We start from the raw sequence: 72089 nt of genomic DNA, 5'->3' as shown, positions 1-72089 counted from the left end.
GTCATTAAAGCGGAAAATGGAGTGTAGTTTACCAGAAATTTTCGGAAATTTTAAAATGATTAATCGTAAGTTATATTTATTTGTAGTCGTCAAAAGGTCTATAGAGCCTCTTTTAGTGCTATAAGAAGATGTTTTTTCTTAAATAACTTATTTATTCAAACAACATCGGTGGTGATTAGGTTGTTGATGATTCCTCTTGAGTTGCCTGTGCGGTGTGTTTCTAGTTTAATGTGCTGTGTACCTGGATGTAAGTCCAATAACAGGGGTAGAGCACAAGTTTCAGTGTCCAGATTTCTAAGAAAGACCCACTATTAAGGCAAAAATTAGTCAACAGTTGTAGAGCAACACGGGTTTTAAAAGAACTGGAGCTGCGTCAGCATTTTCTCGCGATGTCATTGAACCCTGGCAGGGTCATTGAACTCATGACGTCACGGTCAAGTGCTATTGCTTACAAACAAGGACAGGTGCCCGTGTTTGGACGGCTGTCATCTTGACGGGTACTAACCTCATTTCAGACCACGTGCTCGTGTTTCGGGAATTTCAATAAGTGGGTGAGGCTAACTTCATAGCTGTCATCTTGATGGAACCTAACCTCAATTTTTGACCAAGTGCACTTGTTTCGAAGGTGTGGGGCTCGGAATTTGAACAATTGGGCGACCTTAACCTCGCATATGTCATATTAACATGTCCTAACCTTACTTTCGACAGGTGTGAGGCGCAGAATTTGAATAAGTGGGTGAGGGTAACCTCACTGCTGTCATCTTGACGGGACTTAGCCACACACCACGTGCATTTAACAGGTATGAGGGGCGGAATTTTGAGAATGAGAACGATACTAACCTCACATCTTTCATCTTGACGGGACTAAGGCGCGCAAGAGTGCAAGGCTAACCTCACAGACGCTAGGGATTTACTACACAGGATCTAGTTTTATGTCCAGATGCTCTTCTTGACGCCATCTTGCTAGATGCCCTTCCGACACCTTCTTGGAGGGGCCTAAGCTTACTTTTACGGTTAGATGCATTTCCCGACACCATCTTGCTAGATGTCCTTCCCGTTATCATCTTGGAGAGTCCTAACCTGGCTACCAAAATAATGCAGGATGGAAATAAAAATCTGTTACACAGTATTGTTAAGAATAGAAGAACTCAAAATGAATCTACCCAAACTGTAGAACTTCCTAATGGTGAGGTGACTAGGGATAAGACCAAAATATTGCAGGAGTTCCAAAGGCACTTTGAAACTTTGCTAAACTGTTATGAAAATTTCACCCCATTAGACAAACATCATGATTTTAGCAGCACAAATACCACTACTCTGACATGGTTGGAAGTAGAGACAGCAATATCTAAGCTGAAAAACAACACATCAACTGGATCAGATGAATTAAGTGGTGAGATGATCAAAGCACTAGGAGAGGTACGACAACAGTGGATGTACAGAGTACTAAATAGAATCTGGAAAGTGAATGTAATACCCAATGACTGGAAGGAAGGAGTCATCATCCCACTGTTGAAAAAGGGTGATAGAAAGAAAAGTACCAAGTACAGAGGTATAACTCTGCTGTCACATGGCCTCAAAATCTATAAATCCATCCTTGAGAGCAGGATTAGAAAATATGTTGAACTTACACTTGAGGAGGAACAACATGGATATAAACCACATAGATCAACTATACACCTCATTTTTGCCACCAGAATGCTCTATGAGAAATACTGGGAGAAAGGTAAAACACTTATAATCATTTTTCTGGACATCCAGAAAGCATATGACCATTTACCATGCAGGCATATATGGGAATGTTTGAGACATAGGAAAGTGCCCGATGACATCACAGCACGAGTACAATGATTATATGATGAAACCAAGTGTCGTGTCCAGGTCCAGGATGGAAGGTCAGGTTGGTTTGAAACGAAGAGTGGAGTCCAGCAAGGATATTGTCTTTAGCCACTCCTCTTCATAATCATAATGGATGAAGTTTTAAAAGCAGTTAAGAGAAAAGATCCACCAACTAATGCCCTGGTTTTTGCTGATGATGTAATGGTATGAGGTGAGAGAGAAGCGGAAGTACAAACTAGACTAGATCTCTGGCATGAAGCTTTTACAAACTTGGGTATCAAAATCAGCAAAACTAAGACAGTTGGCTTGGTGATGAGTGGAAACTCTCCAACAGTTCATCTAAGCATTGGAGACGAGATGGATATTGTAGACAACTTCCAGTATTTAGGTAGTGTTCTGTCATCAGACAATACCATACATCAAGAGATTAGTAACAGAATACAGAAAGCTTCCTAATTTTATCAAGTTGTAGTCAAATCCTTTGGGATGAAACATTTCCGTTAGCTTCCAAGATCAGCTTGTACAAAATATATCTAGTACCTATATGGACATATGGCTTGGAAGCAGCAACACTTACTGGACCAACAAAGAGTTGTCTTCAGGCAACGGAAATGAAGTTTCTCCGTTCTTGTCTACAAAAAACAAAAATGGATATTGTACCGGGCGGTACACCTCCACTCCGCTAATTTAAAATGTGCGCCTGTGGAAACTCCTCTGCTGGAGGAAGTCTGAACTTTATTTACCCTATTAATTTTCTAGTTTCTCAGAAGATGTCACCACCTGGAAATTTTTGAGTTTGTGAACTGTGTCATTTTAGACGTACTTTTGTTTTGCTTGAAGTAAGAAGTGTGAACTTTCTCTTCTAGAGGACACCACTGAAAAACTACTATAGTGCACCCTAGTGGGAAGAAAAATAACTGTTCTTTGGAGAAAATTTTATTTCAACAGTTTGTTCTTTGTTAAATTTCTTTCTGTTATTGTTTAAGTTGGCTGTATACCCCTCTCTTTCCCCTTGTTTTGCATTTGACCAATCCCGAATTTCTGTTATTAATTTCTAACCAATCATAGGTATCTTCCCCCAACTTGAAAATGTTTCTATACCCTAGCCAATAGAAAGTTTGTGGGAGGGTGTTTTCTTTCCCCTAACACCTAGAACCTTCCGCGAGAGGATATAAACTGCTGATTTTTGGGTCTCCGGGCCACTTCTGTTCCATCTTTCAGTGTATTAAGTACATAGCAGGAGGCGGGAAGCGCCTCTTCCTTCGGCAGCGGTCTACAACAAGGTAATGGCCAATTAATAACTTCTTTCTTTGCTTGATCAGCAGTTTAACTTTCGGGGCGGGTTCTAAGCCTTCCACCATGTAACGTTCCTCTAAAATGTAAAGACTACTGGTATCTATTCTATCTTTTAAAGCTACATATCGGGATAGAGAGTGCTTAACCCTCTCGAGCTCCCACTCACATTGTCCTGAGGTGAACTTATTTTTCTCAACCAATTCTTCCGTAATGTAATGTAAATTGTCCTCTTCTTAAGTCACCTCTTTAGTATGGGATTAGCCCTTGTAGTAACGGCCTAGCGCCAAGTAGGTCTTAATCAAAGTGTATTAGGAGCGCAAGTTCGCCTCCTCGCAAATTGTTATTTTAGAGGTCATGTAATCAACCTTCTTTTCATTTAACAGACCTCAGTAGGTTGGGTATTTTACCCCTGTATATATATATCCCTAGAGGACAGCTTGAAGGTAGAGTTTGGTGTGGCCTTTGAGAGGCTTAAATTTTGAGAGCGAGTGGCTCTTTTGAAAATCGAGTGTCGTATGCCTCGTGGAGGCTTTTCAGTGTAATTTGGAGCCAGGGGCTCCTAGGTATGAATGGGGTTTTCTGCCCCTCTGTTAAAACTTGTGTTTGGGGTAAAACTGAGCTGATTGCTGAAGTCAGGGCGCGAAGCCCAAAAACCTGTAAATATTGTAACTACCCTTTTGACTTGCTACTTTGTACCTGCCATGTTTGTCATTGCTTTGTTTTTGAAAAGAAAATATAACCTTGTTAAATTTTAAATTAATTTTACATTGCACTATTATTTCGTAGCTTGAAACCCATTCACACCCGCACCTTCTTTCACCTCTAACTACCACGGAAATCTCCGTAACAAGTGGTAGCAGAGCGTGGTTGAATGGGTCTCAATTTAGCCCCTTTTGACGGCTAAACACTGTTTTGATCCGAACTCTAACCATTTTCTCTGTTGCTGGATTTTTTTTTGAGGTTTTTCAAAAATTTTCTGTCATCATGCCCGGCCTTCGCGATGTTCTCCATCTTAACTATTTGCGCAAGGAAGAGTTGATCTATAAATTAACTATCAGAAATGTGCAATCTGGAGGCACGGTTGCAGTAGACACTAACAAGCTTAGAGAGTCCCTTGATTTGCCCATTTCCATCCCCAATTTGGGAGAGAAAGAAATTGACGACTCTCTTTCCACGATCACGGAGAATATTACTGGGCTAGCTTCTGTAGTTAGTTTTTTTGATGAAAATGATCCGTCCCCTAATCAAATTAAGCGTGTGCAAGGCAGGCTATATCATTTTTCAAATAGGGTTAACGATCTGTTGTCTCTAAAACTGAATGACGTTCAGAGGAAGGAAGCTAGTACGCTCCTGGAAAATATTTCAGAATTATCTAGTAAGGTCACTCAATTGTTAACTGGGGAAGTTCCTCCCAAATCTGATCAACCCACCATAGTGAGTGCAGGTAGTGAGGAAGCGCCTCCCAAGGGAGAAGTTAATAGGATAACCGTTGCTGCTCAAACTATCCCTGCCCCATTGGACAACGAATCTGAACGTCGTGCATCATTGAGTAACATCCGTTCTGAATTAACTTCCTTGCCATTGAAACCTTTACCTACTATGTCACCCGGGTTTAGCAGCTTGCCTCATCCATTGGCAATGTTGCTCAGAGGTATTTCTAAGTTTTCCGTTAATACCACCAGTGATGTAATTTCATTTTTAAGATTTCTAGTTGAATTTCAGGATCATGCCCTTGTGTTTTCGCTTTCCCCTTGTCAGATTTTGCAAATTATCTATCCGTATGCTATAGGTATTCTCTCAGACAAAATAGTTAGAGCCATTGCCGAGCAATCATCAATTGAGGATTTCCATGCCCATTTGCTAGCTAACTTCATCCCGGCTAGGGCCAGGTCCTCCCTTATTCAGAAGTACTATTATCGTGTACAGCGCTTGGATGAAAACTTGGCTGATTTCATACAGGACATTAAGTTTTATACTAGGGTGTTTGCCCTTCATTTTCCTGAAGATCAGATTGTACAGGCTATTGTAGAGGGAATTTCACCTCCCTATAGGTCATACTTGTGTTTCGCGGCGTGCCCGCAAACCTTCTCTGAACTGGAAGCATTGGCCGTCTCTGCGGAAGGAGTTAGGTACGCCGATTCCTTGCGTGTGGCAAAAGAACCCCCGCCTTCCTTTAGTAACACTCGGCCTCCACCTCGCCGACCAGTCAACCCCCGTAAATGTTATGCTTGCGGGTCGCCTGACCATCTTTTTTATTTTATTTATTCATTCATCATGTCGTTTACATATTTACAGGACTCTGTTTTATATAGACATAACTCTTCTAATAACATTATTACTTGAGAAATACTAATCTTATAACTAATCCACATATATTACAGAAGTAGTAGGACATATTATCAACATATTAATACTTAAAATAAATTGAACTACTAACTATCTCTTGCACACATTAAATAAATTATTATTATTATCATTATTATTATTATTATTATTATTATTATTATTATACAAAATCACACCAACCTCATCAGAGTCGAGTAGATATCAGTAAAATACCACGTAAGGTGAAACCTTGTGTGTGGTAATTTAGAATATTAATTAAATAGTGAGAAATATATTTTAAATGATGCCTGAAATACGAGTATGGGTATGAGTGAATGACGGATATGATCAACAGCACATGGTGGAGCATTGAATAGAAATTGGATATGGTGACGTGATATTCTCATTTAGTTATTTCTTCCATAACAGTTTTATTATCCCTGACAAAGGATTTAAGACACTTCAGACTCATTTTCTGACCTAATAAAGTAGTTTGTAAAGAACCGGGAAGGACATTAAAGAATTTTGGAATGAAGTACAAGAAATTGCGCTTTGTTATGCTAAGTTTGGGTTTGTATAACATACAACGGTGGTTCATCTTACTGCGTGTTGAATATTCATGTTTAATGTTCTCAATTATATTTTTGTTTTTGTTAATATATTTGTATATTTCAAGGGCATAGAGCTGTTTTACATTAAATATATTTGCTTCAGCATATAATTGACTACTTGGGTATAATCTTCCTTTCTGGTACATTATTCGTAATATAAGGTTTTGAACAACCTGTATTTTATTGATTACATTTTTGTAGGCTCCTCCCCATGCCAAAATTCCGTAGCTAAGAATAGACCGAACTAAAGCGTAATAAATCTCTCTTAACAATTTTATACTGGATATGTATTTTAAATTATGAAATATATAAACAGTTCTTCTGATTTTCTTTCTTAAATCGGTAATGTGACTTTTCCATTTCATGTTCGAATCAATTAATAATCCCAAATACTTAACATTATTTACTTTATAAATTTTGTAGCAGTTACAATTAAATTTACAGTTGATGTTGTGTACAATTAATTCATTAAAATCGTTTCGTGTATCTGTTACAGAAAAATTCATAAATTTTGTCTTTTTAATGTTTAGAAATAATTCATTATTATCTAACCATGCTTTAACTTTAAGCAGTGCTCGAGTTGCTCTCTGTCTGACGAGATTCCAGCTATCACCCTCAACATAAATGACTGTATCATCTGCATATGTTACGATGTGCGTATGTTCGGCATTTGTTATTGTTTTCTCTAGATCAGTAATAAATAGAATAAACAATAAAGGACCTAATACAGTGCCTTGTGGGACACCCTTTATTATCCTCATCGGTGTGCTTAAATGTTGATTAATTTTGACATACTGTACTCGATCTGTCAAGTAACTCTCAAGAAAATCCAGCGCATTACCCCTAAAGCCGTATTTTTCAAATTTCTGCAGGAGCAAGCGGTGTGACACACTATCGAATGTCTTTTCAAGGTCGAGAAATATCCCTGTGGAGAGCAGAGAAGAATTAAGATTTTCGTATATTATCTTTGTTAAGGCGCATATAGCATCAGTCGTTCCGAGTTTTTTAATGAATCCAAACTGTCTGGGCGAAAGTATTTGGTGTTTTTCTAAAAATAGGTAAATATTGTTCTTTAAGCATTTCTCGAATATTTTTGATATTGTTGTAGTTATCGAAATGGGTCTGCAATTTCTAATGTCATAAATATTTCCAAACTTGTGAAGAGGTTTTACTATTGTTTTAAGCTGTTTTGGAAAGTAACCTAAGGTGAAGGAATCATTGATAATATTCAGCAACGGTCCCTTTAATGACTATATTTTCTTTAATAATTCGAGCCGAAATATTGTCTATTCCTACAGCTTTGTTTTCATGTACTTCACTCAAACATCTCTTCAGATTGTATTCTGTTACCGGTGCAAGGAAGCAAGTATGAGGGTTGCGAGCGATATTTAATGTGGAGTCGGAAATCTGTCTGTGATGCTTTGCTTTCTCAGTTGTTTCGTTAATGAAATAATTGTTAAATTTATTAGAAATATTTATGTCATCTTTCCAGATTTCACCTTTATATCTGATGTCCTTGATCTCTTCTCTTCTAACTGACCTTTATGTTATTTCATTGACTATGCCCCAGACCTTAACCCGGTTATTTGAATTGCGATTGATCAGATTCCTATAGTACTCAGTTTTCGTTTTCATAATTAGATCATTTAGTTTGTTCCTATATTTCCTGTACTGTTCTTTAATTTCCAAGTTATCCTTATTTTTTTAAATATTGTTGATAAAGTCGGTCTCTTGTGTGAATAGATTTTACCAAACCGAAAGAAATCCATTCAGTTCTTTTGACTTCCTTTGATTTCAATTTAACAGTGGACAGCCTCATGCAGCTTTTAATTGTATTCACGAATTTATCACGTTTGATATCTAAATCACTGCTGTTTAAGATGTCTCCCCAATTTATTTTACTTAAATGATTTTTAAGCTCAAAATGATCTATTTTAAAACAGTTACGTCGAAAATTTGGTATATTATTAGGAACCGAGGCATTTTGAATGTTGAGACTTACTATTATAGGATAATGATCTGAAATTTTACTTTGAGAGATGATAGACAGAATGTCGTCATTTCTCAACCTACTTTTAATCAAAGCATGATCAATACAGGATTTACTTGTACCAGATACTCTAGTAGGATTGTTTATTAAGGACTGAAAATTTCTTTCTTGTACCATGTTGAGATATTCGTCACAGTCGTGTTCATTTAAAAGGTTTATATTTGTGTCCCTCTATTATCAGTTCGGTTTCAACATGGCATCTATCTTGGATATAATGATCTAACGCACTGAGAAACCGCTGTTTGTGATATTCATGTGACCGATATACTCCTGTAATAGCTAATTTCTTGTTGCAAGTGACTAATCTCATGTTTTAATCCGTATTGAAATCTGTTAGTATACAATAATAAAGTTTTATTATGAATCCACCTGTTCAATACATTATAATGTTGTTGCATTAAAATAACTTCATTAGTTAAAAAGTTATATATGGGACATGTTTCGCTCCCTTATAGAGCATCATCAGCCAAATCCGAATCTCAAACAATTGTTATTTACGTAACAAAGACTTAAGAACCATTAGAACACTTTTGACAAACTTAAAACTTATTCTATTCAAAAATCATAAAATATAAAATCCTTGTATACATGGCTCAATTACATGTGCTTAATAGGAACATACATTAAAATTATGGAAGAGAGAGTACTAAAATATAAAATAAATAATATATATATCATGTCCAAAATCCTAGAAAGATGTGAAGATCAATCTTAGGAGCCAAATTTGTGGATCTTCTTAGCAATGAGATCTGGTAAAAAAGTTATTTATCCCTTGTGGATAAGAGTCTATAAAGATTCAAAATTTATCGTCAAATTTGATGATTGAACTTATAACAGGATAAATGTTGGTCTTCAAGAAATTTAAATGCTTGTCATGTGACCTCGGCGAATGCTGTTGGAAAGATATGTTCTTATAGTTGTCAATGACCGTTCGTTGAACTAATGGATTTGATAAGGATGATTGAAAGGGACGTAAATCAACGTTTGTATTGAAAGCTGCTGCTTGGTTTATCTTGTTGAATGTCTGTAACAAGAAAAGGAATCTTGTAAGTAATCGGAATTTGTGTTGCTAGTTAAGAGTGTGTTTCTAGAAACTTCACTTACCCCTCCAATTGCTGTTTGTCGGTTTGGTGTTGTCCGAGGTTATGTGGTGACTGTCTGTTCTGTGTCTACTCCTTGTGTTGTAAGAGTGAGGTGGTGGGGGTTGAGGGGAGGGAGTAGGGGTAGGAGGAGAAATGTTTGTGGGTATGGTTTTGGAAGGGGAATGTCTAGTAGGAGCGCAGGGAGGGGTTGAGTTTTTTTAATGTTGGATGATTATTAGTTATTTTGGGAATGAAAACTTTGGCAAAATTACTTTTTTCTAGATTAAGCGTCTTTAAGAGTTTTGGTAATTGTTCGTGCAACGGATTTCTTATTTCAATTTCGTCATTTAAATTTTTTTCCTAATTGAAATACTGGTCTAAGTGGATATAAATATTTTCTAATTCTGTCATTAGTTTACCTTTTTCTATCTTCTTTATAATTTTTAGGTCTTTCTCTATGGTTGTAAATTGGTGGCCTGACTCTCTCATGTGAGCACTCATCGCAGAATGTTTGTTGTGCTTTGTAGCATTAACGTGTTCTAAGTATCTTGTGAGAAAGTTACGGCCAGTTTGGCCAACATATGAACATTTACATTCTACACATGTTAATCTATAGATGCCAGAACTTAGATAAGGGTTCTTGTTGGAATTTATACTATTGTGGTTGAAAAAAATGTTTCTGTTTGTATTTTGTGTTTTGAATGCTACATTTACATCTCGTTTTTTGATAGGATTAGTTATTTGAAAAATGGCTGGATTGGTGAATGTAAATGTTGCGAATTTGGACTGCTTAGTTTTTTCGGGAGTAAGATTAGTTACTAACTTTTGTTTTACTTTATTGATGATCCGATTGACTGTATTTATTTTATATCCATTAATTGAGGCCAGATCTTTTATAAAATTGAGTTCCTTTTTTAAGTTACTCTCTGAAAGGGGGATTTTGAAAGCTCTATAAACTAAACTGTAAAAAGCCGCCTGTTTATGTGATTTTGGGTGAAGAGAATCATTTTTTATCGTTAGAGGGGCGTATGATGGTTTTCTAAATATTTGAAATTCAAAACTATCTCTTATTCGTGTTACATTAATATCCAGGAAGTTTATTGAGTTGTTAGTTTCATCTTCTTTCGTGAATTTTATATTTGGGTCAATATTATTTAAGAAACTTAGGATTTTTTCACTATCATTTTTTGGCTATCTATTATGACAAAGGTGTCGTCTACATACCTGATCCAAAGGCAAAGTCCATTTATTTTTGTGTTTATTTTGTTTTGCTCCAAATGATCCATATATATGTTTGCCAGTATGCCCGACGTGGGGTCTCCCATTGCTAGGCATGTTTGGTGGTAAATCTTTTTATTAAATGTGAAGTAATTATTGTTTAATACAAATTTCAGTAGGTTTACGAATTCATCTATTTCACATCTACTTAATTTGCTGTATGTAAGGAGATTGTGTTTGATGATATTGATGGTTTCTTTAACCGGTATATTTGGATACATGTTGGTTACGTCGAATGAAACCATTTTATGTTGTGGTTGTAAATTGAATTTTCTTAGTTTATTACAAAATTCTATTGAATTTTTGATTGTTGATTCGTTGTTAAATTTGTAATGTCTTTTGAGGAAATAGTGTATAAATTTGGATGTTTTATACGTGGGACTATTTCTACTGTTTATTATAGGACGTATGGGTACGTTGAGTTTATGTAATTTGGGCAATGCCCTAGCTGTTGGTAACTTTGGATTCATATTTATCATTTTTTGGTGTTCTTGTTCATTAAACAAAAAAGTAGAATTCTTGAGGATAATTTTTAGATTCCGTTGAATCTTATTTATGGGATCCTGGTTTACAAGAGTGTAGGTTTTGTCTGAAAAGAATTCTTCTGGTTTTTCAATGTAGTCATTTTTATTTAAGAGGACTGTGGTTTCACCTTTGTCTGCTTTGGTAACAATTACATTATTTTTGTTTAGTTTTGTTTTTAGTGTCATTATTTCTGTTATGAGAGTGGAATTAGAACTTTTGTTTATTTCCCTTACGAAAGCCGGGAGCTTCTTTTTAACTTCAAATCTGATGTCGTTTTGTATATCTGGTGTTAATTTATTCAAGTTTGATTCAACTTCTGCTACTATATTGATTACGTCTTCTACTTTTTGAGAGTTAGGCCAATTAAATTTTGAACCTTTATCTAATAGGTTAATCTCATTATCAGTAAAGTTTGTGTTTGAGAGATTGATAGTGGTGGGAATGTTTTTAAGGTTAGAATTAGGATTATTTGCTCTATTGTTAGATTTGTTATGATTTGGTTTGTTTTCTTTTAAGAGTGTAAGTTTGTTATCTAGGGTTTTTTGTTTCTTGTCTAAAACGTCTGCAAGTTTCTCTGTTATATGATTTTGGATAGAGTTCCATTTTAAAGGAGGTAATTCTTGTGCAATTACCAAGTGAGTACGATATAATTGCAAGTTCAAAAATGATTTCTTCCTATATAGAGCTTTAATTTCACTTTTCAGCCAGATCTCATTTATTTTGTTTTGAGTATCTGCTACCTTTGAATTACATACGTTTTTTCTTTGTATAGATTTTAAAAACCTAGGTACTAATTTACATTTCAAACATTCTTTCAAGAACCAAATATCTTTGGATATCTTACTGATTTTGATTTTGAGATTCAGATATCTATGTACGGTAATCTAATCTTCTTAGAACAAAGGTATCCCCTGACATGTTCTAAACACATGTTGTATCGAGTACAGTGTTCAATTATAGTCTTGATCACTTATTTAGTGTTCTAAACACTTCAATCAATGTTCCGATCACATGATAAAGTTCACGGCATAGAGTGCAGTGTTCGATTCTAGTCTTGTTATGTTTCTTTAGTGATTTGCAAGTCTAAACATGCATAATGACGTCATCACTGCAGCACGTCCTTACTCTAGCTATTCCGATGCAGATTTAAACTTGTTCGATAGAGGTATGCATTGACATAAGAGGAGGCCTTAACAGCTTATGTATAGCCGCTATTGTCTAAAGATAGCTGCTGAGAAGAAAAAGCACGTCGAATTTTTCAAATTGCCCGCAACCAAATTTCAAAGGTATGAGGTTTAGTGCTGTAAAAATACCTGCGCGATGCAAAGCTAGCTTTCTTCATCAGAGCAGCCACCATCTTGTGTGAGCACCTCTAGGCCGTATCATAAGCAGCTGTGTATAGTCATCGTCTTGTCGCTGCTACCTCCCGCAAGCACCCCTAGGGAGTCTCATAAGAGCAGCAGCCACCTTGTGCAAGCGCTCTTAAGCTGTCTCATAAGAAGCTATGTATAGCCGCCATCTTGTAGAAATAGATAGCTGCCAATGCCAAAGGGCCTAAGTAGGAATCGAACCGTCGATATCATCATTAGAGTATGTTTTTCTTATGTTATCATGTTCCTGATACTGCAAACCTAGGTATTAGGTAGAAAAATGTTGTCCGTTTTCGAGATATTTAACATTTTGCATTTAAGCCCCAAATTTAATTAATCGAGCCTGAACGGCACGTTATACTCTCTACCATAGCTAGACTTGATCATGTTGCGAAGACTTGCTTCAATACAAGCTAAAACAGAGCGAATGCCAAAGGGCCTAAGTAGGAACCGAACCGTTGATCTCATCAATAGGCTATGTTCTACTTGTTCCCCATACTGCGAACCGAGGTACTGGGTAGAAACATTTTGTCCGTTTTGCTCTACGATGCACCGTTTTCGAGATATTTAACATTTTGCATTTAAGCCCAAAATTTAATGAATCGAACTAGCACGACACGTTAGCCTCTAGGCTAGCTTTCTTCATAAGAGCAGCAGCCATCTTGCGCGAGCACCCTTAAGGCGTCTCATAAAGAGTCGTGTATAGCCGCCATCTTGCGTCCGCCATCTAGCGCAAGCATCCTTAGGGCGTCTCTAGCCATCTTGTGCAAGGACCCTTAAGCCGCCTCATAAGAGCAGCAGCCATCTTGCGCAAGCACCCTTAAGGCGTCTCACAAGGAGTCGTGTATAGACGAAATTTTGCAGCCGCCATCCTGCGCAAGCATCTCCCTGGAGTCTCATAAGGAGCCTTGTATAAGCGCTATCTTGCGCAAGCATCCCAAGCGAGTCTCATAAGAACCTATGTATAGTAGCCATCTTGCATAAGCACCTTTAAGGAGTCATGTATAGCCACCATCTTGTGCAATTAGCGTCGAGAGATGGCTGCTGTAGAATTTTTCTTTTTAAATTATCCGCCACCATATTTCAAAGGTATGTACCTAAACAGTGAAGCACTGAGGTTTGCGATGTAAGATGGCGGATGACAGCTGACAAAGAGCGCGTGAGATTGTTGAGATTGTTTACTAAACAAGAGCACGTGGAAGTTTTCAATTTGCCGCCACCACATTTCAAATGTATCTGGCTAAAAATGGCAGCACGGTGCTCTCTTGATTAAAGATGGCGGATGACAGCTAACAGAACTTTACAAATTGCCCGCTACTAGAGAGGGCAGCACCGTGCTCTGTGGATTAAAGATGGCGGATGACAGCTGACGAAATTGCCCGCATGATAGCAGCACAGTGCTCTATTGATTAAAGATGGCGGATGACAGCTGTAAAAAAGCACGTGGCTTTGTTTCCAAACAAGAGCACATAGAATTTTTCAAATTGCCACCACCACATTTCAAAGGTATCTAGCTAAAGATGGCAGCACGGTGCTCTCTTTATTAAAGATGGCGGATGACAGCTAACAGAACTTTTCAAATTGCCCGCTACTACAGAGGGCAGCGCTGTGCTCTATGGATTAAAGATGGCGGACGGTAGCTGTCAAATAAGCATGTAGCATTGTTTCCAAACAAGAGCACGTGGAATTTTTCAAATTGCCGCCACCACATTTCAACTAAAGAGTGCGGCACGGTGCTCCCTTGATTAAAGAAGGCGGATGTAGCTGTCAAAAAAGCACGTGGTTTGTTTCCAAACAGGGGCACTTAGAAGTTTTCAAATTGCCGCTACCACATAGAGTGCAGCACGGTGCTCTCTTGATTAAAGATGGCTGCTATCAAAAAGCATTTTTCAAATTATCCGCCACCACATTTAAAAGATATAGAGGGCAGCATGGTGTTCTGTTGATTAAAGATGGCGGATGACAGCTGTCAGAAAAGCACGTGGATTTGTTTACCAATTCAAATCTCGCGCTAGTGAGGTTAAGTTGGTAGCACTAAGGTTTAGGCCCGTTAATATGGCAGCACTGCGGATGACAGGTGACGAATTTACAGCTACTGCGATAAAGAGGGCAGCACGGTGCTCTGTAGTTTAAAGATGGCGGATGACAGCTGTCAAAAAGCACGTGGATTTGTTTACCTATTCAAATCTCGCGCTAGTTAGGTTATGTTGGTACTACTGAGGTTTAGGCCCGTCAAGATGGCAGTACTGAGGTTAGCGATGCGTTGTTGTCTGTCAAAAAGCACGTGGCTGTCAAAAAACACGTGGATTTGTTTACCAATTCAAATCTCGCGCTAGTTAGGTTAAGTTGGTACTACTGTCCGGCTGTAAAACAATAGTTCATGATACAGCTATTTAAAATCTCATGTTATGGAACGGGGTACTCGGCGGTAAAACATATTTTTAATCCCGGTCCTGTTACGTTATGAACTACATCTAGCTGTAAAACAGGAGCTGCAAACATTTACAGTGTTAAGCTTTAGTAGCATGCTATGGTTTACATTTTTGTTCTACCGCATAGAACACTATCTTTGAAGTTGTATCGGCGCAGTCATTCAGAGCGAGGTACGGAATGCATGTGTTGGCTGAAATTGTACACGCATCTTCCGGCTGCACTAACCTTGAAACGGGGACAAGGCGTGCTGATAAGCCACTTGTAACTCACGGAACGTCTTCTTAGCTGTGTGTAGCATTCAGCTGGTGTAAGCTCCTAAGACAAAATATTATGGTTGTACGGAGAGGTTAAAACAGTGCCAGCATATAGCCTACCCCTATCGAAAGAGCCTGCACGGTGCTGGCATATAGGCTACTCCTGTTGAAGGAGCCTGTACAAGGTTTAACACCCGCCATCAACAGCCCTTACTTAATACTGGCTTTTTCACACACCCTCGAAACTGCCTAAGAATGTAATATACTACCGTAGGGAGAGGGTAAAACTCGGTGCCGGCACATAGCCTACTCCTACAGAAGAAGCCTGCACAAGGCTTAACGCCTCCATCCGACAGATGAATCACCCTCAACATCTTGTATTCACAATCAGTTTCGGGGAAGCCTGCACAAGGTTTAACACCCCCAATCAACAGCCCTTACTTAATGCTGGCTTTTTACACACCCCGCCTCTTAGATCATACACCATAGTTTTACGACCGGTTACCCTTCCTGACTAGGTTTTTAAATCGCAGTATACGCGATATATTTGTTATAGCGGGTTTAATAACTAGATATCCCAGTGCCGGCACATAGCCTACTCCTACTGAAGATGCCTGCACAAGGCTTAACGCCTCCATCCGACAGATGAATCGCCCTCAACATCTTGTACTCACAATCAGTTTCGGGGAAGCCTGCACAAAGTTTAACACCCCCATCAACAGCCCTTACTTAATGCTGGCTTTTTACACACCCCGCCTCTTAGATCATACACCATAGTTTTACGACCGGTTACCCTTCCTGACTAGGATTTTAAATCGCAGTATACGCGATAAATTTGTTATAGCGGGTTTAATAACTAGATATCCCAGTGCCGGCACATAGCCTACTCCTACCGAAGAAGCCTGCAGACAGCTTAACGCCTCCATCCGACAGATGAATCACCCTCAACATATTGTACTCACAATCAGTTTCGGGGAAGCCTGCACAAGGTTTAACGCCCCCAATCAACAGCCCTTACTTAATGCTGGCTTTTTGCACACCCCGCCTCTTAGATCATACACCATAGTTTTACGACCGGCTACCCTCCCTGACTAGGATTTTAAATCGCAGTATACGCGATAAATTTGTTATAGCGGGTTTTATACCTAGATATCCCGGTACCGGCACATAGCCTACTCCTACCGAAGAAGCCTACACAAGGCTTATTGCCTCCATCCGACAGATGAATCACCATCAACGTCTTGTACTCACAATCATTTTCGAAGGAGTCTGCACAAGGTTTAACGCCCCCTATCAACAACCCTTACTTAATGCTGGCTTTTTTGCACACCCCGCCTCTTAGATCATACACCATAGTTTTACGACCGGTTACCCTTCCTGACTAGGATTTTAAATCGCAGTATACGCGACAAATCAGTTGTAGCGGGTTTTATAACTAGATGTCCCGGTACCGGCACATAGCCTACTCCTACCGAAGAAGCCTGCACAAGGCTTATCACCTCCATCCGACAAATGAATCACCCTCAACACTCTTCAATCATTCTCGCTACTTCGGAAGATAGCGGGTTCGAACTCCTATTGTTGGAAGCCGTAAAAAATAGCAAATGCTAGGCGAGGGGCCTGCGCGATCGTCATTACATGATCTAGCTAAATGTAGTTTTAGCTCAATACCTTTAAGTGCCTACAGGTAAGGAGTACCGCGGATGTAGCTTAGTACCCTCCCGTTTAAGTCCAGGGTCGAGGATCGCGCGCTAACTTTCCAAGGCTCGATCCGCTGCAGAACTCAAATTCTGACACCTGGGCATCAACAGCAGGTTCGATTCCGGCTTAAATACGTCAGCCTGCAGAACTCATTGAAGACCCTCAGGAGAGCTCTTGTTGCATAAACATTTAGTTCCAACTGTACTGCAGTTGTCAGCGACTTTCACATCCGCTTGGTAACAAGCAGCATATTGACTCGCTGCAGTCTGCGTGAAGCGCTCACAGTTCTCTGTATGCGCTTATTACGTACACATCTCCCGTCTAAGTACTGTCTGCTGTGAATATTATTCTTCAGCCTTTATCTTAAGGTAAGCTAGAACTGTTAGTTACTGTTCGCAAAGCAACTTCTACGCTAGGTAATAGACATCTACATTCATATATGTTTGTTCTTTTCTTTTTAGGTACAACTAGAATATTATCATTCGAGTTACAGGCTTGAAAGTACGCATTTTATTCATCCGAGTAACAGTCTGCAGCACGTGCATTTTTAAGGTATGTTTTCGAACTTTGAGTTGTAAAGATAGCTAGGTTAGCTGATGTACCCTACACTACATTCATATATGTTTGTTCTTTTCTTTTTAGATACGACCAGAATATTATCATTCGAGTTTCAGGCTTGAACGTACGCATTTTATTTATCCGAGTAACAGTCTGCAGCACGTGCATTTTTAAGGTATGTTTTCGAACTTTGAGTTGTAAAGATAGCTAGGTTAGCTGATGTACCCTACACTACATTCATATATGTTTGTTCTTTTCTTTTTAGATACGACCAGAATATTATCATTCCAGTTTCAGGCTTGAACGCACGCATTTTATTCATCCGAGTAACAGTTTGCAGCGCGAAGATTTTAAGGTATGTCTGACCTCTATTCGTTGAAACTTGGTTTCTTCTAAAACATCGTAACTTTAGTCTATTGATAAATAGTCGTTCTCTTCAATCCTCATGCTATAGACGAGGTTAATTTTATAATTTCAAACACACACATAGCTATGTCTGACCTCAGCAAGCTGAAACTTGGTTTCTTCTAAAACATCGTAACTTTAGTCTATTGATTAATAGTCGTTCTCTTCAATCCTCATGCTATAGACGAGGTTAATTTTATAATTTCAAACACGCATAGCTATGTCTGACCTCAACAGGCTGAAACTTGGATTCTTCTAAAACATCGTAACTTTAGTCTATTGATAAATAGTTATTTTCTTTAATATGCATGTCATAGAAGAGGTTAATCTTATAATTTCAAACTCACAGCAATGTCTGACCTCTATACGTTGAAACTTGGTTTCTTCCGAACATCTTAACTTTAAGCTAATCATAAATAGTTGTTCTCTTCAATCCTCATGCTATAGACGCGGTTAATCTTATAATTACAAACTCACAGCAATGTCCGACCTCTATACATTGAAACTTGGTTTCTTCCGAACATCGTAACTTTAGTCTATTGATAAATAGTCGTTCTCTTCAATCCTCATGCCATAGACGAGGTTAATTTTATAATTTCAAACACACACATAGCTATGTCTGTCCTCAACAGGCTGAAACTTGGTTTCTTCTAAAACATCGTAACTTTAGTCTATTGATAAATAGTCGTTCTCTTCAATCCTCATGCTATAGAAGAGGTTAATTTTATAATTTCAAACACACACATAGCTATGTCTGACCTCAACAAGCTGAAACTTGGTTTCTTCTAAAACATCGTAACTTTAATCTATTGATAAATAGTTATTTTCTTTAATCCGCATGCCATAGAAGAGGTTAATCGTACAATTTCAAACTCACAATCATGTCCGACCTCTATAGGTTGAACATCGCAACTTTAGGCTAATCTCTATTGGTTGTTCTCTTTTCAGATGTTCCCCTGCTCGCAGTGCGATGTAACTTTTACAAGACGAGATACCCTTACGCGTCATGTAAAATCGAAACATCGTGAGGCGTCTGATACGTTCTCCTGCGAGCAGTGTGAGGCATCGTTTACGAGGGTAGATACCCTTACGCGACATAAAAAGTAAAACACCCTAGCATAACATCCGCTTTATGTGAAGTTTGTGGGGTGTATTTCGCTAATGTAGAGCAATACCAGGCTCACTTAGTAGAGGTACATCAAATATCTACTTGCCCTCAGGTAGTAGTAGGGAAAAAGCGTGCAGCTACCGATGTAGCTGTAGAAACTACTAGTAGTAAAAAACCTAGGAAAAATGAACTTCAAACTATTCACTGCGAGTACTGTAACACCGATGTACCATCTTCGCATTTTCAGGGACACTTACGGAGTAATGCGCATAAAAATAATGCGTGTAGAAGTGATAGTAACGCAAACATCGAGGAAATTAATACAGCATTTAAAAGTAGGATCGCTAGTTACCGAATTCGCACCAGTCAAAAGTTTCAGAGCACTTCAAACTTTTTAAATTGTGTTCAACCGGATGTACAACAGCTTCTTGCTAAATCTTTGTCCAATCATAATTTATTTAAAGTTAATTTTGAACTTTTCGCCTTGTACATTAAAAGTACGGATGAATCCGAAATAACGGACATTAAATCATTTAATACGAAGAATTTTGTCATAAGTGAGTCGACTAATTTTGGTGATGTACTTAGGGATGTCTCTAACATTATTTCAACTAAGGGCGAGGAATTTCAGGAAAAGGAATCAGGGTGGGCTTTAGTTGAAATAATGTATATAGAAGTTAACATCAAGAAGTACAATCCTATGCGTGGATCTTCGCACATCGAGCTGCCGACATGGATTCAGCAAAGAAAAGCTGTTGTAAACATCCAAAACAATGACGAAGCATGTTTTGCATGGGCGGTGATATCGGCTTTAAATCCTGTGAAACGGAACGTAGCGAATAGAACATCATCGTATCCACACTATTCAACGCAACTAAATTTCGATAGTATAGAATTTCCTATGCAGATAAAGGATATAAAGCGCTTTGAGGAACTAAATAACATTAGCATTAATGTGTATGGTGTAGAGAAAAAGTCTGTAGTAGGTCCTCTGTATTATACATGTCATAAGAAGAGTACTCATGTTAACTTACTCTATATTGAAAACAGTGAGAATAGCCACTTTTGCTGGATTAAAAATCTGAGTAGACTTGTTGGTAGTCAGTTGTCCAAAAAAGGTGTAAATAGTGGCTATTTGATGGATGCTTGCAGTATTTTAGAACTGAAGATCAGTTAACGAAGCATTCCAAGAATGACTGCAGTCATGTACGTACAGAGATACGTACTACAGGCAATAATGTTTTAAAATTTACAAATTTTAACAAGCAGATGTGGGTACCGTTCGTGATTTATGCAGACTTTGAAGCCATCCTCACGCCATGCAACACATGCTTACCTAATCCTGACAACTCTTTCACTAATACTACGCACATGCATATCCCGTATAGCTTCGCGTATTACATCAAGTGTAGTTACGATAGTACGCTTAACAAGTTAGAGCTGTATCGAGGACATGATGCTGCTAAAGTATTTTTAGAAAGACTTCAAAGTGATGCAGTTCGTCTTGGTCGTATTCTAAATAGTAATATTCCTATGAAGCCACTCACCGAAATACAGTTAAATGATCATGAACGTGCTACAAAGTGTGATGGGGAATTTTCCGAAAATTACCCTAAAGTTTTTGATCATGATCATTTAACTGGTTTCTACAGATATGCCGCTCATTATAGCTGTAATCTTAAGTATAGAGTTCCTAAATTTATCCCTGTAATTTTTCATAACTTATCTGGTTACGACTCTCATTTCATCATTTCACAATTTGGAGCTTCAGATGAAAAAGTAGATATAATCCCTCAGAATAAAGAGCGGTACATTGCGTTTGCAAAGTCTGTAAAAGTAGATGCTGAGCATTCTATAAAACTGAGATTCCTTGACTCGTTTCGCTTTATGGCGAGTAGCCTCGATAAACTTTCTAGTCATTTACAGCCTGAACAATTTACGGAAATTCGACGCGTTTTTCCCGAAGAAGCGCAGTTTAATTTACTTCGGCGTAAGGGTGTTTTTTGTTATGAATATCTTGACTGTTTAGAACGCCTCGAAGAACGTGCCTTACCATCGAAACAATCCTTTTACAGCTCGCTGAATTCAGCGGATATTAGTGATGATGACTGTACCGGGCGGTACACCCCTACACCGTTTATTTAAAAGTTGCGCCAGTTGAAACTCCTCTTCTGGAGGAAGGTTGAACTTTATCTACTCTATTAATTCTCTACTCTCTCTGAAGATGTCACCACGTGGAAAACTTTGAGTTTTTGAACTGTGTCATTTTTGATGTGTTTTTGTTTCACTTGAAGTAAGAAGTGTGAACTTTCTCTTCTAGAGGACACTACTGAAGATCAACAATAGTGCAACCTAGTGCGGAGTCAAAGAACTATTTTGTTGGAGAAATTTTTATTTCAAATGTTTGTTCTTTGTTAAATTTCTTTCTGTTATTGTTTAAGTTGGCTGTATACCCCTCTTTTTCCCCTTGTTTTAGAGTTATCCAATCCCGAATGTCTTTTGGTAAATTCCGACCAATCTCGTGTATCTTCCCCCTACTTGAATCTGTTGCTGGGTCCTACCCAATAAAGTATTTGCGGGCGGGTGTTTTCATTCCCCTAACGCCTAGAACCTTCCATGAGAGGATATAAACTGCTGATTTTTGGGTCTCTGGGCCACTTCTGTTCCATCTTTCAGTGTATTAAGTACATAGCAGGAGGCGGGAAGCGCCTCTTTCTTCTCCTACAGTTCAACTTCAGGTAATGGCCGATTAATAAATTCTTTCTTTGCTTGCTCAGCAGTTTAACTTTCGGGGCGGGTTCGAAGCGTTCCACTATGTAACCTTTTCCTAATATGTAACTACTCCTTTTTTTTCTATTCTCTTGTAAAGCTACATACTGGGATAGAGAGTGCTAACCCTCTCGAGCTCCCACTCATATTGTTTTGAGGTGAACTTATTTTTCTCTATTCTTCGATAATGTAAAACTATTGTTCTTTTCTTAAGTCACCTCTGTAGTATGGGATTAGCCCTTGCATCAGTGGCCTAAGAGCCAAAATAGGTCTTAAAAACGAAGTGTATTAGGAGTGCAAGTTCGCCTCCTCTCAAATTGTTACCTTAGAGGTCATTTAATTAACCTTCTTTTCATTTACTAGACCTCAGTAGATTGGGTATTTTACCCCTGTGTTTTGGTCAGTTGAGGACAGTTTGAAGGTAGAGTTTGGCGTGGCCTTTGAGAGGCTTAAATTGTGAGCGCGAGTGGCTCTCTTTTGCTAATGGAGTGTCATATGCCTCGTGGAGGCTTTTCTATGTAATTCGGAGCCATGGGCTCCTAGATATGAATGGGGTTTTCTGCCCCTCTGTTAAAACTTGTGTTTGTGGTAAAACTGAGCTGATCGCTGAAGTCAGGGCGTGAAGCCCAAAACCTGTAAATATTGTAACTCCCCTTGTTTTGCTACGTTGTACCTGCCATGTTTGTTGTTGCTTTGTTTTCGAAAAGAAAATATAACCTTGTTAAATTTTACATTAACTTTGATTCCGTAGTTCGAGTCCCGTTCACGCCCGCACCTTCTTTCACCTCTACCTACCACGGATATCTCCGTAACAAGTGGTAGCAGAGCGTGGTTGAATGGGTCTCAACTTAGCCCCTTTTGACGGCTAAACATTGCTTTAATTCGAACTCTAACAATTTTCTCAGTTGCTGGAATTTTTTGAGTTTTTCAAAATTGTTCTGTCATCATGCCCGGCCCTCGCGATGTTCTCCTCCTTAACTATTTGCGCAAAGAGGAGTTGATATACGAGTTAACTATCAGAAATGTGCAATCTGGAGGCACGGTTGCAATCGACACAAACAAGCTTAGAGAGTCCCTTGATTTGCCCATTTCCATCCCCAATTTGGGAGAGAAAGAAATTGATGACTCTCTTTCCACGATCGTCGAGAACATTACTGGGCTAGCATCCGTAGTCAGTTTTTTTGATGAAAATGATCCGTCTCCTAACCAAATTAAGCGTGTGCAAGGCAGATTATATCACTTTTCAAATAGAGTTAATGATCTGTTGTCTCTGAAGGTGAATGACGTTCAGAGGAAGCAAGCTAATACGCTCCTTGAAACTATCTCTGAATTGTCTAGTAAAGTCACTCAATTGTTAACTGGGGAAGTTCCTCCCAAATCTGATCAGCCCACCGTAGTGAATGTAGGTAACGAGGAAGAACCTGCTAAGGGAGAAGGCAATAGGATAACCGTTGCTGCTCAAACTATCTCTGCCTCATCAGACCACGAGTCTGAACGCCGTAACACATTGAACCATGTACGGGCCGAATTAACTTCCTTGCCATTGAAACCTTTACCTACTATGTCGCCCGGGTTTAGCAGCTTGCCTCATCCATTGGCAATGTTGCTCAGAGGTATATCCAAGTTTTCCGTTAATACCACCAGTGATGTAATTTCATTTTTAAGATTTCTAGTGGAATTTCAGGATCATGCCCTTGTGTTTTCTCTTTCCCCATGTCAAATTTTGCAAATTATCTACCCTTATGCTATTGGTGTTCTATCTGACAAAATAGTTAGAGCCATTGCCGAGCAATCTTCTATCGAGGATTTCCATGCCCATTTGTTAGCTAACTTCATCCCGGCTAGGGCCAGGTCCTCCCTTATTCAGAAGTACTATTATCGTGTACAGCGTTTGGATGAAAACTTGGCTGATTTCATACAGGACATTAAGTTTTATACTAGGGTGTTTGCTCTTCACTTCCCTGAGGATCAAATTGTACAAGCTATTGTGGAAGGTATTTCACCATCCTATAGGTCATATTTGTGTTTCGCGGCGTGCCCGCAAACTTTCTCGGAGCTTGAAGCATTGGCCGTCTCAGCGGAAGGAGTTAGATACGCCGATTCTTTGCGTGTCGCGAAAGAACCCCCGCCTTCCTTTAGCAACACTCGGCCTCCACCTCGCCGACCAGTCAATCCCCGTAAATGTTATGCTTGCGGGTCGCCTGACCATCTGCGGAATAAGTGTCCTCCGATCAAGTCAAGTGGGACAAGGAATGGAGCAGGGTCATCACAAGGCTGTTTTAAGTGTGGGGCCTTCTCACATATCGCCAAGAATTGCCCAAATTCAAATAGCACCCCATCCTGCTCAACTTCTGGTGCAAATTCCAGCTATGCCAATAATAAAAAGTGACTAGTGGCATCGGCTGAGTCGACTAATCCGTCTTCCCGAGACTCAGCCCCTAGTAAACAGGTTGTAAATGCAGATAACGATCAGCCTTCAAATTCATCTTTTGAATGCCCTAAAGAATGTCTTAGGATTGCGGCGGATACCCCCGCACCTGTTCCTTTTCTTAAGATTGAGTTAAATAACGAGCCTATAACAGCTCTCTTAGATTCAGGCAGTGTTTGTTCGATTATTTCGGCTGAATGGTACTCGAAATTGAAATCTGTTTGTAAACTACCTGTCTATGACTCTTCTCCTGTTAAATATGTTTCGGCTAATTCATCTCCATTAGAAATTCTAGGGTCTTTACATGTCAAAATTCGTATTTTCAAATTTACATGGAAAATTAAACTGTTTGTTGCTAAGCACTTGTCTTGCCCCATTATATTGGGAGCTGACTTTATTTCTCACACTGGTCTTGTGCTCGATCTCCAGAGTAGGTCGTGCACATTCAAATTTGCGTCCAATTGTAGAATTCCCTTGTTAAAGTGTAATTCTGTATCATGTTCATCTATTTCGCCTACCCAGGATGAGATGTTGTTAGACCTTAGACATCTACCTGAGGAGCAGGCTGATAGTATTCGGAAACTGTGTCAGTCGTTTCCCGAGGTGTTCTCTGATACTCTTGGTGCTACTGACCTTATTGAATACAAAATTGAGGTCACGGATTCGATTCCTGTCCGTTTTCCACCATATAGGCTATCTCCACCTAAAATGAAGGCTCTGAAAGAAATCATCGATCAGATGTTGAAGGATGGTATTATTAGGCCCTCTAAGTCAGCGTATTCTTCGCCTATTTTTCTAGTCCCGAAACCCCAAGGAGGCTTCAGGCCTGTCATTGATTACAGGGCTCTCAATCGGAAGGTGGTGTTGCAATCTGTGCCCCTTCCCGACCTTCATTCTTGTTTTTCATGGTTTCGTAAGGCCAAGTTCTTTACCATCTTGGACTTGAATCAGGCTTATAATCAAATTCCCCTTGCCGAAGAGTCTAAACATCTTACTGCGTTTGCCACGGACTGGAACTTATACGAATACAACCGCGTGCCTTTCGGGCTCCCCACGGGGGCAGCTCTGCTCACTAGGCTACTAGATAGGGTCTTTTCCGACATCAAATTTGAGTACTTATATCACTACTTGGATGATGTCGTCGTATTTTCCGAGACTTTTGAAGAACATCTAGATCATCTGCGAGAAGTTCTGAATCGCCTTCGTAAGGCTGGGTTAACTGTTAAGTTGTCCAAGGTTGCCTTTGCTAAGCCCTCTATGTCATTCCTAGGGCATATTGTGTCACCCGATGGTGTAACGGTCGATCATTCTAGAACACAGGCCATCCGTGATTTTAAACCTCCCAAGGACATTAAAGGCATCGCCAGGTTTATGGGTATGGTGAATTTCTTCAGAAAGTTCATTCCTAACTTTGCTAATAGAGCGGCGCCCTTGAACCTTCTTCGTAGGAAAGGCATCAAATTCGAGTGGGGACCTTCTCAACAAGCCGCTTTCGAAGATCTTAAATTAGCTCTCTGTAATGCCCCTGTACTTGCTATGCCTGATTTCTCGAAGAAATTCATTGTACAAACCGACGCATCGTCGTCAGCAGTAGCTGCAGTCCTTCTTCAAGAGACTGAACTAGGGAGGCGACCCATCGCCTATGCGTCTAGGACATTGTCAGCTCAAGAAGCAAAGTACTCCATATATGAGCTTGAAGGTTTGGCAGTCTTATTCGCCTTAGAAAAGTTCCGTCTATATTTGGAACACGTCAAATTCGATCTGGAGACAGATAATCAAGTCTTAAGCTGGGTCTTAGGTAGACCGCGTCGTACTGGTCGTATAGCCCGTTGGGCCATCCGTATTTCTGCCTTCCAATTCGATGTCAGGCATATCAGAGGTACCGAAAATGTTGTGGCTGATGGACTCAGCCGTATGTTTTCTAACGACGTCGAGACCCAGGAACCGGTCGACAGTTCATCACCTCCCGAGTCCATACTATCTGGTGTTAATGCCATCTTAACAGATGCTCCCATGCTTTTTAGAGATATTGAGAAATACCAACGTGAAGATCCGACGCTGGCTCCGATAATGGAAACCCTTTCTTCTGGGGAACATGTTGTCCCTTATGTTCTGAGGAATGGTGTTTTATGTTGCCCTTCGAGGCATGACAAGATGATGAAAGTTGTCGTTCCAGCTGTTCTGGTACCTATGATCTTCAAGTATTATCATGAGACCCCATTAGGAGGGCATCTGGGTATCTTTAAAACTCGTGAAAAGATTCGTGAAATGTTCATCTGGAAAGGTATGGACGGTGAAATTCGTGAACTTGTAAAGGCTTGTAAATCTTGTTTGCTGAGTAAACCCACCATGTCCACCAAGGTAGGCCTTTTGTCTTCGCATCAAGCGTCGCGCCCCATGGAACGCCTGTATATTGATCATGAAGGACCCTTCCCCCAGTCAAAGGGTAATGCTAATAAGTTCATCTTTGTATGTGTAGATGGTTTTACCAGATTTTCCTGGTTATTTCCGACTAAGCTGGCTACCGCTCAGTCTACCATTATCTGCTTAAATTCTATTTTTGCTTCTTTTGGTCCGTGTCAATATATTGTATCTGATAATGCTAAGGCGTTCACATCAAATTTATTTCGTAAATTCTGTTTTGACTTGTCCATCTCTCATGTAACTACTTCTGCTTATTACCCTCAACCATCTCTGGCTGAACGGGTTAACCGTAAATCTCAGGTCCGCACTCATTGCCTATCATCATGAAGATCCTTCCAGGTGGGACACGTCCCTGCATTGGATAGCTTTTGCTTTGAATTCGGCGGTTCATGAATCTCACAAGTTTACTCCAGCTTCTTTGATGTTCAAATTTGTTCCCAACACGCCGCTCTCTAACCTCTGGTCTCTGAATGACATTCTACCCGAGACAATAGATCCGGACAACATTAAAGATCTTTGGAAGAAGGCTAAAGCCAATCTTAAAGTGTCTCATGAAAAGGTTAGGGAAAGGTATGATCGTGGACGGAGACCCACCCCTTTGAAGGTAGGCGACCAAGTAATGGTCAAGAATTTTGTTCCCGCGGGCAAGCTTGCCCCCAGATTTCATGGGCCTTGTGTCATTCTCGATTTTCTCACACCGGTTACCTTATTGTTAAGTAATCCAGCCACCGAGAGGATATTTAGAGTTCACCAGTCCCAGGTGAAACCGGTGTAATTTCTGTGTTAACTTGCTTCACATTATTTTGAAAGGATATGAAGGTTATATTTTTTTTTTGAGTTTCACTTTTAAGGCATTCTGCCCCTTCTGTAATATTTTGGTTTTAGATGTAAGCCTTTTGTACAACCTGCCCCGATCCGTTAAACTGCCATCCTGTCCTTGCCACGGCCATTACCACGCTCCCGTCTCCTGCTCCAATACACACTGTGGCTTCATAATAGTAAATGCCATGGATATCTACACGCCGCTGGCCCCTCAACCTCTCCACAAGCCTGTACCCTCAAAGAAGATGATTGTCCAACACAATTCTGCCGCCTAGCTTTAATGTTTCAGTGCCCCCGCAGCCGCGCAGCGCCGTGCAGCAACTGGGGAGGGGGATGGGCCCCCTCCTCTCCAGCGAGGACGACATGTGCACGGCGAGCCGGAGCTCTCCTCCCGGACAAGGCTGATGTGCGGCGCACGACCTGCTACATGCCCGCAGCCTGTATCTGTTCACCGCGGGCGCGGCGTACTTCAACACCTCTGCTCCCCTCATAGTGCGGGCGAGCGGTATCTCAGGGTACTTGAGGGGTCCGAGCGGCCTTCTTTGGACGCAAGCTGCAACGGCCGGTCTGGCCATCCAACTTCATCAACATCAACTACATGGACAGTCACCCTAAGCAATAACTACTCTTGGGAATTCAGCAGCAATATTTGGTGGACATTGCAAAATTTTCTCTTCACTTTTAAGTATTAAAAGTTTATCTTCAGAAATTCAACTTCTACAAACATAAAGACTTTACTTCACCTGCAACAACAAATTTTGAACTTGAAACAAACCTAATTCTCATAAATGCTACTGCAATCTATCTTCACATTCACATTTAAAACTTGGACCTTATTTTCAAACAAAAGTTATGTTCTTCTGTGCTACCCCTTGGAGGAACTTTTGGGGGGGGGGGAGGTCTGTACCGGGCGGTACACCCCTACACCGTTTATTTAAAAGTTGCGCCAGTTGAAACTCCTCTTCTGGAGGAAGGTTGAACTTTATCTACTCTATTAATTCTCTACTCTCTCTGAAGATGTCACCACGTGGAAAACTTTGAGTTTTTGAACTGTGTCATTTTTGATGTGTTTTTGTTTCACTTGAAGTAAGAAGTGTGAACTTTCTCTTCTAGAGGACACTACTGAAGATCAACAATAGTGCAACCTAGTGCGGAGTCAAAGAACTATTTTGTTGGAGAAATTTTTATTTCAAATGTTTGTTCTTTGTTAAATTTCTTTCTGTTATTGTTTAAGTTGGCTGTATACCCCTCTTTTTCCCCTTGTTTTAGAGTTATCCAATCCCGAATGTCTTTTGGTAAATTCCGACCAATCTCGTGTATCTTCCCCCTACTTGAATCTGTTGCTGGGTCCTACCCAATAAAGTATTTGCGGGCGGGTGTTTTCATTCCCCTAACGCCTAGAACCTTCCATGAGAGGATATAAACTGCTGATTTTTGGGTCTCTGGGCCACTTCTGTTCCATCTTTCAGTGTATTAAGTACATAGCAGGAGGCGGTAAGCGCTCCTACAGTTCAACTTCAGGTAATGGCCGATTAATAAATTTTTTCTTTGCTTGCTCAGCAGTTTAACTTTCGGGGCGGGTTCGAAGCGTTCCACTATGTAACCTTTTCCTAATATGTAACTACTCCTTTTTTTTCTATTCTCTTGTAAAGCTACATACTGGGATAGAGAGTGCTAACCCTCTCGAGCTCCCACTCATATTGTTTTGAGGTGAACTTATTTTTCTCTATTCTTCGATAATGTAAAACTATTGTTGTTTTCTTAAGTCACCTCTGTAGTATGGGATTAGCCCTTGCATCAGTGGCCTAAGAGCCAAAATAGGTCTTAAAAACAAAGTGTATTAGGAGTGCAAGTTCGCCTCCTCTCAAATTGTTACCTTAGAGGTCATTTAATTAACCTTCTTTTCATTTACTAGACCTCAGTAGATTGGGTATTTTACCCCTGTGTTTTGGTCAGTTGAGGACAGTTTGAAGGTAGAGTTTGGCGTGGCCTTTGAGAGGCTTAAATTGTGAGCGCGAGTGGCTCTTTTGCTAATGGAGTGTCATATGCCTCGTGGAGGCTTTTCTATGTAATTCGGAGCCATGGGCTCCTAGATATGAATGGGGTTTTCTGCCCCTCTGTTAAAACTTGTGTTTGTGGTAAAACTGAGCTGATCGCTGAAGTCAGGGCGTGAAGCCCAAAACCTGTAAATATTGTAACTCCCCTTGTTTTGCTACGTTGTACCTGCCATGTTTGTTGTTGCTTTGTTTTCGAAAAGAAAATATAACCTTGTTAAATTTTACATTAACTTTGATTCCGTAGTTCGAGTCCCGTTCACGCCCGCACCTTCTTTCACCTCTACCTACCACGGATATCTCCGTAACAATGACTATTTACATGCACAACATATCTGGGAGCAGTTCCACATTCAAACGCTAGGTGAATACTCCGATTTATATTTAAAGACAGATGTACTTTTGTTAGCTGATGTTTTTGAAAATTTTCGCTGTGTTTGTAAGAAAACATGTCTGACCCATGTCAGTATTTTACTGCGCCTGGGTTAAGTTGGGACGCGATGTTAAAATACACGCAGGTGAATGTGGAACTGCTAACTGATATTGATATGGTGCACTTTATAAAATCGTCTATTCGAGGCGGTCTAAGTCAGTGCAGCGGGCGGTATTCCAAGGCAAATAATAAGTACATGCCGAGTTTCGATTCTAGTCAGGAATCTCGGTATATCGTTTATCTCGATGCTAATAATCAGTATGGGTGGGCGATGAGTCAGCATCTACCGGTGAGTGGTTTCCGCTGGCTAACGCAGTGCGAAATTGATGCTTTAGAGCTGCACGCACGCCCTAGGCGATGAAGCTGAAAAAGGCTATTTCCTCGAAGTTGACTTACAGTATCCTAAAGAGTTACACACTTCTCATAATGACCTACCGTTCTGCCCTGAAAATATGAAACCCCCGTACATCGCATTAACGACGAAAATGCTAATTGCTAATTCGTGCGATAAATCTAAGTATATCATTCATTACCGAAATTTAAAACAGTGTTTGCAGCATGGTTTGAAGTTATCCAAAATTCATCGCGTACTAGAATTTAATCAGTCACCGTGGCTAAAGCCATATATATTGGGAGAATATTAAGAAAAGGTATGGTGCTAACTATTTAATAAGTAAACCAAATTTCCACAGCTGCACAATCATACATGAGAATTTAGTTATTATACAGATGAATCGTGTTAAGGTTAAGTATGACAAACCTACCTACGTCGGCTTTGCAGTACTTGAATTGGCTAAAACACTCATGTATGAATTCCATTACGATTATATGAAGAAGTACGCGCATAATGCTCAATTGCTCTACACAGATACCGATTCGTTTATTTATCAAATCAAAACTGATGACTATTACAATGATATAAAGCCAGACTTGGGTAGGTTTGATACAAGTAACTATCCTGCAAATAATCAATATCATCTACCGCTAGTGAACAAAAAGGTTCTAGGTAAAATGAAAGATGAATGTGCTGGGAATATTATCCATTCATTTGTAGGTACTAAATCCAAGTCATATTGCATAAAACTCTTAAATGAATTACAAATAAAGAGATTGAAGGGGGTTAAAAAGAATGTCGTTCAGAATCAGCTAAGTTTTGAAAACTGTAACAATTGCATTAAAAGTAATCCACCTGTTTTGCATAAGCAAATGTCTGTCATTAGAAGCAAGAAGCACCAGTTGTACACTCATTTAATTAGTAAGGTAGCCCTTAATAGCGATGATTGCAAACGGTTTGTCATTCCAAATTCTACCAACACTCCGGCCTGGGGGCATAGTAGTATTGATAGGTACTACTTTACATAAAGCAAATGTGTGTGTGTAAACATTATGCTAGAGGTGTGTACTTACGTTACGCTGTCTTACATCATAATTCACTGTACATATTGTAGGGAGAGGTACGCTGAGAGCGTAGTACGGCAAGTTTAAACTTGTACATACAAGAACTGTGTCGAGAATGGGAGAAGTACGCAAACATCACTAGGGTAAAATGATTCGAGATAAAACTTGTACATACAAGATGTAAATAAATAATGTAGAATTGGCATATCCTTTTATTTTAGGTTAGGTATTACCTTCCTGTGCCTTTGCTGGCAAGATGTAGTGTTTACAGTGCACTATGTCTTCTGGTATGGGCTAGAGCAATTCTGTTACTTTCATTGATCTGTCTCAGCTTTATCCTTGGCTTTGACAAAGTGACTGAGGTATGAGTGATGCTAGTAATGCCAGTCCCTGCTATGAATGGTGTGAAAATATTGCTCATAGGGTCGGTTGGTGCATGCATTTCAGTGGGCTTGGCAGACTGATATGTAATAGCAACTTCTGGCTCGATGAGGAAAGCAACGGGAAACTACCTCACTCCTCATTTCCCTAGTACGCCTCTTCATGACAGCTGATGGCGGAGCTGTTGAGGATCCAATCAGCCTTCGGGCTAAACATACATTACCTTCCTCCCGCTCTTTATTTGCAAGATAGAGTTTTTGTTTATTACTCAAAGAAGAAAAGCAAGAAAGAAGGTGATGAGCAGATTCGTAAGTATGTTATTGTCTAGCTCATGTTGAGAAGAGATTTTTTTTTTCTTTTTCTAATCAGTGTTTGATTGCAATGCAGTGTTCAACAACATCGAACTATAAACGGTGGTATGTGTTCAAGTCTAAACTCGCAATACTCTTGCATTTGCAATGCACGTTCGATAGAGATGTAGCCTGATAGAGGAAGAAGAGCAGTTAGTAAGTATGTTGAGAAGATATTTTGTTTTTCTTTCTAACCAGTGCTCGATTCTAGTTATACAATGCAGTGTTCAACAACATCGAACACTAGTATGCAGTTCAAGTTGTAATAAGTTTTGAACAGTAGTATGTGTGTGTTCAAGTCTAAACATGCATCACTGCGGGTATGCGAGCGGATGACAGCTAACGAAATTGCCCCGCATGAGGGCAGCACGGTGCTCTGTTCATTAAAGATGGCGGATGACAGCTAACGAAATTGCCGGTTTGTATCCAAACAAAAGCGCGTACAATTTACCACCACCACATTTCAAAGGCAAGTAGATAAAGAGGGGCAGCACGGTGATTAAAGATGGCAGATGACAGCTGTCAAAAAAGCATATAGGTTTGTAAAGCACGTGGAATTTGCCGCCTCCACATTTCAACTAAAGATTGCAGCACTGTTCTCTCTGGATTAAAGATGGCGGATGACAGCTGTCAGAAAAGCATATAGGTTTGTAAAGCACGTGGAATTTACCGCCACCACATTTCAAAAGTGAGTAGCTAAAGAGGGGCAGCACGGTGATTAAAGATGGCGGATGACAGCTGTCAAAAAAGCATGTTGATTTGTTTCCAAACAAGAGCACGTGGAATTTGCCGCCACCACATTTCAACTAAAGATTGCAGCACTGTTCTCTCTGGATTAAAGATGGCGGATGACAGCTGTCAGAACAGCATATAGTTTTGTAAAGCACGTGGAATTTACCGCCACCACATTTCAAAGGTAAGTAGCTAAAGAGGGCAGCACGGTGCTCAAAGATGGCTGCTGTCAAAAAGCATTTTTCAAATAATCCGCCACCACATTTCAACTAAAGAGGGCAGCACTGTGCTCTATAGATTAAAGATGGTGGATGTCAGCTGCACGTGGATTTGTTTATCTCGCGGTAGTGAGGTTAAATTGGTAGCACTAAGGTTTAGGTCCGCCAAGATGGCAGCACTGCCGATGACAGGTGACGAATTTGCAGCTACTGCGATAAAGAGGGCAGCACAGTGCTCTGTAGTTTAAAGATGGTGGATGACAGCTGTCAAAAAGCACGTGGCTTTGTTTACTACGCGCTAGTTAGGTTAAGTTGGCACTACTGAGGTTTAGGCCCGTCAAGATGGCAGAACTGAGGTTAGCGATGCGTTGTTGTCTGTCAAAAAGCACGTGGCTGTCAAAAAACACGTGGCTTTGTTTACCTCGCGCTAGTTAGGTTAAGTTGGTACCACTGAGGTTTAGGCCCGTCAAGATGGCAGCAGTGAGGTTAGCGATGCGTTGTTGTCGATGACAGCTGTCAAAAAGCACGTGGCTTTGTTTACAAAATCAAATTTCCCACGGGTGGTGGTGGTGACCTCTGGGAGGCCTCTGGCTCTGGTGGTGGTGGTGGAGGTGGCCTCTGGGAGGCCTCTGGCTGTGGTGTTTGTGGAGGTGGCCTCTGGGAGCCCGGTGGCGGTGGCGGCACCAGAATCCCTGTATTATACTACTGCAAATGAGCAACAACATGACATCAATTACAATAAATTAGTTTTAACATAACTTTACGCAGTAATCAATTGACAATCAATCGACTCATCGCCACAACACTAACTCACAGAACTAAGAAACACTTAGGAAATCATGCACAGAGTCAAGGTAAAGGTAAGTCATCCCCAAAATCGTCATTTAACAACTTCAAACAGAAATGATACAATAGAGCAAATCATTCAGGAACAGTTCACATAAGAAGGAAAATACTCTCCATACATTAGAATGCTAATTCACGATAAGTGCATAACACGTTAAGGTGCAAGGGGACATAGAAATTTCCACCCACATGCAGACATAAACAAATACCTTGATACGATATCATCGTCACAGCACAGTGATACACTAGCTTAACAGGTAAGGAGAAGAACCCAAATTATAGTACACGAACAACAAATACAAGTACACCTAGCATAGAACAAGTGAGCACTGCAAAATAGATTAAAACACACATTAACATAGTTTCAAGAAACCAGAATTACAGTGAAAAGCCTAGATCGTTAGAGGTGAAGAACTACAAAACAGTGATCTTAATACTTTTCAAAATCACAAGCTTTGCGACCATAAGCATTTAATAAATTCCAGTTTAGTTTTGGTCCCCCATCTCATGTACACCATACACAACCAGACTGGACAAGAATGAAAAATAGGAAAAGATTATACCAAATAATCAGTGACGCAACAAATTACGGTTTAGGAAAATGATCAAATAGGGGCGAAGGTAATGTATTGTCCCTTTATTCCCGGAAGGCTCAATGCTGTCTGGCTATGCTTGCTTTTAAAAGGCAGGAAAGATACAAGGACTGACGACAATCACAAAAACAACAGGCTTGATATTTATTTATAAACTAGCATACAAACACAAATTTAACAATCAAATCTTGATGGCTTTTACTCGAAAATTTTCCCTGCAAGTTGCCTGAGATATAACACCATCGTTCTCCAAACCTTTCGAAGCTGAATTTTATCTGAAAAGTATAAAAACATTGTTATTAGCCTACATCTGGCTTGAATAAAGGAAATAAATTATGTTGTGAGGATCTCCTCTTTATAATGGTGAACTTATTTACAAGTTGTAAGGAAATTAAATGTCACTGAGATTTCATGGCTCGTAAAGGATCCTATGCCACCTTAGGCTATCCTAGATTATTTTATACTTTCATGATAAGATCTACACTCACATGAAAAAATTCACATTCTCTCAAGAAATTAATTAGTTATGGCGTCATTGATATCACAAAATCTGTCAGAAATATTTTAACAAAGTCGTCTTTCTCGTGGATAGTTTCCATTTACATTATTGCCTCTATCTAGTGTGAGTTCCACTGAACTATGCTTCGAAAATATGTATTATAAAATTTTTAATTAAAGCATGCCAATTTCAGATTTATCACTATTAAATTACATTCTCATATTTATTATTTCCACGAAACTCCTGGAATATTTCACTGAATACCACGTGATAATAATTAATTCTTATTATCTGACGCCTTAAAAATGAACCTACCGGGCGAGTTGGCCGTGCGTGTAGAGGCGCGCGGCTGTGAGCTTGCATCCGGGAGATAGTAGGTTCGAATCCCACTATCGGCAGCCCTGAAGATGGTTTTCCGTGGTTTCCCATTTTCACACCAGGCAAATGCTGGAGCTGTACCTTAATTAAGGCCACGGCCGTTTCCTTCCAACTCCTAGGCCTTTCCTATCCCATCGTCGCCATAAGACCTATCTGTGTCGGTGCGACGTAAAGCCCGTAGCAAAAAAAATGAACCTTACAATATTTACAAGTATGGGAATCTTTGCCCTCACTTGTGAAACAACGAACACTTATCCATTTGTGCCTGGTACCTTAATGTTGCCTCAACGTAACATTCAAATAAAATTCAATAAATGTTTAAATCCACACAACTTAAATCATCCTAAACAACGCTAACAATAACCTGGGCCCAGCAGGGGGCAGGTCAGAACCACATTTCAATAAATCACAGAACAATGTTAATCACTCCAACACTCACTCCACACTCCCACAAATGACACACGAATATTATTTATATATATTACAAGCGGATTCTAGAATTTGAATATTAAATTTTGATTATTATTATTATCTAATCACGGTATCTTAAGATGACGGTACCGGTCAAATAAGCAACTTACGACCCTCAATGAAATGTGGTAAAATATATGCGATCACTTATTCAGAGGTAATAAAGTTCTCACAACGTTGGTCATAAGAATATCAGCGGCTTGATATTTAGAAGAATTGTCGACTGCAAACACGCACATAATACAGGTCAAACATCAACACCTCGAACCCGTGGTTCACGAGTCACGGTAAAATTATTATTACTTTAAATCTTACCCACATCATTTAACACGTTTTCCAACATTTGAAGAAGTCATGGTTCACCCAACATATACTTCCCAAATAAATTCAATAATTGATCCCTCAGGATTCCGCCGTATTTCAGGCTCATATTCCACTTAATTGAGCACATATCAATATTTCACAATAAGAACACGTAACATTTAAACTCGTGACCCTTAAACTTTAGTTTAACCCGAGATAGTAGTAGTAGTAGCAGTAGTAGTAGTAGTAGTAGTAGTAGTAGTAGTAGTAGTGCGGGATATTATTTCCACATAAATCTGAGTTTGACAATAGATCAAATGATACTAACTCGCATAAAATCCAACGAAATAGGTGAGATGAAATTTACACTGAAATTCAACATATTAAATATGCCGTAAATTTGCCCCACACGAGCTCAATATTTGAAAATCCTCTCAAAAATAATTATCATTTATCGGTGAGGACAATGAATTTTAAATAGCGCCCTAAGCTGTTGGTTGGGACATTTAGAGCAATATTAGAAGACACACACAGTCTAACTAGTCTAATAGAATCCAATATCTCATACACTCACAACGTAACAACTCTACCATTACCCATGTGCAATAAGGATGGAAATATAATGATAATTTACAAATCTAAGAGAAATAATGCCACTAATGAATAAGTGAGTATTATTTCTACAAAGATGAACAGGAAAAATATTATAAATTAGTACTTAAATGACCGATGGACGTGGATCTTCGTCGATATTCTGGAACTGCTCGATCACATGTTGTAGGTGATCTGCTCCAATCGCTACCTCCCCATGTTAGAGAGTGCCTACATTTTAATTCATCATGATGACAGCCAAGTCCAGATCAGAAATCCTTCAGATGAAAGTTGAAACATCCTGGCGAAGTTTACAGAACATAATACGGTCCTCTTCTGTCTTGAAAAGGTGAAAGCTGAAACTGACAAACATATTTTGTCTGTGTACCACACACACAACCACGTTGAATTTATTGAAGAACAGTACGTAACTTAGCCCACAAATCTGCTTTGACTCGTCGAATACTAAAATGTCGGAGAGTATCAGAATTAGAATATCGTATAATCAAAGTATCTGCGTATTAAAGTGTACAAATATCAGAGTATAACAGAGCGTTGCTTCGTAAAACACGAGTATGTAAGCATTTACCAGGTGGGTGTGTCACTATATCGTCTAGTAATTGGAGGTCGTTCTTACACCTGATAACTTACTACCATTCACGATATCACATATTATTCTTGTCTCTGCTCAGTTCAGTGTTACCGTTTCATATTTTAATTCCTCATCTTATGTGTGTGGCATTGTAATCCTGGATACTTACAATGGTTTCTGTAGTGTATTTGGTAAGTTGGCCATTGGTTGGCTCAAATTGGTATTTCTGTGGCAGTTCTGTGGCATTTTATCAAAAATTTTGTCTATAACCTGATCAAACCCTTCCGCTCGTGCGAACATGTACCTTCCTTCTAGCCTCGTAGTTGAACTCTCTTATGTGAGTACCTGGCGTCCATTCCTAAGGTGTTTGTGCGTAGCCGAACTACATTTGTAGTAGTGCGCTCCTTCGTTGAGTGCATCGTTTCTCATTAATTAATTGGTGTAAATATTTATTTACTTAATTTTCTGTGTTTCCCATGTGTTATTGGAAAGCTTGATCTTGTATTGCTGTATGGTGGTGTGCATGTGAAATCTCTATTTCTTGTAATATTGGAGCATAATTTGGAAAAGGGAACTGTTAGGTAATGTTCCATCCCTTATCCTTAATTTATTTATTCTACTGCTCTTGGGCACTTCCCTGTGTAGTTCCTTTCTACCTCGTGTAATTGATGTTCTTCGGGTGTTATTGATTCTGTTAAATGTTTGCTTCATCTTGTTTTGGACGCTTGCATCTTCTCCTCTTGGTATTTTTTTAAGCCAATGGTAAACTCTAGTGCCAACCTTATTAAAGATGTGAGGTGTATATTTTTGGATTTCATTATTTAAGTAGTTATTACTCACTAATTTTGCATTTTTCCTTCCCTCTAAACGCCCTTGTTTTTCTGTTTTATATTGAGGCCCATTTGGCTGCAATAGAAACTAGCTTGATGGTGCGTTTCTTTATTAACAACCCGATGATTAGTAAAAAAAGTTTAAAGGTTGGAAATGTATTGTAAGAAGTGTTAGGTGGTCAATCCTGAACTGTAGTGGACTTAAACAACTGATCTTAAATGGTCATATCGTCCCTGCTCTGGCAAACTAACGAATCTGAAAATTGTCAAAAGGTTAGGAGAGCTGAAAGAAGTTGTGATTACTCATGTCAAATCAATTTTTATATTTAATGATTGGTTTTATGTGTTAGGCATACAGAATGAGCTGCATATGTGAGACTTTGTCAGAGGGTAGACAATATATAAATAACAAAATCTAGACCAGAACTTCAGAACTACAGATTCCTTAGTTTGTCAGTTTCGCTAGTTTGCCAGAGTGGGGACGATATGAACTTCTCTTATATCCGAGAGTGTGTTAGGTGATTGAAGTCAGCAAGCGAAAAACATTTCTTCAAGTTATGTGAAAAATTTAAAATACTCATCAAACTCCAGATGAACTCGGGGACTGGTAAAGGTAATGTGTTCTACTACGAAACTGTATGTAAAAAGTAAATCTAAAGCGAACTTAGTGTAAAACATGTAGGAAAATTGAAACCTCAACTGTTTGTGAAAAGTGGATTTCAAAAATAATGAGTGTTGCGGCACAGTGTAAGTTTAAAGGTAACTGTTAACTGTGTTCTATTGATTGGTGGAGAGTTAGGAACATTGCCTTCACTTCTGCATACAATGGGTATCCCAAGTTGGAATCGGTACCAGTGATTGTTATTTGTTGTGGACTGGAACACCAAAAAAATAGCTTAATTTTAAACACTGGACTACCTCAAAGGGGTGACGTATGGAAATATGAAAAGCTAAAGGGGGGAGGTTGAAACCGAGGTTTATATTAGTCTCCCCTCCACCTACGTTTTCGCATGGGCTGTTACGGCGTAGAAATTTGTGTCAATTATTCTACAACCTAAACTGTGATCTCACAATTATTTCTTGTTCTTCGCTAAGTTATGTTTTCTTCTTCGAGCTCTTATAAGTCCTGGTTGTTACTGCCACCTTACGGCAGTAGTGGCAACTATCTGGTGCTCTCCCCTTTCGTCTTGCTCTGGCCAATCAACGCTTTGTGTCGGCCAGGCAGGAAGGGAAGCGAAGTCTCGCACTCGCCGAGGTCCCATCATGGAGAGAAGACGCTTGTGTATTTGTCGCCGTGTTATGTACTGAAATAGCGGCATGGACTACGGATAACAGTATAAGAGGTGGAGGGTTGTGCTCCACACCTTCAGCAGTTCCTTTTCTCATCCTCGTTTGTTGTTTTCCTGCAATTTGTGATCTTCGTCTGGTAAGCTAGCATGGCTAGGCCATGTCTGAAACTTTTCTACTGCTGGAGCAACCAAACTGTAAGCTTACATTGCTATTTTTATCCGCAGTGAAATACTTCAGTGACTTCTTCGAAGAAACCCTTTAAATCATCAAAAAGGTGGTGTGTGGGGTAAAATTATGACAAACATTCTTGTGAAAATTTAATGAACATATTGTAATACTATTATCGGGTTAAAAATGTATTAGCTTGGCTTATTTAAACACGTAGTGTTTAAAACGATCACATTATGGAATTTAAAAAGTCTTTTGGGCAAAATTGTAAAGAAAAGAAGGAAAGTAGGAAGATATTATTGTTATTATTACCAGCTTTTGCTGTTATTCTGGTTCGAAATAATCTTTGTTAAAAACTGGGTTAATACATGGGAGTTCGAGTAAGGATAATCATGGTGGGTTTCCTTTCGTACTAAGTTTGTTTCTTGTTCCTTAAATTTCTTATTTGGGTTATGTCCTGTTGCTTTTGCCTCCATTTTCCCTACCATTGTTGGTCCTCCTACGGGATTGGTTCTCGCCATGTATAACAATTAGTTATAGTATCCTTGGTGATGATCATTGTTTTTTGATGATCATGATCTAAAATGGTGGACAGCCCCTTGTGATATTGCTCCGTGGTTTTTGATGTAACCCGTGTTGGGTGTTTGGATCTCATTTCCTTTCGTTTCCCCTGTCGGTGTTGTGGAGGTTTTCCTTTCCCTTTGGGTATTTTACTAAAAAGGATCTGATATCCTGTGCTGGACCTTCCAGTGCATCTTGCCACTCTGTTAAAATGGAAAGGATAGTTTCAAGGAAGAAAGAAAACATCTCTCAAAGTGTATTTGGAAAGTTTGAGGAAGTTTGTAATTTCAAGTCCCTACCAAATGTCATTATCTAATTTTAAAGGTAGAATTTGTCCGTCAATAAAAGTAATTTGGTTGTTCCGAAAGTAACCTAAAGGTATGATTGTACCATTTTCTTTCCTTTAATTCGTTTCTTGCCGACCGCCGGTTTTAATTTAATTTCGTTTATTTAATTTAATTGGTTCTGTCAACTTGAATTTAACTGGAATTTTACTGTGGATTTTAAACGCAAATTTTAATTAATTTAATTTAAATGTAATTTTAATGACATTTTGATTCATATTCGATTTCAAACTGATTTAATTTCAGTTCAGGTAACCTATATTTTAATTTTTTAAACAAATCTTTGAGGATGATATTTAATTTATTTTATCCGTTAATTACCTTTTGAGTTTATGAATTATCTTTTCTTGGATAAAAGGAAATTTTGTCTTGTTTCTGCTCAAAACTATTTGACACACTGACAGGTTGGTAACTTGATCCACCGGTTTGTTGTTGTTGTTGTTTTCTACCACCTGGAGGTACGTTCGAACCTGTTTCTACTTTCCATTTAATTCTGGGTGCGTAGTGGTGTGTGACGCTCCCTGATTTAATTATCCTGCACTGGGCCTTTAACTATGCGTGATGCAGTATTACTGCCGATCAGCTGGGTGGTACGGGTTACCTAGCTGGTGGGGCAACATGAAAAGGTTAGATGAAGGTATGATCGTGGACGGAGGCCCATCAATTTTAAAGTTGGAGATCAGGCCATTGTTAGAAATGTTCCAATGGGCAAGCTTGCCCCCAGATTTCATGGGCCATGCATTATTTTAGATTTCTTAACACCTATCACTTAACTGGCCAGTAACCCAGCCACAGAGAGGATATTTAGTGTTCACCTGTCTCAGGTGAAGCCAGTGTGGTGTGAAAAATTAGCCACTAAATCTTGGCAGGAGTTGAAGGTTACCTTTCTTTTTAGAAGAGTAGAAGACCTTAAAATTAATTAGATGGTAATATGGAGGCCTTCTGCCCTGAGAATAAAAATGTATATTACGCATTTGTACAACTTTCTCCTTGGATTGAAACTCCTGGTGGCCATTACCTGGCCCCGACTCCCACAACCCATGCACCGCTGACACACACCCACCATCAAAGACGTCCGCCTCTCTACCCTCTGATTAATAGATATAGCACGCTCAAACTCTATCAAGCAACCCATGTCGCTGATATAATGATTGTTTCAGTGCCCTCTCATGTCTCAATTTCTGGTGAGCGATACCGGAGTAGTCATGTCTCCTTCTGAGCGGCGCGCCGCAGCTCCATCTTTCCGGTAAGGGCAGTGGTGCGGTAACTCTACTGCCAACACACCTGGGGACTGTATTTCTACATCTGATGTTCGGCGACCATCACCACGACTACCCCTTTCATAGTAGCGGGGGAGGTGTATCTGAGGGTTCTTGGGTGATCCGGGGGACATCACCTGGGTATCGGCAGCGGCGGCCGCACTTGCGGTCTGATTTGAACTGTGTCTGTCAAACTTCTACGACTGCAAGAAGGCTTCAAACTAGTTTTATAAGTTATTTTTCTAAAAATGGACCTTCAGGGAGTAATTTCTGATCTGTGAAATTCCAACATTCCTTCCTTTCAAAGTTCTGCTGTTTTACAGCTGGGAATAACCTTATGAGGAAGTCTGTACCGGGAGGTCCGCCCTCTACACCGCACATTTAAAAGAAGCGCCTTAAAGAACACTATCTACCGAACAAAACGTGAAACTGCTAATGCCAAGAAAATGTTACTACTGAAAAACTGAGTAATAGGTTATTTTAAAGTTTCCTAAACTGATTGGATTTATTTGTTTTGTTTTAGTGTACATCAAGAAGTTTGAACTTTTCTCCATAGATGTCTCTATAAAAACTGAGGTCATGCAATCTGGTTCAAGGTGGAAGAATTAGTCATTTAAAGATGTTTTTTGTTTATAGGTTTTCTCAACTAAATTAACTTTCATTTATTTTGGTACTTCCAGGTTTGCAACACTTCCTTTCCATCCCGCCAGCTTATGAGTCTGGAAATTAATATTTTCTGTAATTATTTTTCAGCCAATCGTAAGCTTCTTGTAGCTTCTTGTTTAGCCAATAAAAATGAGAGTGTGTGTCCGGATTTAATCCAGAGCCTCTGCGAACCCTCGTCTCGGTGATATAAGCTGCGGCTTTTCATGTTACCTTGTCTTATTGATCTTCGAATATCTGAGTGTGTGTGTTAAGACAGGAGGCGGGGTGCCTCATTCTTCGTCAGGCAGAACATTAGCCCAGGTAATGGCCACCAATTTTCTATCTCTGTAGCTTCTCCGCAAATTGCCCCGAGGGGAAGGTTCTAATTTTTAACTATGTAACCTTCTGGTTCCTAAAATATAAGTTTTTTCTTGCTAATGTAACATTTAATAAAGGCTTGAACTGTAAAACAGGGATAGAGAGTGCGTTACCCTCTCGAGTTCCCCTTCAATTTAACTTGAGGCGACTACGATTTTGTAACTGTTTCTCTTCCTGTAAAGCATTAATTAACCTTTCTTTCTAGTCACCTCAGTAATGTGGTATTAGCCTCGGTATGATCGGGCCACAAGCTGTACTTAGCGCAATTAATTACATAATTACCCCAAGTGACAGCACAAATGCTCTGACCCTACATGAAAAATATAAGTACAGATCAGAGTCGTGGAAACGTGTGAGTCCAAACAAATATCAAGTAAAAAAATTAACAAGTACTCACCATTAAGCAAACCGATGACACAAGAGGGGGGATAAAATGGAGAACTGGTCATCATTTTATAATACTTACCCACTTTCAAAAACAACAACCACAAAGGGAGATTTAATAATAGACTTTAAGAAGCTAACAATTTTAATAAAATAATCCTCACTGGAAATATACCAAAATCTCACAACATGAAATACGAAGGTAGAGCGTATAGCACGACCAGGGATTGTATCAAGAAAACCAGAATAATAGTTACCACATCACTTACCGAGCAATCCCAAAAGAAGGTCGTCGCAATTTGTAGAAGCAACAGGGCCAAGAGGCCAGGCGAATCAATAAAACAAATTAAATTAGCTAAAGGCTGGAATAATAACTACTGAATAAATTTGAAAGAAAAGAAAACGTTAATTAACAAAAACCTCTAAAGTAAAAATAACCGACCTCTCTAACTACAATTGATTTAAAATTTAAATGTTGCAACTAGATCAATTGAAAGGAAAAATTAACTGAAAATTAAACCATCAAGGTCGATGCATTAATTAAGGAGAATCAAATGACAATTAAAATCTATAAATTCACAGTTACAGTCTTGAAGATGAAAACTTCTCCAATGACAATCTCGGTCATACCCTACCAACCCATATTACTTCAGTAATCTTCAAGAAATAATCCAAATGAAGGTACATGATCCACAAGAAGGATTAACTAAGAGAACATTACATCAGAGACGGAAACTTAAATCACTTGAATATCACCAAACAGCAACCGGTCCACCACTAGGCGGCAAAATCAAGACCATTACATCACACGGTTCTAGCCGTCAATAATCAACTCAGATCCTCGGCTGTCACAGGCAACAGGACAACGCCCACCCACGTGTGCATTCTATTACATCGTACAGAAACAAAACAGAGTCACCGAAATTAAAAATGGCTACGCCAGTACCGAGTAGCCCAAAGAAAAGTTTTCATCTTAACAATATTCCAACATTACCTAACACCCTCAAATAGGTTTGAAAAATTTAGTAATCAATTAATTATTATTATTATTAAAAGGGAAATAAGAAAAATGAATTAGGTTGCACTGATACTACATACATATTTACCCGTGAGGAGCTCCTCCAAATATAAAATCTTGTTTCATGCGCATGAAACCTTAAGTGACAGAACCAAAACTTAAAATTAATATCATAGTTACCATCGCACCTTGAAACCCCAAACCTAGATTGAATTTTACAAGCTCATAACAAGACCAGTAGGAAAAGTCCTTCACTTTAAATATTCAAAACAAATGTCCAAAACACCAAATATTTCATTTCTCAGATATCATAGCCATAATTTTTCTCCATGTCTTCAAACGTCATTATTAGTAGTTTCTTCGGCGAGAACAATCCAGTTCAGAAGTACATATGAATCTACTTACGAGGTCGGCTAGTTAGAAGTGAATAATCTTTTCAAATGACAAACCAAACTACGAGCCTAAGGCTCAGGAGGAAATCCTTTAACCCGGATCGAAATTCACCAACATCTTCTTTTCTTGATCAATTAACTTCTCGTTAAACCACAACCAAGAGCTTAGTTTCAGAGCGTCTCTTCAATTCAGTCCCAAGAATTAAAAAAAAACGCTCAGACATCATTGTCGAGCACGGAGCCTCGCCAGGTAAACTTCACGTTTCGCAGACAGATCGCAGCACACACTAGCCACCTCGTGTTTCTATAACCAAGTCCACCGCAAGATGGCTCCCCATACGCAAATCCGAGAAGGGACCATGGTATCTCGAACTCATAATTCGTGGACACGCACACCATAATATTAAACAATATAAATGGAATCCAATATATGTAGTTCTAGGGTAATGGAGTAATACAACTCCATTACACAAAAAATCTTAGTGCTCAAAGATTTAAAAAACTACGGTCGACCGTTTCATTAGAAAATAATTTAATTAATTAATTAACAAAGACTACACGAAATTCTGAAACACCTCTTTAACCTTTATATATTCTTTAAATACCAATAGATTTCATGGCAAGGTTCATACCACCATCATATACGTTATCAGACCGAGAAAAAATTTTCACTTAATTGCTTTTTTTTATTCTGAAATGTTATTTGGAGTATATTCCAAGGAGCTTCTACCAGAAGGGTGGAATATCGCGATGAAGTTTCAAGAAAAGTTTACCCCAAAATAATAATAACCAGGTACGCGACGCGGGTAGGAAAACGTGCCATCAGGGAGACGAAAAATGCCAAATTGAATTAAAAGAAAAGCAGGTTAAACCAGCCACAGTACTAAATTACATCAACAATCAGCATCACCGCCAATCAACATTAGCATTCCCATGGTAACTAGGTCAGTCAAGGGAAAGAGCCAATCACAGGCCACCAATCAACAATACGCAAATTCATATTAAGAGACAAAAGAAAACAGAACGCCGAATTACCACGGAAACACTAAGCACATAAATTTTCAAATATAATTAAGAAGAAGGAAATGAAGTTAAAATTGAAATGGAATACGAACGTAAACCCCACACCCTTGTGGCAACTCGCTTGGTTAGTAACCTTGCCAAAACATTGTGTTAACCCCTACCTATTAGGCCTAGCAAGCCACAACCAAGCATTAAGTATTAAATATACAATTTCCAAGAAAAATAATTAATATTAATTTACAGTAAACAAAGGTGGTTTACATTATGTCTGGGTACGCACTTCACCTTTCGAAACATTCAGTTCACCACACGGAGAGTTGGAAAAACACTTACAGTGTACCATCTTGCCGTAGTCGAGAAGTAGCTTCAGCTTCATATCCTTACTTACGTATGCTAGAGGAAATCCTTAGAAGGCAGTCAAAATTTCCAGGCGATGAAGATGAAATTATAATAAAAATGTAAAGAAAACTTTCGAAGTTCACGAGGGCGTAAGCCCTATCAAACAAATTCACCCTGGGTCCATGATAATTACACTATCCATCCCGCCAAGCAGAGAGGCACGCCGCCCTTCCATCTCGCCTCACTCTCAGAACGATAATGGCGACTACCCAGAAGCCTGCAAGACAGTCCACAACCGCAATGATCACGTGCGCATACATGCCCAGTGGAGGGGAGCGAGTGGCGAGGTAGTTCATACGGACGAAACTAGAATGCAGGAGAATACTGGAAAAAAGGCACCGTCTGGCCATACACCACAGATGGGCACATTAATTACCTTTAAAGCCGGCGGAAATTCATGTTTATGAGTATTGAAAACCATGGTATCTGAGACCATGAATCACTTGATGAATAACGTAGCGGCAAACCAATTTAAAGACACAAATTTCAATAGCCATGCTTCTTCTTCTTCGTTTTGCCTCATGACTGAGGCGTCGTGACTATCATAATATTCAGCCCTGTAGCCGATGAACCATACTCCGCCATTCTTCCCTATCTAAAGCTTTCAGTGTGGTTACTCTGAGAGAACACTGTAGGGGGCCGTTCACCATGTCAATCCATCGCGTTGGTATTCGTCCTCGTTGTCTGGTTCCCTGGACTTTGCCCTCAACAATCAGCTTTTGTAGACTACCATCTCGGCGCATTATATGTCCAAAGTAGCGTACAATTCGTTGGGAGACCTTACACGATAGACGAACTTTTATCTGAAGTTGGTTCAGGATTGATGTGTTCGTGCGATGAGCTGTCCAAGGAATCCTTAACATTTTCCTCCAGCACCACATTTCAAAGCTTTCTATCCGTTCACGATCACGTTTGAGGATGGTCCACGTCTCTGCGCCATACAAGAAGACTGAGAAGACTAGAGATTCAACGAGCTTCTTTTTTGTCTTAATGGTGATGTTATCTTTCCAGATCTTCCGCAGACGGATCATTGCTACCTTTGCTATTTCAATTCTGCGCTTTATTTCATCTTTGGAACCACCAGAATTGGATAGCAAGGAGCCTAGGTATACATACTGATGTACAACTTCACACTCTCCAATCTGTTTGATATGTGGACTGTTGTTGTTCTTGCGATCAACAATCATGACTTTGGTTTTCTGTCGATTTAGGCGTAATCCAATTTCTAGGCTTGCTTCCTCTACTCTCTTGATCAGCTCTGTCAACTCCTCTTCAGATTATGCTATCAAGGTGGTGTCATCAGCAAATCTCACATTGTTGATCTTGCATCCCCCAATGGAAAACACTTTGTCCCAGCCTTCTAATGCAGTTCTCACTGCATATTCACCATAGATATTGAAAAGTAACGGTGTCAGGATACATCCCTGGTGAACTCCAGCCCTTGTACGAAACTGCTGAGACTGTTTGTTTTGAATCTTCACAGTGGCTGTATTTTCCTTATACAAGGACTTGAGGAGATCAATCAAATGGAGTGGCAAACCCATGTCATCCAAAATTTTCCAAAGATGGTTCCATTTGACAGTATCAAAGGCCTTTTGGTAGTCAATAAAGCACAGATATACCGGAACATTGAATTCTCTAGCCTTTTCTATGATTTGTCTTAGGCTTAAGATTTGTTCTCGAGTACCTTTTCCTTTCATAAATCCAGTCTGGACTTCAGGAATTTGATACTCTAGAAATGCCCGAAGTCTCTTGTGCAGGATATGAAGCATAACTTTACTGGCATGTGAAATCAAAGCAATTAAGCGATAATTTTCACATTTTTTCCTCGATCCTTTCTTGTGGATTGGGACAAAGTTTGACTGTACCCATTCCTCGGGCCATCTTCTAGAATTCCAGATTGCTTGGCAGATTTTCAACAGCATTTCAATTCCAGCACCGTCTGTAGCTTTCAAGACTTCTGCACTTATTCCATCAGTTCCACACGCTTTTCCAGTTCTCAGCATTTTCAAAGCCATTTCTACTTCATCTCGGAGGATGTCAGGTTCAGGATCTGATTGCTTGTCTATCTTCACTTGGTCTTGTGCATTACATTGTTCACTGTATAGGTCCTGGCAGTATAATCTCCATGTTTCCAGAACATTCTCTATATCCACAACATCATCCCCCTTTGAGTTCTGTATATTCCAGGAATATGGCTTGAATTCTCGAGTGATTATTCTAATTTTGTCAAAAAGATCGTTGCTGTGGTTTTGATTTGCATGGTTTTCAATCTCAAAACAAATGTTACTAAGGAAATTATTCTTATCTCTTCTACAAGAAGACTGAATCCTTCTATCAAGATCAGCCATGCAGCCAGTACTAAAGTATTTACGGAGAGGGTATAAATTATTACGTCGGTAATAAGCCCAAGTAGGGTTTTAAATCTTGGTTTTCCAGGAGCGCAAGTGTCGCATCCATACATTTTTGAGTTTGGGCCAGTAATTTAACCTGTTCTTCTTTTTCACGAAGGCCCGGTAGCATGGGTACTAGATACGCCTGTGTTAACTAAATTGTCAATAGTAGGTTGGGCCTAGAGAGGCCAAAAGTTGTAAGGTTTGTGTAAATTTCCCTTGAGTTGGCTGTAAGAAATTGGGAGCCAGCCTCCTAGGTAAAATTTGGAGAGCACGTAAGCTCTTTTCTGAGATTTTTTGTAATGATGAGTGGTGCCTTTGGAAGGCCGTAAATTGTAACGGTTGGAGCAAAGTGCTCTGGATAAAAATTATTTATTGGGATATATCCCGCCTTATATAACTAATCGCTGCATTAGTGACGTTGTAAAATTGTAAATTTGGAGCTTGAATCTCAATGAACCTGTAAATTATCTATTCTCGGGTTCTCTATTCTGGAGTCAAAATTGTCATTGTACCCAATTCCGTGTTCTTTCGCAAAGTGAAGAATTTTGTTTGTTAGCAATTCTGAAAAGAAACATAACCTTCATTCCTAAGTTTTAAAAGAATCTTTGACTTTCGTAGATAGACCCATTCAGCCCGCACCTTCTTTCACCTCTCAGATAACCCCGGAACAGGAAGATCCGACCCTGTAGGGTAAACGGGTTGAATAGGAGAAATAAATAAATAAATAAACAAATAAATAAATAAATAAATAAATAAAGAGAGAAAGAAAGAAAGAGAGAAAGAAAGATAGAAAGAAAGAAAGAAAGAAAGAAAAGAAAAGAAATAAATTTCGATTCTAATAAAGAAGAAATACATATCCTTGAAAAGAACCTGGCAGACTTTTGAACAGTAATGGAAAACACAGAACTGTAAAATGAAATGAAAAGTTTTCAGAAAAAACATTTGAGTTTAATTTATACCCAATGAAAGTAGCACATGGGTAGGTGAACATAAATACAGTCTTGAACACAGATATCTGAAAAGAAATCGCAAAGTAAGAGAACACATAGAGTACAATGTAGCAACTGTGTATACTGGATTATGTAGTGGCACCACAAGGGTGAAAGGTGTACACTCTTCAGTCTATGGCGACCAGTCACTGATTGTTCGAATTCAGAGGATATATGATAACTGTGCATAATACCTAAATATCTTACTAACAGTGTGATAGTGTTCTGGTACGTGGATACAAAGTGTGCTGTGGTTGATCGCCTTCAGCTAATCCTTGATTCTTTGGAAGTTAACTACCGACCACTGCCACAGATGTACATCAGCAAGTTTTTAGCCAATTCTTTAATCAGAATAATTCTACCTCTTCATATCCGGAAAACTCCATATTTGATGTATGCTATCGTGGTGCTTACACTTATCATAGGGTTATTCTATCTTTCCGAATAACTAATAACCGGATATTTTAAAACATCAACCCTTCCAAATTCTTGCGAGCACATATTGAACATTTTAACACACACATGAACAGGAAATGACGATTCCCTCCCTAACGTGATTTATTTCTCCGTTCACAAACGAATATACTCAGGGCTACATTATTTTGTTCCAGGATGGTATTTGAATTTTACAGGATAAGAATGGACAGATGATTGTAGAAGTAGTGAATCATCTACAACATCTTGTAACCGCAATCATTCTCGCTACTTCTGTTACTTTTCGGGAGATAGAGGAGGCGGAGGAGGTAGGGGAGGAGGAGGAGGTACCCATAACAGCCACCGCCATCTTGGGTAGTAACCTCTAAGTAGTAATTAGCGTCGGGAGGGGCATCTTGTTGTAAACTAAGGATGGTCTCCTTCAAGATAGTAGATGAGAGGTTAGGTTCGCAAATGCATTAAAGTTAATAATAGCTAACGGAATACTTTTTTCAAATTATCCGCCACCACAATTCAAAAGTAGTGGCTAAAGATAGCATCACAGTACTCAGTGGATTAAAGATGGCATCTGGATAGAATTTCAAATTGCCGCCACCACATGTTAAATGTATGTAGCTAAAGATAGCAGCACGATGCTTTGTTGATTAAAGATGGCGGTTGACAACGGTCGGAATTTTTTCAAATTACCCGCAGTGCCGTAAAGATAGCAGCACGGTGCTCTCGTGATTAATGATGGCGGATGACAGCTGTCAAAAAGCACGTGGCTATGTTTACCAATTCAAATCTCGCGATAGTAAGGTTTAGTTGGCAGCACTGAGGTTTAAGCCCGTCAAGATAGCAGCACTGAGGTTGGCGATGCGTTGTTTAAAGATAGCTGACAAAAAGCGCGTGGCTGTCAAAAAAGCACGTGGCTTTGTTTACCAATACAAATCTCGCGCTAGTGAAGTTTAGTTGCAGCAGTGTGGTTTAGGCCCGTCAAGATGGCAGCAGTGAGGTTAGCGATGCATTGTTGTCGATGACAGCTGTCAAGAAGCACGTGGCTTTGTTTACAAATTAAAATTCGCGCCAAAATTCAAATTTCCCCCGGGAGGAGGAGGAGGCATCTTCACTACATTAGACCAAGACATTGAAATTATCAGTACCCTAAACAAAGGCCCTCTTCTTGACATCATTGAAAATTGTTTAATACACCTTGATCAATATTTTAATCCTAACCAAAAACCTTAACGATTTGTCTGAGAAACCGAACATTCTTTTTGACTTCCTTATTTTAGTTTTCAAAAGCTTCAAGTTGACCAGTAGGCGTTCAATCTTCCACGTAATACACAACAACTTCTCACGCTACTTGCTCTTACCACAACACCCCCCTGACCCACCTTAAACTACTCCCATTACTCCCTTACCCCCTCCAATCCCCTACCTATATTCAGTTTTCGGTGCTTACTTCCTCTTGTATTTCATGACAAGGCTAAATTAAATGTGAACCTCATAATAATACTTACCTTACCATTTTCACTTTTCTATTTCTTATTTTTATTTTCTTTCCTTTCCTTAGATATCAAAAAAATCCATATCAGTACTAATAGTCTCATATTCTAAGAGTCTTTATATATACCACTATCCTCGTTTTGAAGTACTAAAACAAAATTATATCATTTGTTACCTAGCAACCACAATTTTATTCCTTGAATAACAACAATTGTAAACTATACTACATCTTTTTAACCTCAAGATCAGCAAGAGTGCTCAAGAACCTCTACATGAACTTCTATTTGTAATTCAAGAAAAGTGTCATAAGTGCTACCATTGTGTTAACTTCTTGCCATTTTTTGTGTAGGCTGATGAGGACATGGACAGATGTCGAAACCAGTCCCTTAATAAATTAAAAAAAATATGTTGCTACATTGATTTGTGCAACAGTGTTATTGTATTGAAAAGGTTGAACATTTTTCCTTTTTATAACATTGTTACTGGAGATCTCCCCAGTATGGCCACTCGTACAAAACTCAGCTTTGGAGCAAACATTGCCATTATATATTATTTATGTATGTGCTGCAATTGCAAAATCTAGCAGGTACAATGAGGTTTCTTCATTCAACATTTGTCTTTATCTAATAATAGTAATGGTGTATTGTTTTAGTGCCGGTAGTATCCGAGGAAAAGTTCGGCTAGCCAGATGCAGGTCTTTTTGATTTGACCTGCATGTTATTATCTGGCAACCAGTGATAATTGAGTGGCTAAATCTTAATTTCTAAGCATTATTTTATGACTACCAATGCGGTTTCCTACGTAATAAAAATATTATGAATGCAATGGTTGATATTTTGATTCAGCTGCAAGATGCCTTAAATAAAGATTATCTAGCCGTAGGCTTACTCACGAAAAGCTTGATACATTGAACCAGGAGTTGCTAATGACATAGCTAATCAAAATTGGTATATGTGGAACACCTGTAAGATGGTTTTTAAAACATAGGGCACAATATGTACATCTATAAAACCTATAAAGCTAGGAGTGTCCCAGGAATCTCTTCTGGACCTATACTAATTCTATAGGATAATTAGATCCAGGATGGAAGATGACACTAACCTCTTTCATACCTGAAAAATAGTGAGGTATTTACAGAATGATATCATGGATGGTTTTGGGATTTTTCTTCTTCTATCCCTCTATCCTTTACTCCTGAGCTCACCTAGGGTCGGTTCGTCCAACGCCATGGATTATTGTAATAATAATAGGCCCACTGTTTCTTAGAACTAATAGTTATCAAATTTCTGGAAACCAATCTTTACATCTGGTATGAGGTTGTGGTGATTGTTGATTTAAGTGGAAGTACAACTAGGCAACCATCATATATATAACACTAATCAGAGGGGAAATGTGGAAGGTATCCAACATAACAAAAACGAAGACATCAGCCAATGAAAGGCAAGGGCCATGAAGGGCATGAAAATGAAAGAATTCATAGGCCTTGAGTGCTCTAATATGTCAGGCTTGTAGAACAAGAAATGACCAAGGGAGGTCGGATAAGATAAATGAAAGTGAGGAGCCTGGCACAAGTGAGTGGAAGCAATGCCAGGACTCAGATCAGGACCCTGTGTCTGCCAACCCATGCTCCCAAGTTTAGAGCATCTGGGCCCCTTTTAATCACTTTTTACAACAGGCAGGGAATACCATGGGTGTTATTCTATCGCCCATTCGCACAGAGGTATGAAATCTGGTAATAAAATTCACACAAAATTTTGTGTGATCTAAATCCCTTCAAAGCTTGTGACTGAACAAAAGATATAATGGTATGTCGAAATATAGCCTAAAGATGTGCAATTACTTGCACTTGTATAAACAAGGGTGGTGGTGTACTGTTCTGTCGGACAAGACCACTAAAAGGGTAGTTAGCTTGTGGCAGCTTTCCTACCCAACCTTCACTAGGTTCGCTGAGATGTCGGGATTTTGTCCCACAGAGGATCCTTTCTCTCTGACGTATCAGAGTGATCAACCACTTACAAGATGTCGGCAAAACACCCTACGTTTCACAAACCGGACACTGTGAGTAGGTTGCAGTCTCAGCTAACGGAAACGTGGTCGCTACCCACAAAGTCTTGCAATGATGGTTGTGGACTCCTGGTACGTGATAACCCCTTTGCAACAGGACTTGTTTTATCTTCCCAGTAAGGCACCGCTGCCAGGCACAACGATCTCGTGAAAATTCAGTTCACTTCAACTCACGTGACCTTCATGAGAACCTACGGGCACTGAAATTGAACTTCAAATTTGCATTCAGAACAACTCGACAGACACAATATTCTCGTACAAGAGCCGAAGACGAAGGTACAGTTTTGAGGTACTGGTCTACTTATAATTAACGGAACACACTAGTGAAATGTACTAAGCGGGAGCACAGGTGTGTTAAGTCTTCAGCAACAATTTATTATGACTTAATTCGGCACTTATTTATTCCCTTGAATTGTTTATTCTAACGTTTGAATATCTTTCTACTGCGTTTCTAGTCTTGTACCACTTACATTCATCTTTGTCGTATGATTCCTCTGTGTACATCCGGCTTACATTTTACCCTCGCATCTAGACGACTCCTCAATGAGTGTTACTGACCACACTTCTACTAATGTCTGGAAGCAGAAAAGGGGTCGTCCTGGGCTGAGAAGAAGTGGATGTACATGATCTGGGATTGATCAGGAGAAAACTCAAGAAATGTCCTTTGCACTTTTCACAACACGGACCACGCATTTTTTCTGTCTGAATATTCTACCGCAGAGAAAATGCCTCATAGGGACCATTCTCCGGTGTACATCATGAGGTGTGACGAGATGTTGCTGTCTGGCTGAAAAAAGAAATACTTCTACGCTGTGTGCGATCGCATGTACCTGGCTACATCTCTTGAGGTCTTGTGGTACTCAAAACCCTCGTATAGTAGTTAGTGGGATATAAAAGAAAAATAACATTATTACACCGCGTGCGGCTTCAGCCTGGCATGACGTGACGGTCGTGCGCACCGACAGCGTGGTGCCGCGGACAAACGATTTGCCACCAAACACGCAGCAGTGCGACATCCCTCCAGTGTGGTTCATACTTGCATGGTTAAGTTACATGATGTTCTGAACATTTTGTCACATTACTGAGCCCTCGTTTACCATCGCACGCATGTGCGTTCGGTAGAGCTCTGTTAGACTAACTTTCTAACTTTAGATTTGCCACAGATGTTTCAGCAGTATGGCATATCTTCTGTATGTGTTTCGAGAGTAGAATTCTCCTGCAAAAGTGCTTACCACAGATAATACAGCGGTTAGGGACTCGGGTGAGTCCACATGTGACCTGCTAGGATGTCTTTCTTGTTCAAGGATTTGCCACAGACATTTCACAGAGCGGCTTGTCGCACGCTTGAGTCCGTACGTGACGTACTAGGTGGGATTTTGTGCTGGCTTCTCGCCTTTGTGAGGGCGCAAGTGATCTCCCAGGTCTCCTCTCCAGCTGAAGGTTCTCGCCTGTGTGAATCCGCCTATGTACTTTAAGACTGCCTGTATGGCCGAAGGATTTCCCACAGACATGGCAACTGTGTGGCTTCTCTCCAGTGTGAGTACGCATGTGAAATGTAAGATTGCCTTTTTGCCCGAAGGATTTCCCACAGACATGGCAGCTGTGTGGCTTCTCTCCTGTGTGAGTACGCATGTGAACTGTAAGACTGCTTGTACGGCCGAAGGATTTCCCACAGACATGGCAGCTGTGTGGCTTATCTACTGTGTGAGTATGCATGTGAACTGTAAGACTGCCCTTTTGCCCGAAGGACTTCCCACAGACGTTGCACCATAGCAACTTCTCGCCTGTGTGAATCCGCATATGATTTATGAGACTGCATGTGTGGCTGAAGGATTTACCACAGACATGGCAGCTGTATGGCTTCTCTCCTGTGTGAGTGCGCATGTGTACTGTAAGATTGCGTGTTAGCCCGAAGGATTTTCCACAGACATGACATCCGTACGGCTTCTGTCCTGTATGAGTGCGCATGTGATCCGTAAGATTGCCTTTTAGCCCGAAGGATTTGCCACATACGTTGCACCATAGCGACTTCTCGCCTGTGTGAATCCGCCTATGAACACTAAGACTGCCTTTCTGCCCGAAGGATTTACCACAGATATGGCATCTGTAAGGCTTCTCTCCTGTGTGAGTACGCTTGTGAACTGTAAGGTGGTATTTTTGGCCGAATGATTTGCGACAGACATTGCAACAGTAAGGCTTAAAGCCTGTGTGATTCCGCATGTGAACTTTAAGAAGGCATTTATTGCTGAAGGATTTTCCACACACAATGCCACAATTTGGCTTCTCGCCCGTGTTAGTACGCATGTGGCGTGCTAGATTGCCTTTCTTACTGAAGTATTTGGCACAGACATCGCATCTGAAACAAGGTGCTCCGCCATCTGGAGGTCGATGAACCACGTAGCTCACGCCTGGTCTCGATCTACAGTAACAGATTAAAACGATGTAACCAATAGTTCAACTCTACTACAACTGTCACAGACTGGAAATGATACTGAACATTCCACTAACAAATGCACAAAGCTCATTACACATCAACGTACTCATGGGCGTAAACAACACCTCATGTCAAATTCAGTGTAGTCATACATTTGAAAAGCTGACACTTGTTACGTGGATGTTGTCCTTTCCCACTGATCACGATATCACGTGCTAGAAACTTCTGACGATTTAGGAACGTGCGAGCTCACAGATAACTTCTTTTTAATAATGCATGAGAAGTTGTCCAACCTGAAAGTTGAAATACAAGCTATTTAATCCAGCAAACATCTATTAAAAACCTTATAGGTCTGTCTCTTACGTAAGGGATGGCATATGATTTGGAGATCTGATCTTGTTCAACCACTCTGCAGTTTCTGGCAGACGAGTAATATTCTTTGTAAAAGCCCATGTTGTTGAGGTTGTTTTGAGCATATCACAGTGTAGCAGATATTAATAAAGTTGAAAACATTGCTTCCCGACAGTCAGCGAGATATGCTGAACAATGGGAACTCGTTTATAAATATTCAATACAGTCGCGCAAACATACGTATTGTATTTGTAATTTGTTATCATTTCAGTGTGGAATTCTATTACGTCACAGTTTGGTTATTTGTAATTACGTAGCTTTGATGTGGAAACAAACAGAGCCGACCTATATATAGGACGGTAGGTTCATACAAGGAAGTTGATCCATACTACCATGTAATACGTCAGTCTACGTCTTAATTGCTGTGTTTAACAGAGGCCGCATGCAACACAGAAGCCACTAATCCTGATTATACCTTCGAAAAGCTGAAAGAGAGCATACAGATGACGGCACATTCCATAACATAGACGCATTCATTTCACCTCCAAATACTGATGTCATAGACATTATGATGGCGACAAATAATATGGCTTGGTTTGAATCATGCTTATCGCATGTTCCACGATTTGTCATTTAATTATGCAAATGGCTTCCTTCAGCTTTGTCTTTAAATCTTTACATGTGTCAGTCTAATGACGTCCAGTAGGGAGCAGCACACGCTATGTTTTTATCTGTGAGGTCGTTCGTTTCGCTGGAGCGATAATTTGTACTCTGTGGAGTTCTTCTGTTCTACGTGTGGCGGATACTAGCAATGGCTGCCGCCATGTTTGGTGTGGCATTTTTATGCTTTAAATATTCATTGAATGTGTTCAAGCCTGGACCTTTCACGCTAACTGCTATCCGATTTTACCATAGATAATCACAGGTATGTGATAGTTCGGTTTATATTTGGATTTGGTGACGAGTTATTCCCGTATGTTACGGTCGATGGCATACATCTTTCCGCTCCGTCGTACGATGTGCTTTGAATGAATGTGTCTGTGGTCTTGTTGTGATAATTGAAAAAGGGTCTCTCTGGTTATGATTTGGTGCACTGCGTGCTTTAATACTGCGTGATCCTCATGATGTGCCCCTTGTCTCGACCGCAGGAGATACCAATCCAGGTTGTACAAGGCGCAACATGCCAGTGATGTGAATAAAGTAATGTTCAGTTCTGACCTTATGTGTAATTGCACGCCGCACGCAAACATTTGAGTACGTGAGACCCGCTGATAATGACCGTGGAGTCATAATTTATGGTTTGTATTTGACTACGAAATCTGAACGGCCTTTCGTGTTTTATTTTCCCGATACTCTCATTGTGTGTGCGTGAATGTGGTATGCATGTGACTTTGGATGTGTGGGGGAGAAAAGGATGATATGTCGATCGACCTGTTGTATTTATCTTTCTAATTCTGCGCCTTGTTTGTTCTCAGCGCACAGCTATATATTTTATTTGTTATTCATGGCTGATGCTCAGCTTGAGTACCCGCCATGTAGGTTTCATATTTGCGCATGGGCGTATCTATTGTATTCTTTGATCTGTCTTGGCTTTGATTGGTCCATGGAGGCTGTGCTCAGTCTCATCTGTCGTTATTCTTATCTGCTTTTTGTTCTCCGGCGCGGCTTATTGTTGTGCTAACGTTTCACATTGTTAGTTGCCTGAGGTAATATGTGGTACAGTGCCTTGGATATGTGAATCCTGGTAAAACGGGCGACCTGGTTGAATAGTTTATGATGAAAGGAAGCTGCTGGCAATGTAATAGCGATGTGTCGAGGGGCAGTGAGCATTTTAAATTACGTATCAAATTTTTTTTGAAGAGTATCAGCTTGAGTTCACGCCATGTTTCAACTATGTGAAAAAGAACAATGTATGTCCATGAGTATTACGATTAATTTCCTTATTTATTTTGTGTGATTTGTTTCTCTTGGTTTACATTTTTCTCTCATATTTATTTAATAAAAACCCTGGTTTAAACCATTTCTTCTTTTATTTCAAATGGATGTAGTCTTGCACTTGTTACCTGATTACAAGGGGGGGTTTTCAGCTCAGGCTTATGTATGTGCCTTGCCCACTCTACACGACCCGGGCCTCAAATATTGTTCCCCATGAATATTTCCCTAATGTAGCGATAGATGGGGTGGGTGTGGCTCAGTTTGTAATGTTTTATTACTATGTTTTGAAAACCTGAAATATCTGAACCGAAATGCAAGCTATCACGTTCTTGAATATTCGTACAAGTGTTCCTTTAACACTACAGCTAAAAGGAGCATGAAAATCAAGGCTTGAACGAAAATTCAACATAACAGGAGATTCAAACGCACTGTAGCGGATTTCGCTGCTATATGAAGGAAGAAATGAGATAACGTTTATTACAAAACTTCAAGGAGCATGTGATAACGTTTAGGGATATGAGAACATTGTTGGATATAATCGAAGTCTGTGCCTGTCTTCCCACCGCAAGGTGATTCTAGATACTAGGAAAGACGACCGAGAAATACAAATTTCATGGTTCAAGGTGAGATTCGCTTGCAATAGGAGCATCGGAAAACTCGATCAAGTAGGGAAAAATACATCATAATATGATGTGGTAATTTCCTATCGATGCTGTATGCACTGAATTCACATGGCCCGGTGGAATGCATGACTTCCTCACAATTAAAGTAGTGGGTGGCTCGACACCGTGTTGTTACTGCACTCGTAGCACAAAATTAGTGGATAAAAAACGGAGATATTGATTCGAGATACGACAGGCTAGACCACTTGATCACCACACAAGATTTTGATATTACCACCACAAAACAACAGACGGCAGAAAATAGGACACTTGCTTGTATACCATACGTTTCGTGGCATATCATGCTAAGCAAAGTTACATTAGACTGTTGCAATTCTTCTTTATGGTATTACGTGATTTCTGTTAGAAGTGACTTAGCAGGTTCTCAATTAGTTTTCCAGTAAAATGTTATTTCATTTTGTATTGATGAATATTCTCCAAGAACCAGTTACACTGCCGTAGTACGTGGCGTGTCCCAGGTGATGGATACGGGGTCCCCACCGCCGTGCCAGCAGACTTGAGCGGAATATAATAACTCTTGCGGACCAAACACGGCAACTTGGCGGAGATGGAGACGTCCGGTATGGAACAGTTGGTCTACCTTTCTGGAAGTTAATGCAGAAAAGAGCGTATCGTTCCTTCACCAGAGGAGCGGTTACCAAATTCGTCTCTTCTCCGTGTTCGGAGCGTTGTAACTACCTGTTGTCACGAGCCCTAAAAGTCTTTTCAGGCCGGCCTTAAAGAAAACTGTCCCATACTTATGGAAATATGTGTCAAGGAATCGGAACCAACGTTACGGCATCCTCTTGAAGGGAAGTGCGTTGGCAGGGTCCAGTCAGCATCAACAGTATGCAAGCGTTACCGTCGCACGAGGTTAGACGGCTAAGCAAACAAGTACCCCCATTCTCTATCGCATCACTGAAATACGTCTGGACGAAGTAGCGAAATAGGCATAGCACACGAGAGAAAGCACATAGGCATCTGTGAGGTGCAGGAAAAAATGCGAGTGGGGAAAATCAGCCGTATTGGGGTGCGGATACTAACTGAAATACCGCGGAAACCTATGAAAAACTAATTGCGTTGGCATTGTTATATCAGCAAAATTTTGACCGTTGAGTCTCCGAAGTGCAAATGTATGACAATCACTTAATGTAACTTACTAGTAGGGCTAGGTGCGCTCTAAATACGCTGAGTCAGCATTTCTGCTGCGTCAACAACTGAGGTCATTGACCCCAGTCACCTGACCGTGACGTCACGACCACGTGCTTTTGTTTGTAAACAATGCCAAGTGGTTTCTTGACAGCCACGTGCTTCTTGACAGCTGTCAGCGGCCATCTTTAAACAACAGAGCTTTGCTAACCTTAGTGCTGCCAACTTTACGGCACTAAACCTCATAGTTGCCACCTTAGGCACGTAGTGGCTGGCAATCTGAAATTCCACGTGTTTTTGACAGCTGTCAGCGGCCATTTTTAAACAACAGAGCATTGCTAACCTTAGTGCTGCCATCTTTACTGCACTAAACCTCATAGTTGCCATAGTGGCAGGTCAATTTGAAATTCCTCATGAATTTTGACAGCTCTCAGCTGTTGTAAACAAAGAAACGTGCTTTTTGACAGCAGACGACTGCCATATTTAAACAACAGAGCATCGCTAACCTCAGTGCTGCCATCTTTACCACACTAAACCTCATAGTTGCCTCCTAAGCTACGTGGTGGCGGGCAATTTGAAATCATACATGGATTTTTGACGGCTGTCAGCGGCTATCTTTAAACAAGAGAGCATCATGCTGCTATAATGACGGGGCTAAATCCTCATGGGTGTCACCTTAGGCACATGGTGGCGGGCAATTTGAAACTGTACGTGCTCTTGTTTGTAAAATAAGCCAAGTGCTTTTTTACAGCTGCCATCTTTAAACAAGACTGTACCGTGCTGCAATATTTACGCCACTAAACATCTACGTTAGCCATGTGCTTTATGACAGCGGTCAGCGACCATCGTTAAAGAAGACACGATGTTCACATGGCCTACTGCTATCTTAGTAAACTTTATAGCGCGGAATTTAACGGGACAAGCAAGCAAGCTGCAACTTGTAGACACTCCGCCATCTTACAGCAAGGTGTCCTTCTCAACATACTATTATCTCAGAGAACGACCGGATACCCTTCCTGACGGTCTCCATCCGACGGATAAATTTCTGACCTAGTAGGGATTCGAACTCACAGTCAAAGTACGCAAAGCACACGACGGGGGAGGCAAGCAGAAAACTAAACCTCTACAGCGACTGTTATTCTAGACTACTCGTATCCTCGAACTCGAGGTGTCTGGGACAAGTAGACATGCTTGCTTCTTGTGCGGCAACTGTAAGGATGCACTTCTGGTCTGCAAAATTTCTGACCTGGTAAGGAAACGAACTCAGGGGTCAAAGCATGCACCCTAAACGACGGTAGATGCAAGTAAAAAACTAAACATCTACAGCCTTATACTTATATGTAAAAAGGAGTGGAGGAAAAAGGATAAATCATTATCATTTGCATGTAGTCCGCTACTAGTACTGCGAGTATCTGCTACTGCTTGCCAAAACGTGAACGGAAGTAACATATCAAGTGAGCAAAATACACATTACTTTGTTCACACATACTCAAGTAAGACACTGGTTACTGCAATTCACAATCCCAGTGACTTAAAGTCCTGCTACGTGATTGACTTTAGGAAGGGCATCCGGCCGTAAACCAGATCTTTATGTTTCTAGTAATTACCTCTTATCGGTAAAACAGTATCTTTGATTTTGTTTTACGTTGCACCGACACAGATAGGTCTTACGGCGACGATCGGGCTAGGAGTTGGATGGAAGCGGTCGTCGCCTTAATTAAGGTACAGTCCCTGGAGCTGGAAAGGTCTAGGAGCGGGAAGGAATCGGCCGTTAAAGTACAGCTCCAGCAATTGCCCGATGTAAAATAGGAAACTATTTTCAGGGCTGACGACAGAGTAGTTCGAACCAGCTATCTCCCGAATACTAGCCGCACTTAAGTGTAATGCATGCAGGTACAAACTTCTAGCTGTGTAAAAGACTACTGTACGCTTCTCCTAGGCTAATATAAGAGAGCTTGTTGTTGATAGGAAAATTATCCAATGGTAAAACAGCATCTTTGGTGACTATGATCGTTAAGGCGCTGAAGTCTGACACCAAGGTTAGCCGGTTCGAGTCCCGCTAAATTTTCACCATCAGAATGTTAGCTGGCACGGTAGGCGAGCTGGAAGTATACAATTTCTAAAAGTGTGCTTTCAATTCCAAACCTCTTCGTAGTGCTTGTGGGCATACAACGCTGTTGATGGTGATTCATCTGTTGGATGGGGATGTCAAGCCTTGTGCAGGCCCCTTGATGCTGGAGTAGGCTATGTGCCGGCATCGGGTTTTACCCTCTTTCTAAAGTGTTCTTAAGAGCCCCAAATCTTAAGTTCAGAAGAGACCTGGGGACTCTAGGCAGGGGGATACCGTCAACCGCCTCTAAGCGCCCAGTTCAAGGCCCCAAGTGTCCATCCCAAGTTAACGGGCAGGGAACACGGTAGGCGTTGTTATACATGCTCTCTTAGAAGCTTTTGATTCTATAAAACTAAGCGCTCAGCTCAAGGCCCCGAGGGTCGCTCCCAAGTTAACAGTGAGGTGTATTCGTGGTTAAGAGACCCCAGATCCTCTCTTATACCAGGCTGGGTGATACCGACACGGAAAGCAAGAGCTAGGCGAAGGGCCTTCGTCTACGGCTGACCCTAAAGTCCTGTGCTTTAGTAGTTTTTAACTAGACATAGCACCGACCGCTTCCTTGAGGACACTTACCTGAAGGAAGTCAGTGCGTAAATATTTGTTACAACTGTAATGCAAACGTACGCACTTTCTGCCTTGCTCTCTAGCAACAAGTCCCAGTTCACCGGATGTACTCTGTGTGAAACGAACGGCAGTGTGTTAAGTACTGATTATATAAAATCGTATGTGCATATAAACGAATTGGCAATTTACTGTATTCCCTCACTTTCAACGAAGATCACCATCGTGATTGATATCTGCTTTAAAAAAAGTAAGTTTAATTCTTTGATTATTATTATTATTTTGGATTTTTTACGGTTTCTTTTGTCTTTTTATTTAGAAAATCATCGTCTACTGTCAACATTATTCCAGTGAGATCTGCTAAAGCATTCTGCAGTTTTGCGGTCTTCACCTACATTGCACGTGCACATCCTAAGGTGAGCTTAGTGTAAAACTGCTGCTTATTCGGTCGGTTAGTGCTTGCTTTTATCAAAAGCAACTTCTACGCTAGCTGTTGACGATCCGACTAAATTTCGAGCCCTTTCCTATCCTATCGTCACTGTAAGACCTATGTGCGACGCATTTTTCAGAAGCAGCTTCACTTTAGTAACAGCTGCTTCATAAAATAGCTACCTTTCTTTGTACGGCTAGGCTATCTTTCAAGCTACATACATACATTAATATTTCTTGTTTTCTAGGTACATCAAGAATTATCGCCGTCATCGTCATTCATTCGAGTCGCAGTTTGCAGTCTTCTCCTCCATTGCACGTGCATATCTCAAGGTATGTTTCGATCATTTTATCGATCTCATATGTTTAAATTTTTTTCTAAATTATAAAATATAGTATTTCGCTTTTTTGTAGAACAATGGAGCACGTGGTCAAGACGTCACGGTCACGCGACCGAGGTCAATGACCTCGGGTGCTGACGCAGCAAAAAAATGCTGACTCATCGTATTTAGAACGCACCTAGCCCTACTACATAACTTGTCTACATTGGTTATAGAAGGAAAATACAATTTTTTAGTGCAACTCTCCACAAACTGGCCTGGGCACAGAAACCGAAGATGCCTTCGGGGCATGGCATGACAAGACCCTGGACTATCTTATTGTTGCCGACGATCTGAATGGACGTCGGACGGAGGAAAAAAAGACCACAAAGACACGAGGCTTCTGAATGACGATATTCAGGATGCAGTAACGTTGAAGGAACAGGTGATGTTTTGATCATTGGAGTAGATATAATGGACAGTTCGGCCGCCTCCGCCTCCGTCGGGCTCCCAGGAGCCTCCTACTCCGCCTTCCCACGGGGAGGCTCCACCTCCCGCGGGAAATTTCAATTGGTAAACAGAGCCAGGTGCTTTTTGTCAGCTATCATCGACAACAACGCATCCCTAACCTCAGTGCTGCTATCTTAACGGGCCTAAACCTCAGTGCTGCCAACTTATCCTCACTAACGCGAGATTTGAATCGGTAAACAAATCCACGTGCTTTTTGACAGCTGTCATCTACAACAACGCATCCCTAACCTCAGTGCTGCTATCTTGACGGGCCTAAACCTCAGTGGTTCCAACTTAACCTTACTGGCGCGAGATTTGAAGCAGCTACGTGTATTTTGACAGCTGTCATCCGCCGTCTTTAATCAACACAGCACCGTGCTGCTATCTTCCGAGCAATTTCGTCAGCTGTCATCCGTCATCTTTAATCAACAGAACACCGTGCTGCCCCCTTTATGGCTACTACCTTAAGCACGTAGTAGCGGGCAATTTGAAAAGTTCCATTAGCTATCATCCGCCATCTTGCATCACAAAACTCAGTGCTGCACACTTTAGCTTCTTACTTTTGAAATGTGGTGGCGGTAATTTCCACGCGACAGCTGTCATCCGCCATCTTTAATCAAGAGAGAACAGTACTGCACTCTTTAGCTGCTTACCTTTGAAATATGGTGGACAATTTGAAAAAATTCTACAGCAGCCAGCTTTAATCAAGAGAGCACCGTGCTGTTATCTTTATAACATTAAACTTTATTCTTTGACATGTGGTGATAGGTAATGTGCTTTTTTAACAGCTGTTATCCGTTATCTTTAATACCTTTGCAATGTGGTGGTAAGTAATTTTACAGCGACCATCAACGATGTGCTAGCTTAATCCGCATGTTTGCAACTTTATGCTAGTAATTTGTTAGACGCTTTGACGGTCCCTATCCAACAGATGTGTTTTAGGATTCGAGTTAAAGCTAATGCTGCTTAGCATGACTTGCACTTAACATACTCTTGTACAGGAAGTGACTTAGCGAAAAAATAAATCCCGGTCCTCTTACGTCAGGAAGGGCAACCGGCTAAATCCCGGTCCATCGGCGTCAGAAAGGGCATTCGGCCGTAAAAGAATGGTTTATGATGTGAGACACTAGATACTGTAATTTAAAATCCTAAAAGAGTACCCGGCTGTAAAACAGAGTATTGCTATTTAAAATCTTTGCATCAACAAGAGCTTCCGACGGTAAAACAAATCTTGCGATTTAAAATATTGCGTTAGGAAGGGCATTCGACTGTAAAACAGGACTAGGAGTGGGGGAGCAGCAGCTAGCTGCTTCCTAGTGTAGTTCAGGTGTTATGCCTTGCGAGTAGGTATGTACTAGCACTGGGTTTCGAATAAGCAGACTTTAGAGTTCCTGAACAAGAACAAATATCGGGGATGTGTTTTACAGTAAGCTTGAAGCAAGCCTACACACACAAGCTACATCAGGCCGGCGAGCACATACACACTGCTAGAATGTGATGCTTCAGCTACTTTCGCTGAGTACGAAGTTCACAACACACGTACAGTCCGCATCAAAATTATCAGCAGCAGCTTGTTAGAATGAGCTCAGAGGTGCAGGCCTTCTGGTTTAATACGCGGTACAAATAAGTCTGCCTGCAGAACTTCTATATTTCGGCAGCTCAGTGTCTCGTGTTGTTCCTGCCCTGGCTCAAAGGTCGCTAACAGGCAGGGAATACCGTAGATGTAGGCTTAGCTTAGTGCTCCCGAGGGTCGCTTCTCAGCCTAGCGCCTCTGTCTACCTACAGGTAAGGGATACCGTAGATGATGTTTTCTTCTCTTCTTGCTTAGCTCAGCGCCCCATCAACTTACAGGTAGGGGATAACGTAGATGGCTCCTCCTCTTTTTGCTTAGCTCAGCACCCTACTAGGTACAGGCAGGGGATACCGTAGATGTGGTCTTAGCTCAATGCCTCTGAGGATCGCTTCTCAGCCTAGCGCCCTTGTCTACTTATAGGCAAGGGATAACGTAGATGATGGCTCCTTCTCCTTTTGCTTAGCTTAGCGCGCTGCGAAGTACAGGCAGGGGATACTGTAGATGTGGTCTTAGCTCAATGCTCCTGAGGATCGCTTCTCAGCCTAGCGCCCTGTGTCTACCTACAGGCAAGGGATACCGTAGAAGATGGCTCCTTCTCTTTTTACTCAGATCAGCGCTCCGTCTACTTACAGGCAGGGGATACCATAGATGTTAGCATAGCTCAGAGCTCCTGAGGATCGCAACTCAGCCCAGCGCCCCTGTTTACCTACAGGTAGGGGATACCGTAGATGATGGCTCTTTCTCTTTTTGCTTAGCTTAGTGCCCCGTTTAAGTTCAGACGTCGAGGATCGCGCGCTGGCCCTCCCAGGTTCGATCCGCTAGTATAATACATCAGCCTGCAGAACTCCTAAATTCCGGCACCTCGGCAGGTTCGATCCTGACTTAGTCCGATAGTGCTTAAATACGTCAACCTGCAGAACTCAGCGTATCTTCTAAAGGCACTCGGAAGAACTCTTGTTGCATAAACATTTCGTTACAACTGTAGTGCGGACGTTACAACTGTAGTGCAGACGTTTGCAAATAACACATCCGCTTAGTAACAAGCTGCATATTGACTCGGTGTAGTCTGTGCTCGCAGTTCTCCGTGTGTGTTAATTGTGTGAGCATCCTCTACTTTCTCACCTACCGTCTAGTAGCAAAAACAACAGGTAAGATTAATTCCTGGAATATTATTATTATTATTATTGTTATTCACGATTTCTTTTTTCTTTGTTTTTTAGAAAATCACTGTCTGCTGTGAATACTATTCTAGTAACCATTCTTCAGTTTCCAGCCTTCAACTTAAGGTAAGCCTAATCTGTTGGTTAGTGTTTGCATTTTTGTTCGAAAGCACCTTCTACGCTGGCTAATAAACCAATTTACTCTTTCACACCCTATCATCACAAGTGCTTTCACGCTAGGCAATAAAGGTCTTTGACATAACTTAGTAAAGAAGGCTAGGTTAGCTGACTTGCCCTTTCATATCATATCATCACTATGTATGAGGCAAGTTCTCCGTGTGTAAACATGAAAATGTGTTAACGCTACTTTTAGACAGTATCTGTTAACAAACTAACTTACCCTTTCCTATCCTATTATCACAACTGCTTCTATGCTAGGTAATAAACATCGTTAAGTTGCATGCCCCTTTCATATCCCATTATCACAAGTGCTTCAACGCTAGGCAATAAACATCTTTGAGTTGCATGTTTGTAAAGATAGCTAGGCTAGCTGACTTACTCTTTCATATCCCTACGCTACATTCATATATATTTTTGTTCTTTTCTTAGGTACATCAAGAATATTATCGTCGACATTTCATCGAGCTACAGGCTTGAACGTGCACATTTTATTCATCCGAGTAACAGTTTGCATTCTGCAGCGCGTACATTTTAAGGTATGATTCAAACTTTTTTATCGATCTTATATGTTTACATTGTTTTTAGCATTCTAGGATAGGAGGATTAGAAGGTATAGACATGGAAGAGGTTAATCTTGCAACTTCGAACTCACAACAATGTCTGACCTCTATAGGTTGAAACTTCGTTTCTTCCAAACATTGCAAGTGTAGTCTAATCTCTATTGATAAATAGTTGTTCTCTTCAATCCTCATGCTGTTTGACTGTTATTAATTGAATTTTCGTTTTTTCTTTGCGACATGAGGGTAGGACATTGAGTTACTATATTTTCAACAACAAGAGTGCTACATTGTTAGGTATAGAACATTCATCTCTCTCTGCCTGCTTTTTAAATTTACGATAACATCTAACATCTATAGGTTAAAACTTGTTTTTTCTGAACACTACAACTTTTGTCGAATCTCTATTGATAAATGGTTGTTCTCTTTTCAGAACTTGAAGACAGCATGTTCCCCTACTCGCAGTGTGACATAACGTTCGCCTGACGGGATAACCTGACACGTCATTTAAAAATGAAACATAAACAGGTATCCGTTTTGTTCCCCTGCGAGCAGTGAGCTGTAACATTCGCAAGACAGGATACCCTCAAACGGCATTTAAAAACTAAACACCCTAGCATAACATCTGCTTTATGTGAAGTTTGTGGGGTGTTTTTCGCTAATGTAGAGCAATACCAGGCTCACTTAGTAGAAGTACATCAGGTATCTACTTAAAACTATAACCCTCAGGTAGTAGGAAAAAAGCGTGTAAATACTGATGTAGCCATAGAAAGTAGTAGTAGTAGTAGTAGTAAAAAACCAAGGAAAATCAAGAACTTCAAACTATACACTGCAAACACTGTAACACTAATGTACCATCTTCACATTTGCAGGGTCACTTATGGAGTAATGCGCATAAAAATATTGCCTGTAGAAGTGCTAGTAATAAAAACATCGAGGAAATTAATACTCCATTTAAAACTAGGATTTTTAGTTGCAGAATTCGTGCTAGTCAGAAGTTTCAAAGTACTGAAAACTTTGTAAATTGCATTCAACTGGATGTGCAACAGCTTCTTGACAAAACTTTGTCTAATCACAATTTATTCAAAGTTAATTTCGAACTTCTTGCTTTGCATATTAAGAGCACAGATGTATCTGAAATAATGGAAATTAAATCATTTAATACGAAGAATTTTGTAGTAAGTGAGTCGACTAAATTTGGTGATGTATTTAGGGATGTCTCGAACATTATTTCAACTAAGAGCGAGGAATTTCAGGAAAAGGAATCAGGGTGGGCTTTAGTTGAATTTTTGTATCTAGAAGTTAACATCAATAAGTACAATCTCTTGTGAGGTTCATCGTACATTGAGCTGCCGACATGGATACAGCGAAAAGAAGCTGTTGTAAACATCCAAAACTATGACGAGGCTGTTTTGCATGCGCTGTGGTGTCGGCTTAAAATCCTGCGAAATCGAATGTAGCGAATAGAACATCATCGTATCCCCACTATTCAACACAACTAAATTTAGATAGTATAGAATTTCCTATGCATAAAGGACATTAAGCGCTTTGAACAACTACATAATATTAGCATTAATGTGTATGGTGTAGACAAAAAGTCTGTATTAGGTCCTCTGATGTAATTAGAAGAGTAGTCATGTTAACTTACTCTATATCGAAAACAGTGAGAATAAACACTTTTGTTGGATTAAAAATTTGAGTAGACTTGTTGGTAGTCAGTTGTCAAAACATGATGGTAAAAAGTGGCTATATGATGGATGCTTGCAGTATTTTAGAACTGAAGATCAGTTAACAAACCATTCCAAGAATGACTGCAATCATGTATGTACAGAGATACCCGCTACAGGCAATAATATTTTGAAATTTACAAATTATGACAAGCAGATGTGGGTGCCTTTCGTCATTTACGCAGACTTTGAAGCTATCCTCAATCCATGCAGCACATGCACGCCTAATCCTGACAACTCTTTCACTAATACTACACACATGCATGTCCCGTATAGTTTCGCGTATTTTATCAAGTGTAGTTATGATAGTACGCTTAAGAAGTTAGAGCTGTATCGAGGACCTGATGCTACTAAAGTATTTTTAGAAAGACTTGAAAGTGATGCAGTACATCTTAGCAGTATTCTAAATACTAATATTCCTATGAAACCACTCACCGAAATTCAGTAACAAGAACATGAACGTGCTACAAAATGTAGTATTTGTGATGGGGAATTTTCCGAAAATGACCCTAAAGTTTTCGATCATGACCATTTAACTGGCTTGTACAGATGTCCTGCTCATAATAGCTGTAATCTTAAGTATAGAGTTCCAAAATTTACTCCTGTAATTTTTCATAACATATCTGGTTACGACTCGCATTTCATCGTTTCACAATTTGGAGCATCAAATGAAAAAGTAGATATAATCCCTCAGAACATGGAGCGGTACATTGCATTTACAAAGTGCGTAAAAGTAGATCAGAAGCATACTATAAAACTGAGATTTCTTGACTCGTTTCGCTTTATGGCGAGTAGCCTTGATAAACTTTCTAGTAATTTGCAGCCAGAACAATTTACAGAAATTCAACATGTTTTTCCTGAAGAAGCGCAGTTTAATTTACTTCGGCGTAAGGGTGTCTTTTGTTGTGAATAACTTGACTGCTTAGAACGCCTCGAAGAACGTGCCTTACCATCAAAACAATCCTTTTACAGCTCGCTGAATTCAGCGGATATTAGTGATGATGACTATTTACATGCGCAACATCTGGGAGCAGTTCCACATTCAAATGCTAGGTGAATACTCTGACTTGTATTTAAAGATGGATGTACTTCTGTTAGCTGATGTTTTCGAAAATTATCACTGTGTTTGCAAGAAAACCTACAGCCTTGATCCATGTCAGTATCTTACAGCACCTGGGTTAAGTTGGGATGCCATGTTAAAATACACGCGGGTGACTTTGGAACTGCTAACCGATATTGATATGTTGCACTTTATAAAAATCGTTTATTCGAGGTGGACTAAGTCAGCATAGCGGGCGGTATTCTAAGGCAAATAATAAGTACATGCAGAGTTTTGACTAGTCAGGAATCTCAGTATATTGTTTATCTCGATGCTAACAATCAGTATGGATGGGTGATGAGTCAGCATCTACCAGTAAGAAGTTTCCACTGGCTAACGCAGTGCGAAATTGATGATTTACAACTGCACACCCTAGACGATGAAGCTAATAAAGGCTATTTCCTCGAAGTTGACTTACAGTATCCTAAAGAGTTACACACTTCTCATAATGACTTACCGTTCTGCCCTGAAAATATGAAGTCCCCGTACATCACATTAACAACAAAAATGCTAATTGCTCATTTGTGTGACAAATCAAAGTAAGTCATTCATTATTGAAATTTAAAACAGTGTTTGCAGCATGTTTTGAAGTTAACCAAAATTCATCGCGTACTAGAAAATAATCAGTCACCATGGCTAAAGCCATTTATCGATCCCAACAATAATTTAAGAACAAATACAGTTAACGAGTTTGAGAAAGATTTCTACAAGCTCATGAATAACAGTGTGTTTGGTAAGACTATGGAAAATGTTGACAAACGTGTTAATGTAAAACTGATTACAAACTGGGAAAATATTAAGGAAAGGTATGGTGCTAACCATATAATAATTAAACCAAATTTCCATAGCTGTACTATCATACATGAAAATTTAGATATTATACGGATGAATCGTGTTAAGGTTAAATACGACAAACCTACCTACGTCGGCTTTGTAGTACTCGAATTAGCTAAAACACTCATGTATGAATTCCATTACGATTATATGATGAAGAAGTACGCTCATAATGCGCAATTGCTCTACACATTTACCAATTCGTTTATTTACCAAATCAAAACTGATGACTATTACAATGATATAAAGCCAGACTTGGGTAGGTTTGATACTAGTAACTATCCCGAAAAAAATAAATATCATCGACCGCTACTGAACAAAAAGGTTCTAGGTAAAATGAAAGACGAATGTGGTGGAAATATTATCGATTCATTTGTAGGTACTAAATCCAAGTCATATTGCATAATGCTCTTAAATCAACTACAAATAAAGAGATTGAAAGGGATTAAAAAGAATGTAGTTCAGAATCAGTTAAGTTTAGAAAATTATAATAATTGTATTAAGAGTAATCCACCTAGTTTACATAAGCAAATGTCTGTTATTAGAAGCAAGAAGCATCAGTTGTACACTCATTTAATTAGTAAGGTAGCCCTTAATAATGATGACCGCGAACGGTTTGTCATCCCAAATTCCACCAACACTCTAGCCTGGGGGCATAGTAGAATTGATAGGTACTACTTCACATAAAGCAGATATGTGTGTGTGTAAACATTATGCTAGAGGTGTGTACTTTGTAATATATATGTTAAGCTGTCTTACATCACAATTTACTGTACATATTGTATAGAGTAGAAGGGAGAGGTACGCTGCGAGCGTAGTACAGCAAATGATTCAAGTTTGAACTTGTAAGATAAAGCATGACATACAAGAGATGTGTTGAGAAGGGAGAAGTACGCAAACATCACAACGGTAAAATGATTCGAGATAAAACTTGTACATACAAGATGTAAATAATGTAGAATTGGCATATTCTTTTATTTTAGATTAGGTATTACCTTCCCCCCTAACACTCCTTTCTCTTGAAGATAAAGACGAGTAAGTATGTCAAGAAAGAAGGTGTTTAGCAGATTCGTATGTTATCGTCTAGCTTAGTAAGTATGTTGAGAAGAATTTTTTTTTCTAAACAGTGTTTGATTTCAGTCTTGCAATGCAGTGTTCTACACCATTGAACTATAGTATGCGATTCTAGTTGTAATATGTCTTTAACAGCAGTGTGTGTTCAAGTCTAAACATGCATCACTGCAGCTATGCGATATGTGCACTGCCTTACGCATAAAATCGCGTTGTATGTTCGATAAACCTATGCCTTGGCAGAGTA

This window comes from Anabrus simplex, chromosome 13, assembly GCF_040414725.1.
Source record: "Anabrus simplex isolate iqAnaSimp1 chromosome 13, ASM4041472v1, whole genome shotgun sequence".
NCBI lineage: Eukaryota > Metazoa > Arthropoda > Insecta > Orthoptera > Tettigoniidae > Anabrus > Anabrus simplex.
This window is presented reverse-complemented; position numbering follows the sequence as displayed.